A 72,089-nucleotide genomic window follows, 5' to 3' on the forward strand; every position below is an offset into this window, starting at 1 on the left:
CAGTTGCTTCATCAGCGCCTGTGCGTCGACAGCCGTGGCGCCCTCGTTACCTTTACCCAACCACGCTGCCAATTGTGCTGCCAGCTCGGGCGGCATATCTTCTTCGGACACGGGGGTGACCACAACGGGAATCGGATTCCCTTCCTTCGGCACGGGAGTTGGTGCCTCGAGTGGAGCACTGGGACCCGGGATGTCTTCTCCCGCTGCTCCCCTCCTGGGCCTCTTGTTTTTCCCTCCCGGGGCTGCTCCCGCCAAAGGACGTTTTGGTCCCCCTTCCTCGTTCTTATCCACTCGCTTCTTTAGTTCGGTCATCTCCTTCATGAGAATACGCAGCATCTGTTCGGTAGTCATGCGCTTTCCCGCCTTCTTTGGCATTCACCAACAGAGTATCTGCAAAACAAACAAGAACGATTACAACGCTCAAAATTGGCTCTTCGTTCCGTCTCGAGCTCACGTGCAGCGAGGAGGTGCAGCTTCAGAGCACAGGAACAAGAGGATGCCTTCGGGTCTTGCGTCCCTTTTTATCCGTCTTCAGGGCGGGCGTAAACCCGCCCCTGCCTGCCCCGAGGGCGTGGCCAGCCGCGTCAGTGTCTAGGCCAGCCCACTCTAGGGCGGGAAAAAGCGCGCCCCGGCTACGCCGCTTCGGGCATACCAGCCGAGACGCGCCTCCCGCCCAAAATGGCTTCCCGGGGGGATCGAGGCACTCTGCCATACGTTCGGGGGGACCGAGTGGTCGCCCCTTTCCATTTTGCCCACACAGATTCTTTGTGTTTGGCCTTAGCGGTCCACACCATCTTGCGGTATTTTCTTCTCAAGCTCCTAATGAGTTTGTAATTCAATTTAATTCCCTGTTTTTTGTTCCTTAGTTCCTTTCGCTGCTCCCGGGCTATTTTAATCTTTTCTTGTCTTAAGTCTTGGGTTAAACCAAGGTTCTCTCAGAACTTTTGTCCCGTTTTGTGGAGCAGGAGGGGCGGAGTGCTTGTGGATCAAGGCCTCTATCAGATTTTCCCAATTTTTTACATAGTTTCCGTCTTGTTGATGTTCGTATTTTATCATATAATTACTTGCTGTTTTTTAGTTTGCTTTCGTTTCTCCACCTCGCCATCTTATTTTTCGCAAGTTAAACTTCTCAGGTTGTTGAGACAAGGAGGTTAACTTTTCGGACCAGGTAACCGTGATGATTTGGGGAAAGTGGTCACTTTCTGTGCGTTGGACTATCTTATAGTCTTCAATAGCGTCTAGTAACTTATCACTAATTATTGTGAAGTCTAATGTTGACATGACTTTGCCGCTCATATATGTTGGTTCTGACGTTGGAGTTCCCCTTTTCGTCGTTTTTAAAATTGTTAGACCCAATGTTTGTAGTTTATTCAATGAGAATGTTCCCATCTCGTGGTTTTGTCTTCTGATTGTGAGTGGATGTCCCGTCGCTCGTTAGGTTAGAATTAAAATCCCCTGATATTATAAACGGGCATTGGGTGTTTGATTTCTGGAATGCTTTAATAAGTTTGACGAGTATGTTCATTTTCTCTTTTTTGGTTGAACGGTCTGGGTGGATATAAACATTTATTATTAGAAGTTGGTGCTGAGGTTTTCTAGTGATTTTTGTTACTTGGACCCAACTCAACCCCACGTCCTGAGTCTCAGTTTGCCAATTAAATTTCTGTGAGACGTACGTCGATAGCCCTCCAGATGGATGACCATGGTTGGACGATTTCTCTGCAAGTATGTGGTGTTCGGTAAAGCCCGGGATTGCGGGGTGTGACAGGTTCCAGGTATCTTGTAAATTAATGATATGTTTTTGAAAAAAAGATTGAGTCTGGTGGTCCTGATCCATGCTGCTAAATCCGTGAATATTCCATGTGCACATGTTTATTTTTGCCGGGTGATTTATATCCGTGCATTGATCTTGCATGTTTTTGTCTGTTCCTAATACGTCTGTTTTAGGTACTCTTTTGGCTTAGTATTTTCGGAATCCATGACCAGTCCTGGTCGATGTTAGATGGCCCTCCATTGTGTGCCTGGTTTGGATGGATGTTCGTTGCTCCAAATATTTTCTCCTGTGAGGTTGATAGGGCTCCATGGAGGCATGATGACTGCTTATAACTTGTTGGGTCCTCCCCTCTTAAGTGGGATGTACTTTTCGACACGGGGTCTGGATATCTGGGCAGCATGTGTTGTTTAAGAATTATTCCCCAACTCTCGAACAATCCTTTATTAGCAAAGATCTTGGCGGCTGTCTCCTTAGAGGCACTGGTGGTCACAGAGTCTTCAATGCCTGGGTTATCTTTATTTTGACGGAACTCTACTGCTACCATATCTTAGGAGACTATGCCCCTTAGCTCTGGAATTAGTTTTATTAAGTTCCCTCTGTTTAGAGTATCCTGCCTTCCCTTTGTAACGTATTCAGGTATAAATGACAGAATTGGTTCAATGTCTTCTATGGAAATTTTTTGTTTTCCTTGGGAGGCTGGTGCCGGAAGTTCGTTTCCACTTGCTGGGGTAGATTTGATTTTGGCTACCACTTGTCCTATGTTGTCCTCTTCCCTCGTGTCCCTAGTGAGTATCTGTCCTTTTTTTAAGGTTTGATTGTTTTTAACTTGAACTTGGTTTTTACTTAGGGCTATGCATTGCCGGTCATGTCCATTTTTTATGATCTTAATAGGGGTAGTGTCCCTAATAGGTTTGTGTCCTCCTATTGTTTGTCCTCCTATTGTTATTTGGTTAATTCCCACCTGTTCACAAATTTTACTTTGCGTTGTACATTGCCGGTCATTTCCGCTTTTTATGATCTTGATTGGGGTCAAATCTATCTCTAACTGAACGGGCTTTCTTTCATGATTTCGATGGTTGGAATTATTGCTCAGTGGTCTGCAGGCGCTTTCTAGTGGTGTCTCTGTAATACGATTCTTCGGAGGCGGGCTGACCTCTATGGCTATGTTTGAATCTGGTTGTTAGTGGTAAGGGTTTTGCTGGATGCTTCGTTCGGGGATGTTCCACCGATATTGTCGGTGTTGTTGCTTGCTTATTTAACCTCTTTAGGTTGGTTCTGACTGTGGGTGATCGCAGACCCTGATTCGGTCCTGCAAGAATTATTGGGTCTAGTTCATGGAACTGTTCCAAAATTGACGGTTGCTCAAACGAGAAGCTTACCCGGTCAGAATCTGGATCTTCCGGTCTATTAATAGAAGTGTGTGGTGAACTGTTTGTCGTTGCTCGTTCTTGTCTCGACTTGTTCTTAAATATTAAAAAGAGGTTCTCTGTAGCTGACAATTGAGTAAGTAAAGTAAGTAAATTCTTTATTGTTCGGTTAATTAAAACCATTACAATTTGTGACATACTACAACATTTAAAACAGAATTCTTAAAATATTAGCAAGGAAATAAATAGGAAAAGGAAAAGGAAAAGAGTTAAAAGAAAAATTTGCGTTACAAGAAGAGTTTGTGATGCAAGGAATCTGACCAGTCATAGCAGGATTTGCTGCGATACAGATTTATCTGTCAACAATGGTCTTAAGTCTCAATGGGGGCCCGGCAAGCGGCAGCGTGCCTTGTTTTCTCCGCGAAGCTGTCCAGGAATTTTACTAATCTACAGATCAGTTGGGCGTCCACTGAGCATAAGGCCTGGACTATCACGGACCGGCAGGTACGGACTCCTAGCTCGATGAGTTTGTCCTTAAGCCAGTGCCGCCGTCCGTGGTACGTAGCTGGGCAGATACAGACTATGTGTATAAAGTCTTGGTTACCTGCACCTCAGAGATCACATTCCATTGTTACTTGTGGTCTCCATCTAGGTTGGTCTAATCGTGTGGGTGAAATGCCCAGCCTTAAATGGAGGAATTTACGTTTAAAGTTCAACGAGAATGCTGTGTCTAGATAAGGGCCTGGTGCTGGCCTTGTGTACGATTTAATGGTCATCCAGGCATGAGACCGGGTACTAAAAATTATTTTGTCGTTGAGGAACGAGTGCTTCTTGGCAGTCCTTTTGACTACCTGGTTAAACAAAGAGGCTGGGAGTTTTGTTTCCCACAGGGCTCCGAGCTCAGTTTCCTCTAGTGAGAGCTTTAGATATTTTGAGTACTCAGAGTTCGGGCTTGTCTGGATCGCGCCCCAAAGTGCACCATTCATTTTGTTCTCCTTGTTCCTCCAGACATAGTACCAGAATTTAATGGCCTCATATTTTTTCAGCAAGACTTACTGACAATTGATTACCTTTTGATTTGGGCCTTGCCTTTCTTGCTCGTTTCCTTTGCCTTTTTGTTAATTTGTCTTGAGGCTGAAGGCCCAAATTGCCCAAAGATTTAGTTGTTTGGTTTTCCTGAATTACGGATTCCTTTTTCTGGTCCTTTATGTGGTCCTCTGGGTTTGGTTTCCCGCCTCCCTCTCTGCTGCATTTTAGTTTGATTTGGGTAATTGGGGCATTTAGTTTTTCCTTGCTGTTTTTTTTTACTGGTTAGTCTTAGTTGACCGTCCCCTTATTCCCTATCTTTACTGCTCCGAGAATGTCTTTTAAAATTTCTGGGAGCGACGCAAGTTTCTCAATGATATTCTCAAAATCACAAGTACTTTGTTTGTGTTTTGTTGGAAGTTGATCGATGGTTCCTTTGTCGGTTGAAACCTTTTTTGGGAGATCATCCATGCTTCCTTTGTTTGCCAATAAGGATATTATTGAGTCAGTTTTAGAGCAGATTTGTGCGATATGCTCTGCAATATTATTTGAGGTCGATTTGAACCTCCGTTTTATCGGACTGGTAATTAAGCGCCTTTATGGCTTGGTCGAGTGTGCTTATTAGCGCATTACGCCAATGCACGTTGGGCTTTTTACTACCTATGCCCCCTTTTGGGTCGTCTGAGTGTGTAGTCATGCTTGCCGATGAAATGGAAATTGGGGTCTGCATGATTCCTTTTCTTATTTTACCTCCGCTATAAGAGCTGTCTTCTATCAAGATTCTTAGGTTGCCACTGTTTTCCGTTAAATTATGTGGTGTGGATGCAACTAAACCCAGCCTTGGTTCCTTAAGAATTAGATCCTTTGCTGGGTTAGGCCCTTGCGGAGGTGTTCTTAATGCTGATCTTTTTGTGGTTTTGGCCGAGTTTGAGTCGCTAGGTACTGGGAGGGGATGTAACCAATCTTCCTCCACTTCTAGCCTCTGTTTTATCTGTTCTTTGGTTCCTCATAAGGGTGTCTCTTTACGTTGGTCTTTACAAGGATCGTTATGGTTGCTATCCCCCATACTGGTCTTGTTTTCGGAGTTGTTAAAAATGTCCTCCAGAGATTCTTTTCCTGGGGATATCGGGGAAATCAGTGAGATTTGTTGGTCACTCTTCGTATCTGGCTTCCTTATTTGTTGTTTCCCTTCCTCCAGTCAGCTCAGTTTCGGCTTGATTATAATCAGTGATAGATTTGTTTAATCGACCATGGCCTGCACTGTTTCCATTTTTTTGGGATGTTGTTTATTCGATTGTTCGGAGGGTGTTTGTTCCGTTGTCGGTTTACCCAGATTTAAACTTCCCGACCGATTTGATGGTTTTGGCTTTTCGGGCTGAATAGGGCTTGGTAGGTTCAGTGCCTCCCTTGTTGTTGCAAAGAGTGTTGATACTGGGTCTTTCAGAAAGAAGAATTTGTTAATCTTCTGCTGTTTTCCTATAGTTGGCCACGGTTTATCAGGTATCTGAACTGGTCCTACCGTCGCACTCGCCCCCTGGGCTACCGACCCCCCCTTCCGGGCTGCAACTGGGCAGGGGATTTCTTGGAGGGACTTGTCTGGGTTAGGTTTTTTCATTTTTTTACTACGTGGGGCTTTATTCGGTGGTGCCTGCTGGTTTGTTCCTGATCGCATTCTCCTTATTGTATGGTTGGTTGATTTTGTGCTCTGGCCGATTGACAGCAGGGAAATGTGCAGTTAGATTGATAAGTTTATAGCTTGTTAGGCTTGTTAGGCTTATTGAGCCTTGTTCGACCTTGCTGACCCTTGATGATTCTTTTAATAATTCTTGTGTTGTAACACGTACAGTATGGCCCCCTGAAGCCTTGCTCCTGATTTCTTAATTCCTGGCTCCTGGCTCCTAAATGTCGGTTTTAATTGGTTCAAGGGGGTTTGCAGATCCTGTTGTGCTCGTTTAATTGAATTATACCCTCCGTGGGGCCGTTGGCAGGCTTCCTATGAGCTTCCTATGAGGCTTCCTAGGGGGCGAGTAGGGTATTTGATTTCTGCAGTGGGGACTATTTGTTAGCTATGGCCCCCCCCTGTGGTAGCTGACGAGAAAGGCTGTGGGGAGGACTGCAGATAAAGCCCACGAGAGCGCAAAGGAGCTGGTCGCGAGCGGAGCACTCAGGGGGGACTGCGGGCTAGATCGAGCCTAGTTGGATTTGCCTAGTCAACCCCCTGGGCTCTTACTTTGCGGCTGCATCTATCAGCAGCCGTGCTCGCGCCTTCCTCCTCACCCCTCCCTCAGAAGTGGCCTCACCTCCTTTGAGCTCCTGGTCCCGGTGCCGGCGTCGGGGCAAAAAAAGGCCCGGCGGCTTCAGCGGAGCTTCAGTGGGGAAACGCGGAGATATAGGTAAGACGCTCCCGCGCTACCGCCGATGGCGAGGAACCGCTGCCTGCCGCCCGCTGCCTTCACTTGGGGTGTGGCAGAATCTGCGTCCGTGTCTGCGGCGGTTCTGCTCCTGGTGATTCTGCTCCTGCTCTCACGCTCGCATTTGCGCCTCCAGCCACTAGGTGTGCTCATGCCACATTAATCCTGATCAATGTGGCAGTCATGACCTTATATTTGAAGCGAATCCTATGCTGGCAGAGTCCGACCCACATTTTTTGTGTAGTCTGTCCAATGTATAGCAAACTACATGGGCAGGTAATGGTGTAGATCACATTGACAGTGGTACAATTAGAACAAGCATTGGAAATGCAATAGGTCTCGCAATAGAAAAGTTTGAGCTTTTGGTGTGGTAAATGTAAATATTTTTTAATTTTTGTTTATGTTTTGCAAATTATGAAAGTATAATTTTTTTTATTTGAAATGCCAATAGTTATAAATGTAGCAAATGTTACATCTATAACATTAGTAAAGGTACATGTTTAGTTTTCCCCTGTCTTCCATGTATTGATCTGACAAATCACAATTTTTTCAAAATGCTATAAATAATAAGTTTGCAATGCAATAGGGCTCGCATTAGTAAAGTTAGAGGTATTAGTATTGTAAATGACACATTTTAAATTTATGTTTTTGTTTTGAAAATAACGAAATTAATAACTTTGTCATTTACAATGCCAATAGTGTTAACTTTTGCAAACGTGACACCTATAGCATTTGTAATGCAGTATGTGTTGTATTTACATGACTTAGATGTATTAATATTAAAAATAACAAGGGGTTGTATTTTTTTCAATATTTAATACTTAAATAAAAGTTATTGTAATTTATAATGGCAATAGCTTAAACTTTTGCAAATAACTTTTTGGAAGATTATGTTTAGTGTATTTTATTGTGATGAAAATGCAAGAATAGAAGTGAAATATTAACATTTTTTGTGTGACATTTGTAATAAAGTTTGAAACATTGAGAGAACATATTTGAATCAGTTGTTGTTGAATGGTTGCACAGATTGATGCTGTGGTGGCTCTGAATGATGTTGTGGCGGCGACGAGTGATGCAGTGGTGTTCAGTGATGCTGTGGTAGCGCATAGTGGGTGAGGGATGGAGTGTGGACGAGGGATGGAGTGTGGGCGAGGGATGGAGTGTGGGGCGGGGGAGGAATGGAGTGTGGGGCGGGGGAGGGATGGAGTGTGGGGCGGTGGAGGGATGGAGTGTGGGGCGGGAGAGGGATGGAGTGTGGGGCGGAGGAGGGATGGAGTGTGGGGGCGTGGGAGGGATGGAGTGTGGGGCGGGGAGGGATGGAGTGTGGGGCGGGGAGGGAAGGATGGAGTCGGGGATGGATGGAGTGGGGGGATGGATGGATGGAGTGGGGGGGATGGATGGACGGAGTGGGGGGATGGATGGATGGATGGATGGAGTGGGGGGGATGGATGGATGGAGTGAGATGGATGGATGGAGTGTGGGGGATGGATGGATGGATGGAGGGGGGGATGGATGGATGGATGGATGGTGAGGGGTGGATGGATGGATGGTGCCACTGCACCTGCTGCACCACTGAATCCGCGCCCCTGGCTGCAAAGATTCAAGAATATGGGCCACACACTTCATTGCTACATCGTCGAAAAAAGGCACACATTTGAAAGTCGAGTGAATTGTGCCCGATTTCACTGCTAGAACACAAAGAAAATCATTTTCATAGAAACAGAAAGAGACTGTATTCGATAAAATGCGGTAAAACATGATGTACAGAGCAGTCACTATTTACGTCAAGCCCAAATTAATAATATAGTATAAACTGCATCTCTAATATTAATTTTTGGTCCCACTAGGGTACAACTTAGATGGTAACTTTTTGTTTGATGTCATTGCCCTCCTACAGATCACTCAACAAGGATACATCATGTATACTGTTTGTTTTTGGCCCGGTTTTGAGGAGGGTCCCTTAGGACAGACAGCAGGTTCCCACCTGACATCAACGTAACAAAAGCAGGGCACCATTAATACAGTTAGTTCTATAGTACACACCAGCCTAAAAGTATCCATAAAAGTGATACTCTCCCTTGTACTTGTTTACATTCAGACCCCTTTGTCCAGCCGAACCACATGACCGTCTTTAAAGGGTCCGAGGTCGGGATGTTATCAGAGACAGTGTGCCCTGTGAAAAGACGGGCTGATGGAGAGATAAGAGGTAGCTGCCCCGCCCAGTCTCTCGGGGGCTGGGAGCCACCGCACACCTTTGATGTCTCCCCTCCCCTGACAGATAAAGCAGACCAGAACCAACTGTAAACTGCTGAGTAATGGCATCACTGCAAATCACTCCAGGCCCGAGGTGTCATTGATGCCAGCTCCACAAACGGTGAACCCGAGCAGAGTCACACTCATAGCACTGAGGGCTTAAAAGGTGAAAAACACTTTGCTTGTTAAAGCGTGTAAAAGAATACCAAAAACTGCCGTAAATGCACCCAGGGACGCTGATGGGAGGATGATGGACACCGGGCTACAACCTCACACAAACCTTTTGATGGTTAAAGCAAACGATGCATCCTGCTAACGAACATTTTACTAAATGAGCATGCCCTGTATGCCAGTTTTAGGAACTCACGTGCTGCTACTTAAAATTGCGCGGAAGGAAACATCTGTGCTGCGTCACCGCAACTCTTTTAATAAGTGGCATCGTTAGGTTTGGAAGGGCCTGCAGAAAGGCGCATAATACACTGGCAAAAAATGCTTATGATTTATTTCCCTGTCAGGCCTACGCTGATATCTGCGTGTTTTTAGGGCGGAATTAAAACAAGAAAAGTAAAATAAAGGGAGACATGGCCTGTCTGCCCTGAAACTGCAGGGAGAGAGAGGGGAGGTGCTGGCGGCTGGGGAGGGGGAGGAGAAATGCGAGCCTGGCGGCCGTGAAACTGCAGGGAGAGAGAGTGGAGGTGCTGGCGGCTGGGGAGGGAGAGGAGAAATGCGAGCCTGGCTGTGCAAAAAATGCTTATGATTTATTTCCCTGTCAGGCCTACGCTGATATCTGCGTGTTTGTAGGGCGGAATTAAAACAAGAAAAGTAAAATAAAGGGAGACAAGGCCTGGCGGCCGTGAAACTGCAGGGAGAGAGAGGGGAGGTGCTGGCGGCTGGGGAGGGGGAGGAGAAATGCGAGCCTGGCGGCCGTGAAACTGCAGGGAGAGAGAGGGGAGGTGCTGGCGGCTGGGGAGGGGGAGGAGAAATGCGAGCCTGGCTGTGTGCGGGGAGAGAGAGGGGAGGTGCTGGCGGCACCAAGCTGGGGAACAGATGGCGAAGACTGGCGATTTGATGCTGTGCACGTGCATTTTAACTCATTGCGCTTGCGCATTGAGCTAAAAGCGCACATGCACTGCATCAAATCGCCAATCTAGTTAAACTTCTGTTTAAGCCCCTATAGTCTCGCTCCGCTCAATGTGCATGCGCATTGACAGGCGAGACCTAAAAATGCTGCAAAATGACACTCATTTTTGTGGATGAATTCCTTGGTTTTAAATTGTGAAATCGCGAGCACTGCAGTTATTGCATATGAAATGGCCTAACAAGGGGGCTAAACCCAATAAATCATTGAGCATGTGGTCACTCTTGGTGGGGGCGTTAGGCTGGCTCTGACTAGGTGATCTTTAATACTTTTGTTTTTGTGAAATGCTAAGATAGGTTGCTCAAATGTAAGGTCACCTGCATTCAGCACATTCCATTGTCGCAAAATACTTTTTTTAAACACATTTTTTGCATTGAAAGAACATCTTGCATCCAATTAGGCAGATGTTACATTTATGTGCATCCTTAGCAATGTCTACATCTACTATTGCTTAGCTTCTGGTTAAAACTTCAGCATTGTCCATGACTCTTCATTGTACCCATTTCAACATTATGACTTAAAGACAGTGTTAATCCCCAGGTGGTTCTTTCCTCATGTGATTCGGTGGGCTTCAGCCAAGTAACAGCCCTCCCAATTCTCAGGGGACTCTAAAAAATACCCTTGTATGGGATCCCACAGATCTCGGGGGCGAGAAGAAGGTGGTAACAGCTCTGTATAGGTGAGTGATTGCTCCTGACAATATATTAAATCTTGAAACCATTCCTTAAACTTAGGGGCCCTTCCTCTCCTCCACTTGCAGGCCACCCTTTGTTTAGCTAATAGTAGCCCAAGGGAGACATGTCTTTGGGTCAGTAGTGCCACCCCTTCGGTGTATCCCTGCAGCACCGTTAGAGGGGTTATAGGAATCAAAGATCTCGTCATCTGCTCCAATGCCTTAAAAACCTTTAATCACTAGTCGCTAATAGGCTCACAATCCCATGCTAAGTGTAGAAAGTCTGCCCCGCCCTACCACACCTGTCACATTTATCAATGGGTCGTAAGGGAAATCGGTGGAGCCGAGCAGGGGTATAATACAGCCGGTGCAAATATTTACAGTCAACAATCATCCTTGGCTCACGCATGCATCAAGAGTAACATAGCAGTTCTAAAGATTATACAAAAAGGAACAATGTGTTATTTTCTGATCTTCGTCTTTAATTCTTTTCGCCCAGTCAACATGTGCTTTGTCGATAGGGGAATACCCCGCAACCTCTCCAGGGCTGTACAGCCAGCCGATCTTTCAGTTCCTCTCCCCTCTCTGCCAGTTCTACTTCCAACCCGGCTGGTCAATATTGTGTTGTCCAATTAAAAGTGAGCACGTGGCTCCAGAGTATTTAAGCCCCAGTATCCAGGATGTAATAGGACCAAGTTCGGTCCAGTTTAATGGTCATTAAACGTCTTAGTGTATGCAGTAATTTTTCTATGATAAAGAGGTAGGTTTTCATCATCTGGTAGGTAATAATAAACAGACAAAACAAAGGTACACCTCTTTCTTCTTTAAGCTCACAGCATTCTACATATTGTAACTACAACAGATTGTGCTCAAGCAGGTGGGACATGTGGTAGTTACAGGAGGGAAGAGAAATGATGTGTGTCACTAGTTCTTTTTTGAGTGTTTTTCTCTTTTTAGATTTAGTGTTGACCAAGACCTAATTATTTTTACCAAAATGTACTAGAAAGTATATCCATTGCCAAACATATTACCTTTGCCAATGCTTGTTTATGATATGAATTTTAAAAAGCAGATGAACTCTAGGGTTACGTCATTCTTTGATTCTTTCGAAAAGAAGTATCGAAGTCATTTCATTTTGTTTCTCACTTTTCTCAATGATTCTTTCAATTTATTGGTTCTGATTGTGTATGCAAATTTGTTCAGTTTAGAGGTCACCCTACTGTACATTAGATCAATCGGTTTGTCCTTATGACCGCAGGGAGCTGGCGATGGACCGAGGTATACAAGATGCCGGGGAATATAAAATCGAGCTATAGCGATGAGATGGGAGACCCAAGTGAAAAGGTGTTTCGTACTTCCATCAGAGAGTTTGATTTTCAGAATGATCAAACCAATTCTAACATAAGCAACACGTATACACAGCGACATCAGTATAAATGCCGTAATCCCACCGAAAAGCAGGAGCTTGTCATTGGTGGTGTCCGAACATGACAGCTTCAGAAAAGATGGCACATCACAAAAGTACTGATGGATTTCTCCCGAGTCATAATAGAGTATCTTGGAGGACATCAAACAGTGCACTAAAGAATGTACAGCAGTGATTATCAATGCACAGAGCACCAGTGAAATGTAGAGGCACTTTCTCAGAAACTGCGCGCAATGCAGAAGATGGCGTATTGCCCCATATTGTTTGCAGCACATGTTTCCCTGAAGGAAACTGTCCATGTTTCCAATTGAAAAGAGAAAGTTCAGCTGGAGGATGCAAGCCAAGAATGAAACTGACTTCTGCACTGAAAGGAGGTTTACTAGCAACTTTGTCAGTGACATGGATGTCAGACAGATGTCTACACATGCCAGCATGCTCAGGAGAAGGTACATGGGTGTGTGGAGACTAGAGTTGATTTTGATTAAACATAAGATTGTCAGCTTTCCTAGCAAGATCATTATGCACCTAATGAAGAAGACAATGAAAAGGAGAGTCTTCTGCTCTGGAAGGTTGTAGAAGCCAAGAAGGATGATGTTGGCGACAATGCTTTGATTTTCTGTTTCCATTTCAGTACCAATCTGCAAGCATGAAAAAAACCACCTTTTAGTTCTACCATCAGAAATCCTCCATCATTCATGTGTTTTCAGACTCAGAAACCTCTTTACTCAGCTCTCCCACTCCAAACAACCAACCAAAGAAATGAAGTCCCAGTTTCAGACTGTACTGAATGAATCTTGCACCATTTGTATGTTTACTGTTTCCCATTACAAAGAACATATGTCTGCCTCTGTAAGTAAGTAAGTAATACATTTATTGTGCAGTTAATTAAAACCATTACAATGATTGACCCACTATTATAAACAATAAAACCTCAATTTTCTTTATAAAAAAACTGATAGCCATAGTTAAACAAAAACATGCGTTAAGATTGGGAAGAAAATCCACACCCCCGGCCTCGGTAGTCCATAATCTTGTTTCTTCACTTCGGCCGGCGAATATCAGTGGCAGTCCGTGAGATAAAAGTACCCCCCTTATTAAAATCTTGACTTCAGAACGATGACAGACCGGGATGCGCCGATTTAAAGTGCATAGTGCTGCCTCGGCTTCCGTTGGTTTGTGCAAAGTATGTCGTATAGTTAGCCTTTCAATGGTTTCCTTTGAGGTTTGGGTGCGGAGAAAGAAACTTGACATTGTATGCTTAACACACTGTTATGGTTGTGTGCACTTTTTTTTTAAAATGTAGGTCAGCTGCAATTAAAAACTTTACCAGACAGCAGCTTAGTTGAGCATCTTGGCCAGAGAAGCTTGCAAGCACCGCTTGTCTGCATGACCGTATTTGGTTTTTGTTGAAAATTGGTCTGAGTAGTTGCCGGCGCTCCTGCATCAGCTCGCGGCAAATGGTTATAATGTGGACTATGTCCTCCTCTCCTTCCCCACAAAGGCGGCACACTGCTGGCTTTGGAGGGCGCAGCCAAGGGGGCAGGTGGTATGCTGTCGGCAGCAGACCTAACCGAAATTTCAGAAACTTCTCTTTGATGGTTCTGGAGAAGTTAGAGAGGAGGTAAGCTTGAGGAGTCGCTTTACTATAAGATTGTATAGTTAGCCAGCCATGCGAACGTTCAGTCAAGGCCGCTTTGTCCTGTAAGATTGACTCTTTTTTAACAGTGTTATTTACGATTTTCTTGAAGCTTGCCATGGTCCCAGGCGTTGCCCAGAGTTGCCGTAAGCCCAACTGGTCCAGTGCAGTGTCCAAGAACAGTCTGGCTGGGCAAGTTACTTTCGTTTCTACTTCTCTCCACAAATAGACATTTAAAGTTTCTGGTTGCCCTTTTTTGATCTTAAACCAGGTTTTAACAAAGGCTCCTTTCCTGTCCAGCTCCTGTTTTTGTATACCAAATTCCAGCCTCATTTGCGCTGGAGATGTATATCCAGGCAGCCCGTATATAATTCTTAGCGCTCTGGCGATGGTACCATTTAATGTTTCCGCATCCCTCCCTCTCATGGCTTCGCTTCCATAGGTGATAGATGGTATGAGTTTGGCCTGTATCACCTTGGTCAGAGGGAGGAAGCTCGGGCCCGCGGTTATGTTCTTCAGGTTTCTTAGTGCTACTGCTGTCATAAGCCCCCTCTTTTTTATTGCCTCAAATTGTACTTTGTAATTGCCTTTGCTATCGATCATAACCCCCAGATATTTGTAGTCTTGTACGACTTCAAGCTTGCATTTTGCCAAGTGCCAATTGTGTTTTGTTTTTGTTTTCCGGTAATTTATACACATGACTTTTGTTTTGTCTTGGTTGATGCTTGTCTGCCTCTGAGCAATGTATTTTCTGCTGATTACCTAATACTGCCTCTGTGTCCAGATAGAGCACTGTGTAAAAGTGTCTCAATTTGTCGCTATGGGGGAATTATCACAACAATTGAAATAATTGTCAGCCCAAATTTGAAGACCATCTTAGTCCATCCAAGTTAATATCCTCACTCCTGACTCTGTATCAGGGCACTTTGTGTAATATGTCCATGTTTGTACCCCATGTCTGGGCTAAAGTTATGGAGAAAACAGCACCACTTTCTCCTGCCACTCTTGATGTATCTGAGATGTTTCTTGATGCTGTTGTATGACAAAACAACGAGTTACTTTACAACGCCTACCTTAAGAATGCGGTCTCTATTACAACATGTCTTAACCCTGAATTGCTTTACCACGCACTCCTTTACCAAGGTTTTCAGGGTAAAGGCATGCATGGTAAACAGCTATCTGTGGCTACGTTTACCACCCCCTCCTCCTCCCTCTGAGCCCTAAATACACCCAAACCTCCTTAAAACTACCTTAAACCACCAAACCCCTTAAAACTAATCTGAACCCGTTCCACCCCCTAAAAACTACCCAAACCCTCCCACCTGCTGAAAACTACCCCTAAAAACGACCCCAAATACCCCCACCCCTAAAAACTACGCCGAATTCCCAACCCTAAAAACTACCCCGACACCCCAACCCCCTAAAAACTACCCGAACCTCTCTTACTTGCCCTCTTCTCTTTCTTTCTTATGCTCATCCTGAACACTAGACCGACTTTGCCTTAACCAAGCACATGCGTGGTTAAGGTAAAGTGGTTGTTCAGGCAAGTCGGTGTTCCACTTGCTGGCTTTCGGAACTCGTGGCTCTTGCTTCGTTGTTCCAAATGTTCCCACTTGAATTCACATTGATATATCTACTTTTATTTAGTGGTAGGTTATGCATGTCTTTTGTTTTATCTGGACCAAGAGTCCCCAACAAGTAGCTCATGAAGTGCCAGTAATAAGCTCATTGAAGTGTTGCCCAGACCCTCATTAAAAGGGCTGAAGTTGACTTGTATTGTTACTTACACTGTGGAATCCCTGCATCTTGCTTAAAGATCTTAGGAGTGGAAAGCAGAAAACTGGTGGCAGGACAACATAATGTACCCAATTTGTCTCTCTCTCTCTTTCACATTAACTCACACACACTGTGAGTGAGAGAATGTAGCTGTGACAAAACGAAAGTTGTGTGGCGCACAGAGCAAAGAAGATTCGGTTTGAGTGCAGAACTAGAGAAGCCAAAGTGATGTGTGTAGGCCGGGTAAGGGGGCAGCTGTGTAGCAAGAAACACCAGCGGTTAGTACTGGAGAAGAGACTGTTAAGGACTTCACTTGCTGTGCTGGATAGGTGTAAGGTGAGCACCTATGTGCACATCTGTCTGTGCATGGCTGTGTGCATTTTGTACATGTGAGTATTTTCATGTGTCCTAGTTTGCGCCTTCATGTGTGAGTGAGTGTGCTTAGTGTAGTGGCCCTCCCAAGTCGCAAATGTCTGGCAGCAATCTCTTGCCTATGACACCTCCAGTGGCATCTGGTGCCCCTTTGGTATGCTGGCATAATCTTGGCCATTTCTGTCACAGTGTTGGCTACAACTACTAGCTTTCTAGATATTTGTGGGAACCTTTGACCTAATTGTGGCTGTCAAGCACAACATTTGCCACATGTGACATGTCTTGAGCATATATGCCTAATTGTGTCCAGTCCGGCATTACTCTGGCCATTCCTAGTGTTATGGTGACCACTGCAACCTAGAGATGAATGCTTTGTGGACCATGCACCAGTTATTAAAGGTGACATACTCATTGGAGTAGGAATCTGTGGGTTGTTTGAATGTGATGGTCATCTTGTCATATGTCCAGAAACTTTTCTTAATGCCAGCAAAAGGATGGAGGTTGCTTATCAGGCTGTTCAATATGTTTTGTTGATGTCATCCTGCAGAGTATTCCCTCAATTTTTTTTTATAAATTCTTTTTATTGTTGCATCAAATAGCATCACAAATGAAAAAAAATCAGCACTCGGCAGGGCGTCAACATTCCGCCTTTGTCCGTCAGTTGCGCAACTTTTCTTTTTTGGATTCCACAGGTATCGATAGAACACTTAGATCTTCAACAGAAACATAGAGAGAAAATAATAAAATAAAGCAATCCCCAGAACAGCAGCCTACACACCCACCCCTCCTCCACCCCCCCTGGGCCCACCCCGCTCCCCCTATTGAGCTCTCCTCCATCGCTCACACGTAGTCTGATCATTCAAGTATGTACACGGCCCCCCAAAGTCACTGCCGTCCGTTCCGCCGTGTTGGGGGCCCTCCTAACCTCCTACTCTTCTTCTCTGCGGCCTCACTGCAGTCCATGGTATTGTCTCCACTTTGCCCACACTCTCCGAAACTTTTTGGGGCATCCCCTGGCTTTGTAAGTCACTCTCTCGGCAGCCGTATACAAGTCCAGCCCCCTCCTCCATTCCTCTATATCTGGCGGTTCAGACGCCCCCCAGTGTCTTGCAATATCCCTTTTCGCCACCACCAAAGCAAGGTTGGGAAGGGAAATCCCTCCACTGTATTGGTGTCGCTGTAGTGTGGATAAAGCACCCTCGGCTGTTTCCCCAGCCACAGGAATGCCCGCAGATCCGCATGGATTTTATTCATAATTTTGGCTGGCAGCGGATAATACTCGTTTTGAAGTGCGTATAGAAACTTCGGGAGTAGAACCATTTTGTAGAGTGCCGCGGCCTACTAGGGTGAGTGGGAGCTGTCGCCACCTATCCATCTCAGTCGTTGCACATACCATAACTCGGGCAACATTGTTGGCAAAGGAAAGTTCCCTGTCTAGAGTTATGTATACTTCTAAGTATTGAAAGCTATCCTTGGTATGAATGAGTAGCCCTGGCAAGCACTCCCTTCGCTCCAGACCTTGCGGGTCATATAGGACTGATTTGTGCCATTTTATAGCGTGGCCTGCCCTTGCACCGAAACCGGCTAGTTCCCTGAACAGTTCCGGAATTGTCGTGTCTGGGTCGGTTACAAACAACAGGACGTCGTCGGCATATAAAGATATTTTCTCCTGAGTGGCGTCAGAGTTCCCCCATGTGAAACCCCGAATCCCCTGGTTTTGTCTAATCCTTATCGCTAATATTTCTATTGTGAGGGTGAATAGAAGGGGGGACAGTGGGCATCCCTGGCGCGTTCCCCTGCCGATTTGAAATTCGCGGGACAGCCTCCCGTTGACCCGCACTCGCGCCCTCGGGGCTGAGTATAGGAGCCGAACCCACTTCAGAAACTTAGGGCCAAAGCCAAATCTCTGCAGTGTCTCCATCAGGAAAGGCCAGTGGACTGCGTCGAAGGCCTTCTCCGCGTCCAGGGAGAGGAACCAGTGGGGCTCACTTCTCCCTCTAACCTCCTGTAGCCAATTATGAGTGCGGCGGAGGTTCAATTTGGTCGCCCTGTCCGGGAGGAAACTGGACTGGTCCATATGCACAAGATCCGTAATTACCTGTCTCAGACGTTTAGCCAGAATAGTGGCCAAAATCTTTGTCTCCATATTGAGGAGGGAAATAGGGCGGTAGGAGGCACAATCATCCCTAGGCTTGCCCTCCTTGTATATCGGGACAATAGTGGCTAAGACGAGGTCTGGCGGCAGGCTCTCCACCTGATATGCCTCCACGAATAGAGTTTTAAAATGTCGTTGTAGCAGGTCAGCCGCCCGCTTGAAGAATTCCGCCGGAAAGCCGTTCGGCCCCGGGGCCTTCCCCGGTTTCAGCGAGGCTTTGGTTTCCGATATATCCTCCAGTGTCACCTCTGCCTCCAAGGCCGTGCTGGCCTCAGGGTACAGAGACGGCACCTCCATGTCTCTCATGTAGTGCTGCGCGTCCTCACTGTCCCCCAGATCTCTGGCCCTATAGAAGTTCTCATAATATGTCGCAAAGGCATCCGCTATGGCCTCGTCTGTGCATACCCGTCTGTCCTCCGCCAATGTAATCTGATCCACCCACCTCGCCGCTCTTTCTTTCCTGCTCAGCCATGCCAGGAGTTTGCCGGACTTATCTCCCACGTCGTACAATCGGTGGAGAGTCGCCAACGCCTGAGTACATGCCTCATCGGTGACCATTTCCCTATAGTGTATTTGCGTGTCTAACAGTTTCCTAAGTAGTACATCCTCCTTCCGTTGTTGGTATTCCGCTTCTAGGGCTAAGATAGACGCCTCTGCACTAGCTACCTTGTCCTGCTGCTTCCGCCTTACCTCTCCCAGCCTACTTTGTATGCGATCCCTCAGGACCGGCTTCATCGCCTCCCAAAGGGTGATCCCTGAGTCAACTGTACCCTCATTTTCGGCCACGTACACCCTTATGTCCGCTCTGATGCCCCACAGTATTTCCGGCGTTTGGATGTCCCAGGCCGCTAGGCGCCATTCCGCCTTCCTCTCTCCCCTCCCCCGCCCCATCTGTGCATACAGCGGAGAGTGATCTGAGATTCCCCTTGCTTTGTATTCTGCCAAATCCTTCGATGAAACATCCTGCCTGGACACGAAGATATAGTCTAGTCTTGAAAAGACCCTGTGGGCCCCTGAGTAAAAGGAGTAGGCCTCCTGTGTAGGATGAAGCCATCTCCAAACATCGGTGAGGCCTATGATATTCATTTGCCGTGCTAAGGCCGAACTGGACCCTACTGTACGTGGTGTCCCCGACCGATCCCGTGTTGCACACATAACATCATTAAAATCTCCCCCCACTATTTGTATCGTGTCAGCCGTGTCCATGAGTATAGCGGTGATCGCCTTGAGGGTGCATGCCTGTAGCTTTGGGGGGGCATACACTGAGAGGATCGTGTACCTACGCCTCTTCCAGACCCCTTGTACTCCCGCGTAGGTCCCCTGTGGGTCTAGCCATGTATGAGTGATAGTGAATGGTGCCGTTTTTTTAATGAGGATCGCTACACCCCTGGAGTCTGTTGTGTACCCTGCATGCGCCAACACTACGTGGCGGCCTCTCGCTATAAACGAGCACTTATTGCCTCTAAGGTGAGTTTCCTGAAGAAGGATGATATCAGGCGCTAGTCTCTTGAGGTAGGCGTTTACCAGGCTCCTCTTGATCTTTGACCCAAGGCCATTCACATTCCATGTTAATACGGTGACCCCTGCGTCACCTGTGTGTGGAGCATCTAGTGTATCTGCCATTGTGCATTACAATCCCCTTCCCAGGTAGGTCCCTGGATTAGGAGTGGCTCAAGGTGTGGCATGGTGTGTTGCTGCTGCTTCTCAACTGACCCCTCCCTCCCCCCCACAACCCTCTTGGACCCCAACTTGAGGGAATAAGTAAACCGTCCCCCCCTTGACCCCCCTCCCCACCTCCCTCCCCTTCCAGTCGCATCCCAACCTGGGACCAAACTATCCATGGGAGAAGGCCTGTCGCCCTCCCACACATCCCTCCCATCACGCACCAAATAACTGTATAAGCAACTCAAACAACATTGAAGGGCGTGTCAACTTGCGTGCTCCCGTTGGCCGGGCTGCAATCTCACTGGTCCCTGGGCATCAACATTCATGAGTGTGAATCCTGAGTGTCTGTTATGGGCCCCTGCCCCGACGAGTCCTGCTCCAAGTGCTGTATTTCTTTGACTAACGGGTGGACTGAGTCTCCAAGGCCGTCGTTTTCACCTCCTCCTGAGGCATGACCCTCCGATTCTTCCTCCTCGTCCCCTTCAGAACGGATGCCATTCCGCAGGCAGCTAAACCTGGAGCCCGCTACTGATTCGTTTCCAGGAGACGTTGATCTGCCCCCCCTTCTTTCACTGGCACCACCGGTTTGATAGGGCGTCGCCGGCTTACGTTTCCTCATCTTGCCCGATCGCCTACGCTGCGGTTTCGGCAGCTCCCAGCGTGGCCTTTCCCTTATTGATCTGTCCATTGCTTCCCGCCCGGCCGCCTCACTACTGTTCAGGATAGGGCGTTCTTCAAGCCATTGCCACGCGTCCTCCGGGCATGTAAAGAAAATGGACTTATCTTTGTAGATCACTTTGAGTTCACGGGAAAAAGGAGCATGTAAGCAATGTTCAAGGATCTTAATTTCGTCTTTACAGAATCGAAGGAGCGGCGCTGTTTCGACACCTCCTGGCTGTAGTCCGGGAAAATCATTATGGTTGCATTCTCAAAGCGGATTTCTCCCAGCTTCCTGGCTTCTCGTAGGATCAGATCCCTATCTGCATAGTTCAGGAATCTCGCTATGACTGGTCTCGGTCTTGCCCCTTCTGGTGGCTTGGCCAGGAGCGCCCTGTGCGCTCTCTCAATGACGAAGCACGCCGAGAACTGTGCTGCCGGGAAGGTAGTCTTTAGCCAGGCATGGAGGAAGGAAGCCATATCCCTCCCTTCAATTCCTTCCCTAAAGCCCACAAAGCGAAGGTTGTTGCGCCTCGATCTATTTTCTGCATCGTCCACCTTCCATTGCAAGTGACGATGTGAGGCCTGGAGCTCCGCCATGTCTTTTTTTAGGGCTGTAATCGATGCATCATTGTCAGTGACCCTAGTTTCAGCTGCTGCCACCCTGTCCGTTAGTTTTCTAAAGTCCTGTCGCAGCAACGTTATCTCAGAGCCCACTTCTCCAATCTTCACCTCCAGGGCCGCCTGGGATTCCTGGATGTCACTCCTGGAGGCCTGGATGGCCACCAGCAGCATCGCCGTTTCCGATTGTGATCCGGAAGTCTCCGGCCGGTGCTCTATGGCCTGTCTTGATGTCGTATAATTGTCCATGGGGCCCTGTTTAGTGGGCTTAGGGACCGGGTCTCTCTTCCCCATGATGATCCTCGTCTCAGGCGGATTGTCGCTATAGGCGGTCTGTCTTCAACTTTTTAAACGTGCGAGCCTTGGGGAAAGTTCAATCTGGAGGCAGTCGCACCCAATTTCGTCCTAACTCCAGCTTCAGCAGCCTGTGAGGAAATATCTCTCGAGGCCCCCTCACCGCCAGGCCCCCCCCACACGCCACTCCTCGGTATCGTGGGCACTCACCCGAGGTCTGCACCGCGTGGTCCGTCCTGGCTGCCCCTTTCCATTTCGCTAGTAACTCTTCTCTCCCAGGGCCAGGCAGCCAGGCATGCCAAGATCTGCCCCTCACACCGCGCCCGGGAGCATCCCCGAGGCCGGAGGCCCCACCGTCCGTACCGCTCTGCCAGCAGGGGTGGGGGTGCCGGTGCAAGGGCGGGCGCCCGGCGGCGTCAGACGGCAGGAGAAAGCGTCCCAGTCTCGTCGGCCTCCACCAGTTGCCGTGTGCCCCTCCGGCCGTCTCCCAGTCACCTCCGCCACTTCCACTTCGGCCACCCAGGCCGTATAAATGCCGAGGGGACACTGCCTCCACTCACTAGTCTTGTTTCCCCCACATTGCCTTCAGGATCCTTTGCCCCTGTGTTGCTGGGCGTACCGCCCTCCCGCCAACAGTTCCGCAGACGGTTGCCTGCCCCCCGCCTCTCCTTGTACCTCCAGACCGCTCAATCCTCGGCGCACCGGGCCGCCCAGCGGGGCCGCCCCCGGTGGTGTCTCCGTTTGTCGCTGCCCCTCCGCCACCTGCTGCTGCAGGTCCCAGGGCACCGCACTCGCACCCGTGCGGTGCTCCGTTTTGTGCCGGGGCGGGCGGGGGTAGAGGGATGCAGCCGGGGGGGGGGGTTTGGGTGCGGGCGCGGGGGTGGCTGTGGGCGAACCGGACAATCAAGACGAGGTTCCTCACCGGGCAGTCCCCGCCGCTGGTGCGTTTCCCTTCGGGCTCACCTCCTCCGCCGTTACCACACCAGCTCAGCCTCCGTAGGCGCACTCTGACGATTCCGTCACCGGTGTCCCGCGGTGCTCGTCCGCGTCTTCCCTTTCACAGGGGTAGCCCCTCTAGAGCACCACTCTCGTCAGCCGCCGTTTCCCACCGCTTCGCAGTGTGGGGGATGGCCGCACTCTGCCTCCGCTTCCCAGGTACCGGGCCAACAATCAACCGCCCGCCATCTTGGTAAAGGCGGCCGGACCTCAAAAGGCACCTCCTGCTCCAGACCAGGCACCACAGTCGCGGTTCTGCCGGGACTCAGGCCATTCCGGGTGGTGTTGTTGAAGCTCCGACCTTGCCCCGTTGTTCCGTCTGGGTCACGGGCTCACTCCGCTCCGTCTCCGCGGCCGCCTATACCACTGCTGCCATTTTGCTCCCAACGATCGCTCCCGGCTCGGCTGCCGGTCCTCCAAGTTTCAGGCAGCCCCGATATGATGTTGTCTCCTCAGTGCGCTCACTAGATGCCTGCAGCTTTCACACACCGCATGTTGAAGGGTGTGCTCTCCGGGGTATCGATTATCGTCGGATTATTGAGCAGCCCGGCCGGAGCTCCGGCGAGGCACGTCCTAGCCGGCCATGCTGCTGGCCACGCCCCGAGAATTCCCTCAATTGAGATGGGATGGAATCAGTTCCGGGCAGTTCTGAAGTTCAATCCTCATAGAAAGACATTTACTGTGTAAAGCAGGTACTGTTGGTGCCCAGCGTGTTCATCTTCTTTTGGGACATGAGTCCTAAAGCTGAGGTTGATGTCTATTTAGAGTTCAGAGTCTTTACCTATTGACTAGTTAATTGAGGTGTACATGGATCTCAATGAGCTCTAGGTAAAGGTTGAAGGTCACTTTCAGAAGATGGACATTTTGTACAACAATGATCCAGAGGAGCTCATTTGGATGAGCTGAGGTCTGTTCAGGGAAGACATGAAGCATTGCAAGATGACATCATCAAAACCTATTCTGGTAAGGAGGGCATGGTAGACATCATTGTCAAAGTCTAAAGAGAAATAAAACCTCTTATAACAAGTCAATGTAAGCACTTTATCACTTGGATCACAAATGCTTGTATTGATGCATAAAAATTGAAAGTTATATCCATGTGTCCAGCATGGATGTTGCCTCTTTTCCACTTCTACCAGAATTGCCTGAAATCAATTTAAATGTCCAACAGTTCATATAAATAAATATGCATGATCATTTGCCTGTAAGGTCGTGAGGAAGCTGCTTGTTGCACCAAACTACCTTTGTGGCAAATATCCATGATTTCTTGGAGTACTATCATCAAGGGTGTAGCTTAACAGCATATTAATGTTAGTACCCTAAGGGATGGGGTCAATAAACAGGACTGGTGCAATGATGTAGTCTGGAGCAATAGTGAGGTCTGAAGCTAGATGAGTGTATCTGAAATGATAGAGGATGGAAAAAGTGAAATAAACTTTATTTACTCAGGTACTTTAGAATGAAACATGTCCTAACCAATAACACACAACACATGCGACAAACCTGAATGAATTTCAGAAATACACAAACAACAACATTTTTAATAGAAGACCCCAGACACCGATCATAATATGCATCTGTAAAATAGTACGAGAATATTGTTAGGTCTCCAACAAAATCTAATCCACATCAGCATGAATCTATATTATGTTCCTATTTGCATTTGCAACATCCTACAGACAGCCAAGGAGATTGGCTAGTGGTTGCTGTCGCATTACAGCTTCCTTTTGTGTGTTCAGCTGAGTTCTGTGTATAGGTACCTAAGGGTAGTCTCACCTTATTTACGTGCAAAAGAGTTTCAACTTGAGGACAGTCTAGTTCTAAATCACATTGCAACCGACATAGTAGGACGAATGGATAAAAGAGACAGTGTAAGACAGAGTCAGAGTCAATTGTGCAGAAGGTGCAGAACGGCTTTCCTGTTAAGTGACCCAGAATCCTCTTGAGCACCATGAGTGGTGGCGAACACAGACCAATACTGAAGTGAGGAAAATGTCTGACAGATCGGTAAAGAAAACTTCTTGAGGTCGATAACTAGAAGTCAAACATTAAACACACCAAAATCTAAAGAAGTCTTCAGCGTTTTTGGGCTATTTTTGTAATTGTTTTTGTTCGCTATATTGATAACCGCACCTTCAAAGGACGTAACTGAAACACTGCTCCAATACTGTCAACACTGCTCCAACACTGTTGTCATGATAAATGTTCATTTAGATAAAACAATCTGTCAAACTACTAGATTATTAGATAACCATAGAAAATCAATAGCATTAAAAATAGAATTTACAAAAGAAAACAAAGGTGGCTACAGCCAGGTATGTGCAGAGTAGTTCAATTCTAAAATATATTTTTTAAGTCAGCTATTGTTCATTGTTCATGCATAACACTTAGGCCCTGATTACTAATCTGGCATCCAAGGACTGCCAGACCCGCGGACCGCGGTCCAGCCACTGCAGCACTGTCGTTCCAACCGACCTATTAGGATTTTGACGACCGCCATTGCACCACTGAAACTGCCAGGGAACCGCATTCTGTGGTGATCCCACTACGTCTGAGGACTGCTAGGCTTGGTGGTGCCCTTAGGTTCTGCCGAGCATATTACGACTTTCATCACCGCCAGCGGTCTCATGGAAGTTCTTCTTCCATGTAACTGCTGCTGGTGAGGAAAGAAAGGGGGCCCTACAGGCTCTTGCCCCTGTGCACAGGGGTGCATGCATGGGGTATCTGTTGTGCCCCCCTGCAGATCTGTACACCCATTTCCTGCACAGGAAGGACAACACGACATGGTGCATTTCTTACCATGCAGGAATGGGCACAATGAACCTTTAAACAGCACCGCCATGAGACCGCCACACCACCTGCCCGCCATACTGCAAAATTACTTGAAATCTGGCGTGCGGGTGGTAGTGGTTCCGGCGGTCCGGGAGCAGAGCAGTGGCATGCTGCCTGCTCCAGGACCACCGAAATTCGCAATCATGCCACAGTGGTACACCCATTAAAGTGCAAATTAAAAAATTAGCAAATCACACCTAAATGGAATGCCTTAGCCATTACTCACATGGTTTTCAGTTATGCAAAGAGAATTTGCCTTGCATAGGAAGACGAATTTGCAGTTGACCTTAGGATGGAATATCAATGAGATAGCTTTTTGGGTCTCTGATATTTGAATACATGTGTGTCTTTAAGTGAGTTTCAGAGACAAATTGGCACCAAAAACATCAAAACAGTTACGCAAAGTATGAGGATGATAATGATATGACAATTGGCCTCAGTACTAGTTTAATCATCAGAATCAAACACTTGAAATGTATTTAAATAGAAAAATCAGTTGATCATAACTTCTGAATCCCAAAAATATGCTTATTGCATCACTGTGCCCTGCAGAGTAAATTATCTTCTGAAATGTGTGCTGATGATGGAGTCTCACACATTTATGGAAAGCTGAGTAGTTCATTAAGTCTAACTTAACACACCTTGCTCATTGCCTCTTGTGTAGTCCCACGCGACGCAATACGGCCGAACTTTCGTCCCGTGGGACTACACATCAGTCATTTGTGCTTCTGTGGATGAGAAAACCTCCATTTTGTTATCGATTGTTAAATTGGAGTTCTTCCCATCTTTGAAGAATATGGAAAGACCCGCTGTTGGCTTCACTATTCAGACAATTTTTGTTGTCCGATACGACCAGTGATTTCCACGCTGTTTTCTACTGCCAATTTGACTCAAGGTCAACTTTTGTTTCCTTGTGATTACCATAGAAGGTTGTATATCCTGCATAAAGTTATTTGTCCTGAGGATGGTCTAATGGACTGAAGCCACAAAGACCGAAACGTCGACAATCCTGCCAACTCCAAGAAAAATTGTCTTCCTCAAGCAATATTTATTGATTTTCTGATAATATTTGCTGTGCTGTATTCAGGAGCTGACGTAGGTTATGAATTGTGTGTCCAAATTCATTTGTACATCTTTGTCATAACTTTATTTGCTGATATCTACTTTGTTCAACTGTACCCTTCTCAATTTTAAAAAATACCAAAATCAGATAAATTCATTTTCTACGACTAGGATCCTCCGTGTGCTTTGTTCTCTTTTGTGCTTTGTTAATTATATTTAGTTTGGTTGTCCTAGTGGGACACCTAGGAGTCTGATTCCATTTAACTGACTCATAAATAATTTGGAACTTTAAATACTTTGAAAACAAGTGAAATCCCTTGTAGACATTTTTACTTTGATTGACAACACATATCTGCCAAATGTCTTGGAGACTATAAATCTCTTTGTCAGCCTCCCTTGGACACTAACACATACCATAACAACTAGTTTTGTGAAGACATAAATAAGTTTTAGGTCCATACCTTCCTTCAAGAGCGACAGCAAGGATTACAGTTTGGCTTGGAATATTCCTTGAAAGGCCATTTGCAATAACAATCATGTGTGGATTTGAGTTCATACCTGTACAGAAAGACACATAATATGGCCAAAGTAACAAATGCCTGACTTGCTATAGGGACATTTCCTGGACTATAAAGAGGAGGCTGATTTGGTGGCCTGTTTATATTTGATGGCTCAGTTTGAATAAAGGTTAAACAGGGTTGATAGAATGCAGTGAAATGTGCTTATGATTGCCCTGAGTTGCCATGAGAAGGTCTATGTAAAGTTTAGTGGCCACCTCATAAATAGTTCATGTTCCATGCAAATTTGACTACATCATCCTCTGCTCCATAGGGTCCATATAAGTCATTTATGCAATTGACTGGAATAATGGAGAACCTTGGCAGCACATTGACACTGACTGCAATATATGTGAGCTCACTAGGCCATATAAGGCATTATCCTTTACATTATATGGTACAACTAAAACACCTAATGGCATTATCAGGAATGTGGAAAGGGTTACCTGCTCAAGAAGAATTCATCCACTTATGGGGTCACATCGGTCTAATATAGATTGATTGGTCTATGGCAGGAATAGGAGACTTATAATAGCTATGAATGGCAAATGTCTGAGTACTTTCGTGCATAAAGGTAACATCTGCTAAATTATGGGAATTCTAGAATTATGAATTTATTTCCTAAAAGTCAACAACTGATATTTGTAAAATCAAATTTGTATGACGTGAAACCCCTTTCTCTAGAATAATAACCTCTTTTTGCCATTCAGAACGTTTTTTCTAATAGAGAATGGTGTTTCCGAACCATGCCAGTTTGCAATTTGGAATTGGGGTGTAAGGGTCTTTCCTACAAAACTCTGTATTGATATGCAGACAGAATATTGAGTTGGAAATATCAACTTACACAAATATCAAGTTGGAAATATTGTGACACAGAAATATCGACAGCAAGAATATCGTGGTCAAGGATATCGACTTTAAGGTAAGAAATATTCTTTAAAAAAATATCAAAGTCATTAATATTGTTTCCAAAAATATATAATATTAATTCTTTATGTTAATTGTGTCATTATTTCAGGAGCGGGTGGTGGGGTCTCTAGGGGAATAGTGTGGGAAGTAATTTAATTACACAACGAGGCATTTAGAATACTTAAAATAGCAGTAGATGGTCCCACTGTGATTTCTATAGCAAAGTTTCTGGGCTGGGATTGGGTAATCCGTTGGAAAGAAGAGAGGTATTGATTAAAACTAACACCCTGCTTTGTCCATACTCTAATAGTTTTTATGGATTTTTGTGTTTAGAACTTATGCTCTTTATAATACCAGGCTTTTATATATTGTGTGTTTTAAATCCCTTTTATACTATTTATTGTCTTAACATGTTTATAATGTCCTTGGCACAATTATGTGTGTGGTTCTATGGAATTGATGTACATTCCAACTTAGCTGTATATTTCGAGATGACTTTTGTGATTTATTTTTGAATCAAAATAAAGTTTATAAACTGTAATTTAATTACAATAAATTATTTTTTTATTATTTATTCATATTTATTTAATTTAGATTTTATAGTGTTAATTGTGAAAAGGACTGTATTATGAATTAATTATTATTTGGTTGGTATTTGCTATTATTTAATTAATTGGCAATTAATTATGTTAATTGTGTCATTTTGTTAGGAGTGGGTGGTGGGGTTCATAAGAGTAAAGGGTGAGAAATAATTTACTTTTAATTAATTAATAATTATTTGTTAATTAATGCTAATTAATGAATAACAATTTTAATATGGCAATTGTGTAATTAATTTTAGATGTGAGTTGTGGGGTTTATAGTGGTAAAGGGTGGGAAATCATTTATTTTTAATGAATTATTAAGTAGTTGATCATTAAAATGAATTCATCAATTGATAATTAACTTGTGTAATTCTTTATGTTTTTTGTGTGTGGGCTTTGGTTTTATAGGGGTAACGTTTGGGGAGTAAATTAAGTTTTATCTGTTTTAATTTTTTTTAAATGAATAATATTTCTTTAATTGATAAGCAATTATGTTAATTATGGAGGTACATTTTCTTTTAAATTTAGGTAGAAAATACAAAAATCTATATATGCAATGATTCATGTTTGTGTTTATAAATAATTTATAATTAAAACATTATTTGTTTGTAAATTATTTTTACATTTATTTAATATAATATTTCTAGGTATTTGTTATATCTATTTAGCATTATAAAATGTTTCTCTCTTTTTTAAATGTATAATATTTTTATATATGTTTTATTTTTTTGTTTTTTAAAATATTTTGTGTTGTTGATATTTTGTTTGTTTTTAATTTGAGCTGACTCCGCTATCCAACACTTTCCCTATTGTTGCACTAACTGGAGTGGGAATAGTTTATTTTACCTCTCCGCTTACCAATACTTTCCCTACTGTTGCACTCACTGGCGTGGGAATAGTAATTTTTACCCCTCCGCTATCCAATATTTTCCCATTGTTGCACTCAATGGAGTGGAAATAATCATTTTTAGTCCTCCGCTATCCAACATTTTCCCTACTGTTGGACTCACTGGAGTGTAACATTTAAGTTTAAAGACTTTAAAATAGTCTAAAGCTAGCCCAGTCAGCGTGGTGTTTCTCAAAGGCATATAAGAGCTGCACCCACAAAGTGGTAGGCCCTGCAGCAGAACTCTATAAGGTACAGGCTAGGGGTGCTGCGCTCTATGAAGCAGAATTATGGGGTCATTTGTCAACTGCCTCCTTATCGCACATAGAGATACCTTTGCTTGGCAACTCTTGGGCCTCCCCGCTACTTCCCCACTTACACTCCTTAGAATGGACCTAGGGATTAGTCCTATTGAAGATGAAGTAGCTCTTAGATCTCTTCTATTTTGGCTATGGCTTTGGAGCACTCCTGAACTGGACCCGTATAGGGATGAGCTGAGAGAAGTTATGGGTCTTCAAGGTGCGGGAAAACTCCCATGGTTGGCCTATATTAGGAACATCTGACTGACTTTAGGGAGGGGCAATTTGTGGAATACTGCTGAAGAAACCCGCATTGTGACCCCTAGAAAGGTACTCTTAGAGACCTCTAGAGAATACAAACTGGTGCAGCTATGGAGGGGGTCTACGCCTTGACGTCTAACTCGTAGGTTTCTGGAACTAAAATCCCAATACAGGCTAGAATCCGTGCTAGACGATATCCAGCCGCTCCTTGCGAAGATGTTATTCCACCAATTCAGACATGGGGTGCTCCCACATCGATCATTTACTAACAAATGGATGGGTGCCCCCAGTCCGGATTGTCCAATGTGCGAGAAAGCATAGGAAACTGAAATTCATGTGCTATTTTTCTGCCCTGCTTACAGTAGGCCAAGGTCTCGCTGGCTGCAACAGTTGTGCAGGAACCTGGGGACTAGACGCTGTTACAAGGTGTTTAGGTTACTGAAGCACGACACTGATATGCCCTTTGTGTTTTCCATCTTGCACTTTTGTATTCCATGTGGTGTACTCATAGTGCCATCTTAAAGAAGAGCTCATAGGCGAATTCCAGCTCACTACTAGTTATCATGTCATGCTGGACCTGTACCTTCCCTTTTAAAATGAATTAATTAATTGCTGCTCCCTAGGTCTAGCACCATTTTAAATAATCAGTGTTTTAATTGATTTATTTTAAATGCTTATGCCCACATTTTTATTCTGACATTGTTATTGTCTTTTTAATGAAATTGTCTTTCTTATACATCATAATGTTATACCTTGTTGCATAAATGTATTCTTTTTACCACATCTGAATGAAATTGATCTTTCTTTTGAAACCACCCCATTGTTTCTCATATGCACTTTATTTTTTTTGTCTTGCAGTTAATGTAAAGACCATATACTGTGTGTATATTGTACGATCCTTTCTAGGATGGCGATTAGAGGAGTTGAATTCGCCAACTAAAGATGTCAAGTGGGAAATGCAAATTTTTCCTCAAAGTATTATCTGGTTTTAGATAGCCTAAAGGATACCGCCAACAATTTCTAAGTAAAGTACTGTATTTATTATATATGTGCTTTTATGGTCCTAGTGGCTGAAGTAAATCTTTGACTGATTGAAATAGTTAGATGTTTTAATTTAGCATATACAGTTTTTTAATTAGATTTTATGTAATTGTACAGGAATTTATATAGCGCAAATCACCAACCGGTCTCTAAGCGCTTGCTTAGGGAACCCGTCCTGGTATTCCCCTGTGAGATAACCCCGGCAGGGTATCCGCAAGGTGAAAGCCAGGCATCCCGCCGCGAGGGGCCGTTGTGGAGATTAAGCAAGCTATTGCCCAGAGTCGCAGAGTGTGAACCCGTGAATCGAGTAGGCACCGGAGCGAGAATTGTCGAGTCCATGGACATTTTAGGACTCAAGACCCCGCCGAGCCGGGAATTGAACCCTGGTCCCGGGCTGACCTCTGCTTCCAGGTCTGCCTCATCTAACCAGTGAGCCACACTTCTCGTAATTGGTGTGTGTATATATATATATATATATATATATATATATATATATATATATATATATATATATATATATATATATATATATATATATATATATATATATATATATATATATATATATATATATATATATATATATATATATATATATATATATATATATATATATATATATATATATATATATATATATATATATATATATATATATATATATATATATATGTATATATATATATATATATATATATATATATATATATATATATATATATATATATATATATATATATATATATATATATATATATGTATATATACTTGCTCCAACGTTGCACCAAAGTCCTAGCACTCCCGAGCGGGTGCCTTTAAGTGGGTGGTGCCCCCGCATCCGTGACTGTTCCCAACTCCATAGTTTGCACTACAAAAACCAAGCACTCACGGTGGCGAGCTCTAAGATTTTATTTATGAGCTCACGGTGTCCAGACACGTTTCGGCATTCGCCTTTGTCGATGGTAACATGGCGTCGCCGAAACTGCAGTTTTTTATGTTTACAGATTACAGTGCAAGGACATAGTAAAAGAACCAAACATTCACTGCCATGGCCGCCATCTTAAACGGTGCAAATATTGTACATAATATGACAATAAAGTCTCTGCTCCCAACTCCGTAGTTTGCACTACAAAAACCAAGCACTCACGGTGGTGAGCTCTAAGATTTTAAATGGGTATTGTGAACTCATGCAGGGTAATATGATGAACATTTTGAGTAAGCCCATCTATGGGCATGATTTACACAAATGTAATTGATGTACTCATGTGGAACATCTTAGAGTAAGCCCATCAATGGGCATCATTTGTAAATAAGACTGGTGCCTACATTGATTGATGTTTATTGTCATATGATGTACAATATTTGCAATACAATATTTGCACTGTTTAAGATGTATATATATATATGATTTGGTTTTTATATATTTATGAAATAAATTACAATGAATCGTTTATTAATTGTTTTAGAGTAAATATATATATATATAAAATTGTATATATGTATGTTGAAATTAAATGTATTTGTTATATTTGTTGAAATGTATATCAAATCAAATTTATTTTTTTAGTTAATTATATTATTTAATAATATTTTATATACATATATATTAATATTAAAATCGATATTTTGTACACCTATATTTTTTACATCAATATTTTATTCCTCAATATTTTTGTACTTACCATTATAAATATAGGATGTTGATATTTTTTACATCGATATTTATAACTTGATATTTTTGTATGGGAATATTTTGGGGGGCGATATTCTATCAGTGTCCCTTCTGTATTGTATGAATCAATGGTTTGCCACAGTAATTTCAGCAGCAAAGCATTGATTAGTTACCTGCTCCCAAGTTGGGGTAGTAACTGATTCATAAAGAAGAAAAGATCACCTATCAAGCCCTTCCTCTATGTGAATCAGAGTGGCTGCTTGGAGGGCATAGGAAGTGGCTCAAGGGGCCACTACCTGATTTACCTAAAGTTTTCTGAGACTGAGATCTCATTTTTAAAGCACACTAATTCCTTTAAAGAGTGTGGTCTGCCTAATTTGTTTTCTATTTTCAAATATATAAACAGGGTTCTTGGTATTCTTTCCTTTGAAGGTTACCCTACCTGTGATTGTATCCAGTGTTTAGGTGGCTATTTCAATTTCCAACAGAACATCATTTTAAATTGTTTGGGGATTCAGAAATATTCTCTGAAGCACACGTGGGAAGCTGTGACAGTTGCATGTCTCCTTGCATACTTCTAAGAATGTCCTATTATATTTCAAAAAAGTTCTTTATCCACTGTGCATAGTACTCCCTAGTGACAAACTCAGGACAGGAGGAGTAGGAGCCTCCTATTCAAATGCACATTTTTTCCTCTGCAGGGAAAATATTTTTTCTCCATGCAGACAACCCTTACCCTATACCCACCAGCAAGTCTGGCATAACCCGTAATACTTACCATCCAGTATGTGAAATTACCTCAGCCATAATGGAAAGTGTTTGAATTGGTGTTTGGTAAACTACCTGACACACAAAACCACTACTTACAAATACAGAAGAAAAAAATAAAATAAAAACACATTACCAATCTACTAACTAGTAACCTCTAATCTTGGGTTCGGAATAGCTTGGTACTCACCGCAAAACACTTCAATTCCTTCTCAGGGGTAGTAAGTGCTATTTAAATACAATTTTCAATTATAATGCCATCAAACGAAGCTAGTAGAGCTTGCTTTGGAATGCCCACTTCTTACAAATTGAGTGTGATATACAACTAAAGATTTTCCGCATTCATGGTAGAAAAAACTTGCAGTAGTACATTAATTTATCTCCACCAGGAATTTGTTTGTGGATTCCTAGCAGGTGTAACAAAGGATAATTTGGATTGTAAACTTATACTCATGAATGTATTTACCTTTGTCAATTTGGCCCTGTGATTTTATTACATTTTTAAGGAAATGACAAGCTCATTTTTGTGCTTTGATTTAATGACATCTAGGCTGCCGTTATCTGTTTCCCAGAGGTAGATGTTGTTTATTCATCCTTTCCATATTTAGTACCAAATTCAGTTAAAAGAAATATTGTTCATTTTATTTTCCCTTCTCAAAGACCTATTTGTGACATTGCATTTTACTTCTCATTTTCTTCAATGCCTCTTTCACATCATTGTTTCTTATACTATATACAAATGGATTTAGAATTGGGATCACCATGATATACAATAAACTTATGCCAATTTCCTTATCAAGGGCATATGCCGAAGATGGTCGGATGTATGTAAAAAGCAGTGGTCCATAAGCTAAGACAATGCATATCAAGTGGGATACGCAGGTGGAAAATGCTTTCCTCCTCCCATCAGCGGACTTCATTTTAAAAATGACTATAGCGATCCGAACGTAGGAGAATAGAACACACAGAGGCGGTGCTAGCAAGATTGCTGTCGTCTCGGTGAAGAGTAAAAGCTCGATAGTGGAAGTGTCTGAGCAGGATAGCTTCAAAAGAGGTGGGAGATCACAAAAATAGTGCTGAATTTCATTGGATCCACAATAGATTAACTTGGAGACCAAGATACTGTGCACCAATGAATGTATAGAAATGATCACCCAGACACTGATCACCAAAGTTATACAGAACCTCTGATTCATGATCCGCATATAATGAAGAGGGTGACATATCGCCATGTATCTGTCAAAACCCATAATTCCCAGCAGACAGCTGCCCATATTGCCAAAAGAAATGAAAAAATACAGCTGTGTGATGCAAGCTGCAAATGAAATTGCCTTCTTCACTGACAGCAAGTCCACCAACAGCCTTGGCACTATGATGGTTGTGGAACAGATGTCTCCCAAGGCCATAATGGCCAGAAAGATGTACATGGGTGTGTGGAGTCGAGTGTCTATTCTGATAACAATGAAGATCAACAGGTTTCCTAGCAGGATTATGGCATAAATAAATAGGAAGGTAAAGAACAGAGGGATTGAATATTCCGGATGACTGGAGAACCCCAGGAGGATGAATTCAGTAGCAGAACTCTGGTTTCTTCTCTCCATTTTGAGACTCATCTGAAAGATTTAAACAGAGGATTCTTGTTAGCCGAATCCACAAGCAGTAAGTATTCATGATAGTGTCTTTGGAGTGGCACTTTCCTACCCCAATTCTGGTGTCAAGATTTTAGGTGTCAATCTCGTGCAATAGGAATTTTTAGCTATTCGAAACCTAACTTCTATATCTGGTTCTGGGGAATACATTTTACTGTCTGTTCATACAAAGGGGGTCATTAGGATGGCGGGCGGACTTTGCCCGCCATCCTCCCGGGGATTGGGACCGCCCGCCATAAGGGCGGGGGTCCCGTGGGGGGAATTAGAATGCGCCCACCACAGTGGTGGGCCCATCCCGTATTTTTAACATTGCGGCGAGCGGGGCTGAAAGCACCGCCCGCCGCAATGTTAAAAATGCATGGCCTGCATTTGTATATACAAAGCGGCAGGCACCGCGCAGTGCCTGCTGCATTGTGTATGCAAATGCAGGGTGCACCCCCCACCTCGCCTCGCCTTCACCGTGGGGGCCCTCACGGGGCCCCCAAAGTAAAGACCACCTGCAATGCTGCCACGGAAAGGCATCTCCCACAGCCCATCGTAATATGGCTTGCGATGTCTAATAGACACCGCCACCATATAAACCCTTTTCTGCCCCGGCTGCAAGGCGACTGGGGTGGAAAAGCGCCAGACGGTGTTTCCGTCCGCCGTGGTCCGTCCGCCGTGGTCCGTCCGCCATAGTAATATGGCGGGGGGAAATGGGGGGCGGGCGGGCAAGGATGTCGGGCGGATAGCCACCGCCCGCATGGCGGTGGCGATCCGCCCGACATCCTAATGGGCCCCAAAGTCTTAAATAAGGGTCACTAGGAAATCACTTACTTTTTCGTTACAGCCACTTGCAGCTGTTTAGATCCAAAACATATACTCATACACAGTAGAGAAAGTGTTCAGATAATCATTTTCATTGTGTTCAGAGAACTTAAGAAGCTAATGTAATATATTGACTTTTTTAACTCAATAAAAAAGCTAACATAAGACTTTACCACACTGACACTAAACTATCTAAATCCGAAAACCTGTTGTAGTTTGTCAGACAAACCTGGGTAGATTATAAATATTAGTTTATAATTGCAATTTTCTACACAAATTTGTTAATTAGTTTAATCTCACAAGAAAATATAATGAGACTGCAAAGATGCCAACCAACTCCACACTAAACTTTTTCAATGTTTTTTCTTTTCCCTAACAAATCCCGGAATGTGGTAAACCAGACCAGTTACACAGCAAAGGTCAAAAGTAGAAATTATACTAAACTTTGCCCAGCTAATAAATAATACACTATTTGCCGGAAATGACTAATAGCTTTTATGTTCATGTTCGGATCTGTCTAGTTCTGTCTTCTGGAAAACCTTATTCCTGTTGTCTCTTAACTAAGGTGGAAGAAATGAGAGGAGGATAGATCAGACATGTGACAACCTTCAAGGTGCCTGAATGATGAAGGGAATTTGGCAGCATCTGTACCATCTAGATGAGAGATCAAGAGTCATTGACACAATGGTGAAGGGACCTGAAGCCTACTTTGGATGTTTTAGGAAAAGTAAACAATAAAGTTGTTCATTATCTGGACCTATTAATATTTGATGAAGCGTGCTATTGCACACTTTACGGTTACAGAACATAATGCTGACATTGTTGTGCAATTCTCCACCCAATTGCACTGTGGAACAATTTATCATGAAGAAAATTTCCGAGAAGTAGAAGCTGAAAAATAAAATATCCTCATGGTAAGAGATCTGAACCCCAGAAAAACAATGCCCCATGATCACAAAATATCTGCAGAGAATGTTTTGTGAAGAAAGATTAAACAAAAGTACTCAAAGCCTTTGAACTCTATCAAATTGTGCATACTCATAAAAAATGCGCAGTCTTGATTAAAGAGTCCAGTTGACCCTCAAATCCTTGATTTTTCTTAAAGGGAGAGCTAACATCAGGTACAGATCAGCAACATGACGGCTGCCAAGAAATAACATACGGCCAGAGCACCTTCTAGAACTCACATCCACCATGGCTTACTTTATGTAGCTTTTGTGTATGCAAGTTCACAAAACAATTAATAAACTTAGATAGAGGTGTAGGAATCCAGTTATCCAGAAACACTGGATAAACTGTGTATGTAACATACCCAATTTCTTACTGAGCCAGAAGCATTGGTGTCAATGACAACGTAGAATGGCAATTGGGGAAGAATAGCACTTTTGCAAGGAATAATACAGCCGAAAATAGTAGTATACATTTCAAATACGAAAACATAACATAAGTGGGATCATATCACTGTATGAGAATAAACAATGAGTTATTTTTAAGGTGGGAACATAGAAAAGGGATTAAAACGTAAGAAACAAGATGTATATTAGCTCTAAAGCTGCACATGCATGGCTTCAATGAAGAAATTGAATGGCATAGGCTCACCTTCTTAATAACAGAACAAAGTGAAAGAAAATGACTTGATATAGTCAAGTGAAATAATAAAAGAATCACTCATAAAGGTATTGTCTTCAGCGCGGTTAATTAAAAAGTAAACTTCGTGCTCAATTTATAGCTAAATGTGAGAGAAGTCCTCATCTACAGAAGACGGCTGAAGATCATGAGACCTAAACACAGCAGCGTACAAGTTAATTTATCTACAAGGAACAACTAGGACCAGTTAAACCGGGGCAAACATGTGACGCTGGTACTCAACGTGTCCTCCATGATGCACCTTTCACATGATGCATGCATTCTATATCATAGAACACTGTTGTGATGAGATCAAGCAGAATGTTAGTCTTTATTGGCTGTAAATATGAAGCACCATCAGAGCAGCCGCTTGCCCACAGCTGCTAAGCCAACTTAACCAGGATGCTTTGGGAAGTAGACCTCAAATAGTGGCCTTCTGTGAATTTAGCACAATATTATAAACAGCTCAGGAAAATGTACAAGCAAAGGATCATCTTGCTACACACACCACCAAGTACACATGTTTGGGGGAAAGTTAAGTCCCAGTTATGTAGGAAATGATACATTTTCTAGCAGAGGACCTGCTGTGTTTCTTTCTTTGAGAGGGACGGATGAACAGGAGGATTCCTCTGACTAGTATGCAGGTGCTCCAAGCCTTCTTTCTCTCAATTTCCTCTTAAGAATGGCCGTCAATCTCCTCTACTTTGTTGGCTTAACACCGTCAGGCTCAATATATCTCACAGATGTCAAAATCTTACCTTTACCATGTGGAACAGAGCGGTCCTATCCAGATGTGTTGAGTTGCTTTTACCCAGCAGTACCCCTGCTTGCCTAAACCGATGCTGTAATGTTACAGCGTCGATCCAGTCCAAGCCGGGGGAAGAGGGTCAGGAGGGAAAAGTAGAAACTAGAAATATTTCTGACATGATGCACGTGAGACGTTTCTGGTTACTCCTCTGTGCTCCTAAAAGGAAAATTAGGATACTTAATGCCAATTTGGGAGAGTGCTCATCGTATAAAATGTCAACATTTTTTTGTCCTCAATGTACCTGTTCAATACGTTTTAAAAGTTCACCCAATTGATGGGTGAATCTGAATCTCTGAACCTTGTAAAAATGCGCAGTCAAGGTTTCTCCCGTTGTAGGTTGATTAGTTCTCAAACCTACTTCCTCACAAAAAGTTTCTTTCCTGAACAAGGTGTACTTCCTGTGAGGCTTGAGCGACAAGAGCTGAGGAAAAATCCTAATGTCTTTGGAGTTGAGGCGTTGTGGGTCATTGACCACGTTGCTCCTGCACCAGTTCTCTGGCATGAGCGCCTCTGACAAACTGTTGAATTGCAATATCCGTAGCATGTGGAGCAACTCACTCTGACGGTAAGGGAGGTTGAAAAGTAGGGTTTTTTGCTAGGTTGCTAACTTTGTAGTACCACTCTGCTAGAATGCCATTACCCTGCAGTACTGCAGGCTTGTGCCTTGCCAGTGTTTGAGTTTGAAAACACATTTGGAGTAGCACATATAACTTGGAAGCACCTCCTGGCCACCAGAATCTGGAGCTGTGATCACAAACATCCATGGAACTTATGGAACATCCTCAGTGGTTTCAAGGATACAGGTCAAAAACACAGTAGAAACCATTCATTAAAACCATTGTGGAGCAGCACTGCTTTTTCAACCATGAGAGGGCATTCAACACAACAGCAGCAAGAGAAGACTAAAGCCTTAAAGGACCTTCTAGTCAAAAGTCACCATGTAGCACATACAGTACAACCCAAACTACCACCTCTTAATGGTTTTTATCCGTGTGGGCGGTGTAAAGCCTGTAAGTACAGTAAACGGACGTTAACGTACAAAGTACCAGAACTAATTGCACCGAGACACATTCAGAAATTCCTTACATGCTCTACCCCCTATGCTATCTATTGTTTAAGCTGTCCCTGCTGGCTTAGATATATTGGCAGCACAACTCATCCTGTCAAAATGCGAATTTTGGAGCACATGCGTGCAATAAACAATAATGATGAGTCCTACCCTGTAGCCAGACATTTTGACAGAGAACATAAACGCAATAGGGATCTGTTGACGTATTTCTGTCTAGACAGTGTACCTGTGAACATAAGGGGAGGAGATCGATTGCAGAAGTTGAGGCGATTGGAATCGCGATATATCATAGATCTTCAGAGCAAAACACCGCAGGGACTCAATATGCACGAGGAATTGGCAGTACATTTGGGTTAATGTGTGTATTCTATGCTTTTTGATATGTTTATTCTACCTGACTATTTAGTGTGGTCGGCTGACCATTATGGAAACTTATTGGATTGATGAGAAATGATATCTAGATGCTTTGCCAGTAACACATGGCCGGATGGGCATGTCAATTGTTATGAATTGTGTATTGATTGTTTCTAAGTTATGGAGTATAATGTGAAGATAAGCAATGGAATATTATCACTGCATGGCCCATCCAGGGCAAGACTAATGTACAGGTAATTAGGACACATATGTGGGATATGCCCATCCAGGGCAAGATTTAAGTTAATCGTCTTGGTTCACTAATATATGGATGAACTGTATAAACATGGATTGTTTGTCTATTTTCCACAACATATATCTGGCGATATTTACATGTTACAAGATGGCGGTACCTGTAGCGGTTGTGCTTGTGTCCTTTGTCGATTACCATGAAATGCTCACATGCAGTGATTATAAAACAATAATGGACGCCTCGCGCCTTTGTATGACAAATTGACGAAGGCCGATGCCGAAACGCGTCTTTGCTATGCTGTGAGGTTTACTAATAAAAACTGTTGTAAACCACCCCCATGAGTGCTGCGATCCTTTAACAGGGTGAGAACCTGTGGATGTTGTTAGCTGAATATATATATATATATATATATATATATATATATATATATATTTCACTTGGACAGCGCTCCTGCTGCAACCCCTCGCCTTCGTGGGTGTGGCTCGAACCGGCGGAGCAGCCGGAATCAATATGCAAAACGTAGCGGCGTTCCTCACGGGCACTCGGACAAGGATCACACAGCAAACTCCAGGGTTACCAAGATTAAAGATTTATTACTTCATAAATCTCCTCGTGACGCGTTTCGCACTCCACAGAGTGCTTGATCACACAATTTGCCCCGAGTTCAATTACATTTTTTATGTTAGTTACACAATAAACACCAAAGAGGGACTCGTTGTATTAAGCCAATATAATAACTTTACGCGAAACAGGAGGCCATATTGAGCTGGTGTGAAACACATACTTTGCCCCATTACTACATAAGTAGGAGTGAGTTAATAGCACTCTCCTACTCGAGCATTATGAAAAAATGTGAAAAATATGTTAACACATACATTTTACTTTAACAAACTTGCGTTGTTTAGTAAAGAATGTTCTTAATGCGAACTCAAGAGAAAAAGAAAATAAATGACATAGTGTTTAATAACATCATTCAATCTCATAACCTCGAACTCCCTTGTTACTGGGATATGAAGGTTAACTAACTAGTAGTTTAAGTTGCGGGGCTCCTCCCTGTGTGCGTCATGCAGGAATGTGGTCATGGCAACGAGAGGTAAACAAGAACTGTTTAAGTACGATATATGGAGCGAAATAATCGCCTCTTTGATATGGTGGCGCACTCTCACACGTTAGGGGTGAGTGCAAAATTGAAGGCGAGTTACAAGCTTGCCATGTTGTTTTAATGTGTAACTCGTCTAGCTTAGTGTTGTACTCCGGCAGTAATCGAGGCTGTCTGGGTTATACACTGTCTGCACGTGAAGTGCATGTGTATCCCTCTACTAGTAAGATAGGGGGTTAGGGGGTTAGGTTTGCACTACTCTGGTTAGTGAGAAGGGGAGCCCCCCTAGACGATACGCACCTATTTTATTGGCGTTAGCGTCAAAATTGTATGGTTATTCCTGGTTAGTGGATTAGACTATTGTTCTTCAGATTACCCTCTCTGATGTCTCATAGAGTCCCAAAGGTTGTGGTGTGCATGTGTAGTAACTCTGTGTGTATTACTGCATACAACACGTACAATACTAGGCTCAGGTGCATATTTAGAAAGATTAGAATGCAATTCTATTTAAAAGAAACTGCGGATTCCTTGACGGATATGTCAGAACTAACTGTGAGTTCTGAAAGCATTAAGTCAACAGATGAAACAAGACCAAAGAGGAGTAATTTTTTATTGCAGTACCGGTTCATGAAACAGAACCGGGAAGGAACAAGATCGTCGACAAGATTACAAGAAAAGAACCAAGCCCAAGCCCAGAACACAAGAGGCAGACCAAGAGGTACCAGGCAAAGAGGAGGAAGAAACGGAAACAGAGGAACAAACAGCACAACAAATCAAAGGCCAGTGGGAATAAGAAGGGCCCAAACAAAGAGGAAATAATGATGGACGACAAACAGGTAAACAAAACCATAATTAATTTGTCGGATAAGCAAATAAGCATGAAAGTGAAAAGAATATTATGTTTGGGTCTATCATTCTGTCCAACGAAAACTATGAACTATGTTGACGACAAGATTGACATCTTCAAATTTTGTAGAAAGTTGAAACTTAAAAAATGGCATAAAATGAAACCGAAAAAAAGTAAAAAACGCCCTACTGATGATCATGAAACTGACAATGAACATATGATCATTGGTGATATAGACAACTTAGTGGCCATTGATGAACTTAATACCACCGAAGATGAACTGAATCTTAGCACTGAAGCCAGGAGAATACTGGATGCTCTAGAAATTCAGCACAATCAAGCCGCCAATACAGATTTCAAACCCAAATCCACATTCACCCCTAAAATGAACCACGATAACATCGACTCATTCCAAGATCAGATAGGCAATGAATTACTGGAACTCAGCAGAAGCAACCAGGTTAACAGTAAAAAGAAAAAAGTCAAATACAATTTAACGGTGGCTCAAAAAACGGCTGTACAAGACCTGGCTAAAGACCCCAGTATCCTCATCCGTCCAGCTGACAAAGGGGGGAACATCGTTATAATGCCTAGAGAGATGTATGTTGCAGAAGCCGAACGACAACTGCATGATGGACAGACATACAAAAAATCTAATCAAACTGAATACAATAACAGCATTAAAAATATGTGGGATAAACTGAGTGAATGGAAGGATAGAGGCTGGCTAGAATGGGAAGAATATTGTTTCCTTAAAAAGGATTATCCCCTGTTACCCATTCTGTACCTCCTCCCTAAGGTGCACAAATGTATTGATAATCCCCCCGGAAGACCCATCATCTCTTCCAGGGGATGTGTTTTGGAGAATGTCTCACGATATATCGACCACTTTTTGAGGGATTTTGTCATGGATCTCCCTACGTACGTGAGAGACACTAAGGATTTTCTTGACAAAATCAACCAAGTGGAGATTAATAAAGAAGATCTACTCATAACTATGGATGTAAATGCCCTTTACACCATCATTGAGCATAATCAGGGATTGGAAGCATGTGCTAGATATCTAAAACAGAGAGACATAAAATTTCTAGGGCACACAACTATGCTTTTAGACATGATAAAACACTGCCTGGAGAATAACTTCTTCTGCTTTAATAACGAGATCTTTCTGCAAACCCATGGTACCGCGATGGGTACTTCTTTTGCGCCGAGCCTGGCGAACCTCTTCATGGGAGCATGGGAGGCGGATATCAAGAATGACACTAAATTGCAAAATGACTTTCAGAAAGTTAAAGTATGGCTTCGGTTTATTGATGACATTTTTGTCATCTGGTCAGGTAATAAAGCGGAGGCCATGAACTTCATCAATAAACTGAATCAAAATAATTGCAATATCAAACTCACAAGTAATATCAGTGAGAATGAGGTGGAATATCTTGATACCAAAGTTCGTATTACAGATAACACCATCAGAACTGTACTATTCAGGAAAAATACGGCAGGCAATTCTCTGCTCCATGCAGAGAGTAACCACCCTGAAAATCTGAAATGGAGTATCCCCTACGGGGAATTCCTCAGAGCTAAAAGAAACTGCAGTACACATAAAGACTATCTGGCAGAAGAGAAAATCATGACACAGAGATTCCTCCAACGAGGTTATCCCTTGTGGGTGATAAAGAAAGCAAGCAAAAAAGTGTCGGAGAGTGAGAGAGAGAGCTTACTTGAGACTAAGACAAAGGAAGAGGAAGAAAAGGATAACATCACCAGAGTAATTCTCACTTACAACGGGAATTCAAAACAAATTCAAAAAAGTTTAGTGAAAAATTGGAACCTTCTAACCTCTGATCCAATAATAGGAGACAGCCTACCCAAACGCCCTAGCATAACATACAAGAGAGGACCTACTCTTAGAGACCTCTTGGTCAAGAATGATGTCAGTACCATCCCTGTCTCCAGAGGCATTGATCTACAGGGCTTCTACCCCTGTGGCCACTGTAAAGCCTGTGCCAATAGCCACATGAAGAAGGAATTTTGGAATCCTAGCATCAACAAGATGCAACAAATCCAACAATTCCTTACATGTACCACTTCATTTGTTATCTATGCCCTGACATGCCCGTGCAATCTATTATATATAGGGAGCACGACACATATGGCGAAAAAAAGAGTGTTGGAACACACCAGAGCTATCAGTAACCTTGATCAACAGTACCCGATAGCACGCCATTTTGAGAGCCATCATTATTCTGACCCCAAAAAACTAACTTATTTTGTGTTGGAGCAGGTTAATATAGGCCCTAGAGGAGGTAATCGCTTACTTAAGTTAAGACAAAAAGAATCTAAATACATAATCAGCCTCTGTACTCGTTACCCTAAGGGGCACAATATGGACGAGGAATACAATGTACACCTACAAGAATGAATTGTGTTATTGCAATGTGTTTGGATTAACTATACTTGGAAAAGTAATTTGTATTATCTGCACTTTATTTATTGTCTCTAGTGCACCTCCTTTTCCTTATACTCTCTATTCTCTCTGTCTCTCTGCAGATAAATCCAACCGAGGGAGATGTCTGAATAAGAATTACATGAGTCATCTTGAGCTGCACTGTGAATCTCCTCTCTTATCCTCTTCCATCTTTTAAATAGAATTGCATTCTAATCTTTCTAAATATGCACCTGAGCCTAGTATTGTACGTGTTGTATGCAGTAATACACACAGAGTTACTACACATGCACACCACAACCTTTGGGACTCTATGAGACATCAGAGAGGGTAATCTGAAGAACAATAGTCTAATCCACTAACCAGGAATAACCATACAATTTTGACGCTAACGCCAATAAAATAGGTGCGTATCGTCTAGGGGGGCTCCCCTTCTCACTAACCAGAGTAGTGCAAACCTAACCCCCTAACCCCCTATCTTACTAGTAGAGGGATACACATGCACTTCACGTGCAGACAGTGTATAACCCGGACAGCCTCGATTACTGCCGGAGTACAACACTAAGCTAGACGAGTTACACATTAAAACAACATGGCAAGCTTGTAACTCGCCTTCAATTTTGCACTCACCCCTAACGTGTGAGAGTGCGCCACCATATCAAAGAGGCGATTATTTCGCTCCATATATCGTACTTAAACAGTTCTTGTTTACCTCTCGTTGCCATGACCACATTCCTGCATGACGCACACAGGGAGGAGCCCCGCAACTTAAACTACTAGTTAGTTAACCTTCATATCCCAGTAACAAGGGAGTTCGAGGTTATGAGATTGAATGATGTTATTAAACACTATGTCATTTATTTTCTTTTTCTCTTGAGTTCGCATTAAGAACATTCTTTACTAAACAACGCAAGTTTGTTAAAGTAAAATGTATGTGTTAACATATTTTTCACATTTTTTCATAATGCTCGAGTAGGAGAGTGCTATTAACTCACTCCTACTTATGTAGTAATGGGGCAAAGTATGTGTTTCACACCAGCTCAATATGGCCTCCTGTTTCGCGTAAAGTTATTATATTGGCTTAATACAACGAGTCCCTCTTTGGTGTTTATTGTGTAACTAACATAAAAAATGTAATTGAACTCGGGGCAAATTGTGTGATCAAGCACTCTGTGGAGTGCGAAACGCGTCACGAGGAGATTTATGAAGTAATAAATCTTTAATCTTGGTAACCCTGGAGTTTGCTGTGTGATCCTTGTCCGAGTGCCCGTGAGGAACGCCGCTACGTTTTGCATATTGATTCCGGCTGCTCCGCCGGTTCGAGCCACACCCACGAAGGCGAGGGGTTGCAGCAGGAGCGCTGTCCAAGTGAAATATATATATATATATATATATATATATATATATATATATATATATATATATATATATTCAGCTAACAACATCCACAGGTTCTCACCCTGTTAAAGGATCGCAGCACTCATGGGGGTGGTTTACAACAGTTTTTATTAGTAAACCTCACAGCATAGCAAAGACGCGTTTCGGCATCGGCCTTCGTCAATTTGTCATACAAAGGCGCGAGGCGTCCATTATTGTTTTATAATCACTGCATGTGAGCATTTCATGGTAATCGACAAAGGACACAAGCACAACCGCTACAGGTACCGCCATCTTGTAACATGTAAATATCGCCAGATATATGTTGTGGAAAATAGACAAACAATCCATGTTTATACAGTTCATCCATATATTAGTGAACCAAGACGATTAACTTAAATCTTGCCCTGGATGGGCATATCCCACATATGTGTCCTAATTACCTGTACATTAGTCTTGCCCTGGATGGGCCATGCAGTGATAATATTCCATTGCTTATCTTCACATTATACTCCATAACTTAGAAACAATCAATACACAATTCATAACAATTGACATGCCCATCCGGCCATGTGTTACTGGCAAAGCATCTAGATATCATTTCTCATCAATCCAATAAGTTTCCATAATGGTCAGCCGACCACACTAAATAGTCAGGTAGAATAAACATATCAAAAAGCATAGAATACACACATTAACCCAAATGTACTGCCAATTCCTCGTGCATATTGAGTCCCTGCGGTGTTTTGCTCTGAAGATCTATGATATATCGCGATTCCAATCGCCTCAACTTCTGCAATCGATCTCCTCCCCTTATGTTCACAGGTACACTGTCTAGACAGAAATACGTCAACAGATCCCTATTGCGTTTATGTTCTCTGTCAAAATGTCTGGCTACAGGGTAGGACTCATCATTATTGTTTATTGCACGCATGTGCTCCAAAATTCGCATTTTGACAGGATGAGTTGTGCTGCCAATATATCTAAGCCAGCAGGGACAGCTTAAACAATAGATAGCATAGGGGGTAGAGCATGTAAGGAATTTCTGAATGTGTCTCGGTGCAATTAGTTCTGGTACTTTGTACGTTAACGTCCGTTTACTGTACTTACAGGCTTTACACCGCCCACACGGATAAAAACCATTAAGAGGTGGTAGTTTGGGTTGTACTGTATGTGCTACATGGTGACTTTTGACTAGAAGGTCCTTTAAGGCTTTAGTCTTCCTAAATGTAACTAGGGGATTAGTTGGCAACTCTTCCCTAATTATTGGGTCAGTTTGTGAACACAAAGAAAATTGTAAACTTACACAAAAGTGTACGTTTACCTGTGTGAACCAGGCCCAAGATATCAACAGGGGCTGAGCTCCAACAAATGTAAAAGAATCTAGCTTTTTAATTAAAAAGCTTTTTATGTTAATTATCAGTAATTTAACCTAAATATCTTGTCACAGTGGGTCTACCTTCTCATGTGGAAGATGAAAAGCATTATCAAATCAAGATGAAATTGAATAATTATTTAAGTTAGAATTCCATACCGATATGGTTAAAATAATGCGCTTTTGTGTCTAAATTCACACCGCCAATAATAAAATATGCTCTAGAGGTCAATAGTTTAAAAGTGTCAAAAGGAATCCATAGAAAAAATAATATGATAAACCAAAAAAACAAAATCCACTGTTAAGCTGTGGGGTGCTGTTCAATGGGTCCTTGATATGCTTTGATATGAAGGGATGAACCAGTGAGTTTTTGGTAAGAGTCTTATCTTTGTCCTGATTAAAAGTTCTGTCTTTAGACTTTGCCAGGTTGTTGGAAATCAAAAGTGTTCAGGAGGCCTTGGGGAGAGCAAAGCTGAGCAGTGCTCCAAATGTTGACACCTACATTTTGTTGATCCACTGGAGCCCCTAACTTGCTTTGTGCGGTGGTGACCCTTAGCAACAATGGACCTCTCTTCATCAGGCACCCTTTTGTGCACATTCTCACACTTGCTATTTAACCTCTAAAATTCATTGGGAGGTAAAATTCATCAGTTGATGGAAGCTACTTCTTGGCGGGGTTGCACAATGTTGGATACCTTGTTTTTGAGGTCAGCTAGAGTTTCAAACTTCCATAAAAAAACTTAGAGAAATACAAGCCTTCAAATCACAGCTGCTTTAGCTGCATCATGGTCTCCAGAAAAGTATATATTACATATTTTCTTAAATGTTCTTTAATGTCTTTCCTGATGCTCCTGAAGTTCCCAAACTTTAGAGAGCTTCATAAACAACAAAATAGTTCAAAGAAGAAAATGCCCTTTGCCCACTTCCAGTCAAGACCACAGCCACATATTCATTAACGACTAATTTGGTACTTTTCACTACTCTCTGCCCCTGCCAGTGCAGCTAATGCCAGTGCCACAGTTAGCTGCTAACCATTACACTCCAATAAATGTGACAATTTGGACTGCATCCATTCCTCCAAAGCTGTAAGAATGGCCTCAATGAGAATTATTATTTTAATTTTAATGGATATAGAATTTCTAAACATTCTGCATATGCCAAAAAATTTACAGACAGTGCTACCTTGTGACTCATTGTCAGAAAGTGCCTCTTTTGGGACAAAGTACGAGTGCCGATCTCTGGCAAACAGTGGCCCAAATTAACTCACTCTCAGCGGAGCCGCGTATGGGGCAGTCAGGCAGCAGTGTCTCTCAGACTTTCGTAGCGAATCTTCACGCATTCTCCTACGTTCCAGAGGCTCATGAGGCATTGGAAGTGATTCATAACAGTCGATATCAGCGACCTAATAGTAACCTGTAGGTACATATCATGTCCTGCACTTATTTTCACTTTTGTAAATAACTTCATGTTTTTAAGTAAAAATACGTGAGTAAGGTGGGGATTTGTGTACCCTGTCCTGAAGAAGGAACTCAGTCTCCAAAACATGTCGACACACACACAAGGGAGGCAGTGCACATAGTCCTGCACATTATACCTCCGTTTACTGCACGTTTTTAACAGTGCCAGCCCGGGGGCAGATTAAACTTTTTTACCCCACGAGCCAGGCCCTTTTTAAACTTCACTCGCCGTTTCAACCTCTAATTTCTAATTCTAATTTCTAATTTAAAACATTTCTAAAGCGCAGCGTACACCGTGCGGTTTCTTGGCGCTAGTGAGCAGGATCGGCAACTGAGGGAAAAGACAAGAGTGATAGGAATGAAGATCTAAGCGGGGAAAGCCTGATTGAAGAGGAAAGTTTTTAAATCTTTACGAAAGGAGAGGTACTGGGTAGCAGAACGAAGATGGTCGGGGAGGGAGTTCCAAAATGTTGGGGCCAAGGTGGAGAAGTTTGCCCCACCCCACTTTTTACGTGTAAAGCGGGGGATCTGAAGAAGGGACTTAGAGGAAGACCGGAGCTCTCTTGTGGGGACATAGGGTTTTATTAAGGAAGAGATAAAAACGGGGGCAGTGCCCTGACGGGCCTGGAAGAACCTCACTACTCACGCACATAAAATTCCTTCACATACACCACGCATAGTCTTGATTAGTGCTCCCGCGCAGTCGCAGCACGCAGGCCCAGAGTCTTGTCCTCCTAAGAAGGTTCCTGGAACAGAGTTAGCCAACTTTCATCACTGACATTTCCTTTGGGGTGACAGACAACCTCAAGCAGCACTTCTCCAGATTACAGGAGCATTACTGTTTCATTCCATAGCGCCTAGGTCCTTCTTAGGATGTATGTGCAGCAGACTTCTTGTGCATGCTGTTGAGTGAAACCTAGCATGCAAGCATCACAAGGGCAGCATCCTTAACAAGGATTTAATTGTTCCACCTTGCAGACCCCAGGTTATTCCCTGCTCATTGCTGCAGGCCTCAGAAGAAGTAACCACGCATCACAAGAGGCATCATTTCCTCACGGTACCCGCTAGTGTGCAATTAGGAGCGTTAAAAAAGAAGACGCCCCTTTGTAAGCTAGCAAGTGGGTGACAAAAGAAAACTCACTTCACCAGACTTTTCTGTGGCCCCGGGGATATCTATCATGAATCTGCAATTCCCAAGTTTCCACTTCATGCTTGCCCAAAAATATATTAAATTTGATTTCCACTTCCGGGTCCTTCAGTTGAGCCAGGAATCTACCCTGGGATTACTTGCCATTTGCCTGACAGTGAAATCATCACACTTCAAACAGAAAGAAATCTTTGCATAGCCTTACTTGTATGAAGGCCGCTAAAGATCACCTCAAAAGACATTGTCCTGCTAGAGGTCTGTTCAAGTCATACACAGTCAAGAAGCTAAAGCCTGAGTCTTCACATCATTCCAAGAAGTCAATGTCTTTCTCTGCTCCTAGAATCCCCTGTATGCGAGCACTGCTACACAAATAGCAGCCAAATGTGTGTCCTTTGATGGGGGAGTATGATTTTCAGCATCACTTACCTGGTGAAAAGCCTCAGCATATTTTGAGTGACACATGATGTTGTGGTGCGAATTGGCTAGGGGGGGGATTATAATATGAAGAAATGTTTTTCTTTATCGCTATGTTTCTGCCCTGAATTAAGTTTTATTGTGTTAAATATATTATGGATATTTTTTATACCGAATAAAGCTTGTTTTTATTTGATTTGAATTGGATTGATCTTTCACAAACATGGCCCATGCCTATTGTTGCGTTTATATCCCGTCATTGTCCCCCTGGTATGACAAAGTTCTTCCTTGGATTGTGTAGGTCTTGCATGCAGTGTTTTCTTATGCAGTAAACATGTTTATCCATGTTTCACAGACTTATGGCTTTGCTTTCTAGCGGGCACATGCGGAGTCCTTTAAAAGACTACCTGCCCTCCTATATCCCGTGGCCCAATCTTGATTGATTCTTCTCTTCTAGTGTCTTCCAAAGAAACTATTGCCTGCCCTTCCTTAGGGTAGTCTGTGGTCTCACCCTCAGCCCTTTGATTTGGTCCTGATTTGGTAAAACAAGCTGCAAATGTTCACCTCAGGACTGGTAAAAGTCACATGAATCCCACAACCCCTTGGCTTAGACGTAGTCGAGCTCAGAGCAATAACTGACACTCAACAAAGAACTTGCTAGCATAATTCTCATATATCAGGGTACTAAGTACACCATATCACTTTTTTTCTACATCAAAAGCAAAGCAAATATCAGAAATTAAAGTATGGTTAATATTCCGTTGAAATACAAATAAAAATGTACATAAGGTAATTCTTGTGCATCAGGTGGAGCAATCGAATGTGTTTTCTAATATAATGACAACCCAGCAGTGTCCTTTACAAATCTCCATGCTGAATAACTGCTTGCTTCAGAGGGCAACTCCTTTTCTTAGTAGTACGTGTGTTTCTGGAAGATCTGAGGGCCCGATTCACAGAACTAACGTATGACAAAATCCTAAACTTACTACTCATGGTATTCACAGAATGCACTTACGACTGTCCTAAGTTTAGGTCCGCACTTGGGCCGAAATTTCCGCACGCGGAGTGTTAGCTCCGCACCCGGAGTGTAAGCTTCACACCCGAAGCGGAATTTCCACCATTGGGACGGAATCTTCGCTTCCTGGACGGAATACCCACAATCGGGTTTTAATTGACTATATCTGATGCATTGTGGGTATTCTGACCTGGAAGCTGAGATCCCGGCCCGATGGTGGAAATTCCGCTCCGGGTGTGGAGCTTCAACTCCGGGCGTGGAGCTTACAATTCCGGGTGCGTAGCTTACACTCCGGGTGCAGAAATTCTGGCCCGAGTGCGGACGTAAACTTAGGACAGGTGTAAGTGCATTCTGTGAATACCATTAGTAGTAAGTTTAGTATTTTGTCGTAAGTTAGTTCTGTGAATCCGGCCCTCAGTTATTTTCAAGCCTTGCAGAATTGTAGATTGATGTCTTCTATAGACTTATTCCTAAAGTGTGTGCTGAATTTATTTTTGTTTTGTTTTGTGTGGTTGGTTTGGACTTGGTTAAAAGTTAATCTTGGTTTGTAAGAAGTAGAGTTAATCACGTTACAACCTTGTGCATTCATTGTTTAGATGTGATGCCGGCAAATCATAGCTCTTTGATTCACAACAAATTCTGCTCTTTTTTTCCAAGAAGGGAGCCAACCTAAGAGATAGTTGGTGATGAATTAGGTTCTTAGAAACAACTGTGGGAAACATGGGTTCTGTTCAGGGCTGGTGGTCACTTACTGAGATAGTGACAGGCTGGGAGCTTCTAAGTAAAGCAATATTGCACTACACAAGCATTTATGCATGGTTTGTGTAGAATCATGCCCAAGATTTACGCCGCAGATTCTTTTTATAGATCTCTTAAGACCTCAAGATCTTACAATAGGTTCTTCAAAGCCTTGGCAGATTGCATATCTCTGCATGAAAGATATGTTACATCCATGCAGGACCCAGGAGCATCTTGGTGAGCTGATTATTGTTCAGCCACAAAGTAAATGGGGACGGCCAGGACCACTGAAGCATCAGCCGGATCAGAATCATGGATCTCGGTATGCGGTCTACCATTAGTGGTCACCTCCCCTCTGGGGTAAACTAGTGCACCCTGGTGGCCCGCCTGCTTCCATCCAATCCACTCATGAGTGAGCCAGTAGGAGACTTAATTAAAGAATTCATATTCCTATAAACTAAATAGCAGTTCTGTTATATATTTACATATGATTGCAAGACTTGATTTTTTTGGCACCTTTTTCTGTCTCTGCTTTCTTCTCCTTACTTGCCGGCTTGGGTTCTGTGTACCAGCTGCTCTGAGTGGGATCATCAGCATGCCTCCAAGCAGTACATAGTAAGCTGGTTATTTGACCTTAGTCGAGCTGTTCTGTTTGGATTTTTACTACAGTGCTCTAATTCCTCTTTCCCTCTGGTTGTATTCAGATTAGTTTTCTCTGCCTTGGGTGGTTGCCTTCTACTGCAAATTCCTTCGCCTTGGGTTCCAGTCATTCTTTGAAAAATAATTCTCCCCTGGCTTTATTGATTGCTTGGCTATTTGAGATTTAGTGCTCTTTGAATCGACTTAATTCATTTATTTTGTTGAATTTCTTTAGGTCCAGTTTGGCCATGACAGATATTCATTGCTATTGCCTTGTATTTTTTTGCTGAACCCTTTAGGTGAGCCTTGATGGGTGTGATACTTACTGGTTTCCACACTTTTGTCTTTGTATGCACACTCGTGGTGACCCTTATTTCTCTCTTGTCTGTGTTTTGTAGGTTGCTTTCTTCTAAATGCCCTTTTGACAATCTGTCCTGATGATGGCCCTGGTCAATCTAACCATAAGGCCTGAAACGTCTAGTTATTTATTAAGTGTATTTATCACATTTTGGCTTACCTACTTATGTTATCTTTGCTCTAATTTTCCCGAGTGAATCCTTGATTTGGTATACTGATATTCCCCTGGTTCTTAGGGTTATTGGGCTGACCCCATTTATTGTTACCGTATATTACCGCAGTGCTGGCCACAGGAAAAAAACACTAAGAAGATTGGGAGAAAGTGAAGGTTAACACGGTGAGAGACAAACAATCTCAACAGTAGAAAAGGAGCATTGGTTGGGGCCTCATTATAATACTAAAGGTAGCATTGTAAGTTGACATCATGCCATGTGGTCCTACCGAGCACCGACACAAAGCAAGGGTCACTACCGCTCTTACAGCCAGATTCATCAAACCAAAATCCGCTCGCAAAGGGCCAGATTCTGAAAATCTGGCCCTTTGCGAGCGGTATTTTTGCATTTGGGGTGCATCATTCCAAATGCAAAAATTGCAATTTTAGAAATCGCTACATTGCGATTATTTGAATTTAAGGAATCTCAATTTGAGATTCCTTAAATGCAATGCATGAACCATTTCCAAATTGCGAATTCGCAATCTGGGGCCGCTATTTACCGCGAAGTCTAACTACGTGGTAAATAGCAAAAACTTAGAAAAATGCACTTTAGTGCATTTTACTAAGTTGTATGTTACACACACACATGTCCTTGGGACATGTGTGTGCGCAAGACCAGTGTACATTACCATTTCATGGGTGCAACAGGGTGTCCTTTGGACACCCTGGCACCCTTGAAATTGCTTCCTTATTTGCGATTCGCTAATTGCGAATCGCAAATAAGGAATTACTCCCCATTCATTCCTATGGGCCTTTAGGCCCATAGGAATGAATGGGAAATCCCCTCCTTATTTGCGATTAGCAATTAGCGAATCGCAAATAAGGAAGCAGTAGAAATCGCTAAAAATATTGCGATTTCTACATGCATCCTGTTTTGCGAGTCTTTAATAGCGATTCCTTAACCTCATAGATGCTAGTAAACATCCCTCCCCAGTGCTGCGCTGTCCATTGGAACTAGTGCTGAATGGACGTCCAATGGTCGTGCGCAGCACTGGAGAGGTAGTGCTGCCGTTGGCCAACGCACCGACGCAGCACTTAAGGGGTTAAAATTCGCTATTAAGGACTCGCAAAACATGACTTTGATGAATCTGGGGGTTAGTTCTATATTTATGAAGACTTTTTTTCTTGCATTTTCTGTGCACACCCATTTTAATACATTGCCTGTGTATCCTCAAGATAAAAAGCTAGGTGTTTGCGCAAGATTCTGTTAACATTTAAAAAATATGCCTTTGTCGTTTATTGATAGTACGAAATATTTTGATACATCATCAAAGGATAGAACAAGAATAAAACATTTTGAACAATTGCACTCCTTACAATAAAACAACATTAGATATCTATTAACATGATTAAAATTGCATCAGACAGTTAAGATCAGGTAAAAAAAAAGTGTACATCAAGAGCATGATGTTGTGCGTTAGTGACGCTTTACATCCAATTGACCAATCAATGTTCAAAAATCTGGACACAGCCTCCACCCTCAGACCATTAAAATCAGATCAGAGGAACGCAGATCTGGAACATAATTCATACAATACCTAATGTTTTACGCCTAATTAACCAAGCTATGTGCAAACATTTAGAAACAGCCACAACCACAAGCGAGGAGGTGTTGCTTTTGCATACTGCGTATGCTTCTCCTATAGTAGGTAAACCCAGGGCCCGGCACACTGGTGCAATCCATTTAGAATTTGGTTGTGCATAAAGAGGGAAAAAAAAGAAGGCATGCTCTTTGCTTGTATGTGCATTTTAACAATAAAAGCAACAATCAGATCCCTGGTTCGTCTTTCTTCAATTGACGGTAAAGGATGCTGCGAGAAGGGACCCATACCTAAGTTGGAGGTAGAGGGACCGGCCACGAGCTGGACGACCTCAGCCTTGCACAGTGATTTCTGTAGGGGAAAGGCACTCCTCAGACCCCCTTGTGAGGCTGTGTGGTCCCTACATCTGATGTCTTTCTCTTTCGTTAGTTTTTAAAAAAAAGGGTGACATCCCATCTCTGGATGGATTGTTGCTCACTCCAGAAAATCCCCAGAGCCAACTCGAACCAGCTCTTCTTGAGTGCCCCAAGCCATCTGGTATTCCCCGCCCCATTGGCCAAAATACCATTCTGCAGGCCCTCCTTGAGGTGGCGCAGTCCATCAGTGCCCCAAATTCGAATCCAACGCAATAGGGGGCTCAACACCAACAATGACCGGGATCTCATGGATCCCTAGATCCAAACGGAGCAGGCCAACGGCGTACCTTTCCCTACGCTCACCAGGCTCCTAAGGAAGTTATTTTCTGCTGTGCTCAGGGGGCTGCTGTTATAATGGGAAACATCCTTTACAACGCATACGTTACAACGTATGCCATTGCCCCGCATTTTTTACAACGCATTCCCCAAAGTATGCCCAGGTGGAGTTAGAATAGTAAATTGCATTGTAATGGGGAATGCGTTGTAATGGATTGCGTTGTAAAGCCCTGTGATGTAAAAGATTTTGCGTTGTAAAAACTGCGGGGTAATGGTACGCATTGTAAAAGAGTGCGGGGTAAAGTGTGCTATTCGTTACAATAGCCCCATAGTACCACCCCATACAGCTCAGCCCCCCTAGCTTGGGGCTCATACATTTCCACTGCTGGCCGTACGAGTGACCAGGCTGCTTTTTTAGCCATCTTGAGTATGCTTTACAATTAGGGTACTGTTTGAAATATGGGGGTCCCAGGATCCGGACTCATCTAGCCCGATGCCCAAGTAATCAAACTCCTGGACCCTTTCGCCCACTTCGGGCTCCACCTTAACGACCCCGCTCACCCGGCCCTTCTTAGTGTACGCCATATATTTGGTCTTAGAGGTGTTGATTGCGAGACCAAAATCACTGCAAGACTGGTTAAAGCTGTCACTCAGCTTTTAAAGACCCGCTCCTAGTTCTGAACAGCAATAACGTGTCCTCCCCAAAGAGGAGGGTCTGTATTTTTACTCCCGCCAAGGTGGGGCAATCACTGACAGTTTGATAAGTAGGCAATACAGCTGTTAATATAAAGAAGGAAGAGGGTAGGGGCAAGGACCCATCCTTGGCGGGCACCTTGGTTGATAGGGAAGGCATCTGTTTGTCCTCCTTTTACTCCACACCTTACTTTGGCAAATTTCCCCTCGTGCAGTATTTTAAACAAGTGTAAGTGGTGAGGCAGAGTCCCCATGCCCAAGAGCTCCTCCCACAGTTCCCCCTTTGTACCCATCAGACAGGCTCCCAGCTCCTGTTCAATAAATAAAGTAAGAATGTCCTCTATAATTTCAGTGTCACATCGTCTTCGAGGGACTGTTTCACCACAACTCCAAATGTGGGCCTCGGAGTGCACTGTTGTCTTTGGTAATAAAGGGCCACTTTGTTTCCAATGGACTTCTCCTTTGTAGCCTCTTTTACTTAACACAACACACACACACACAAACCCGTACACAGCATTACACTCATTCTTCTGTTTTTCAATTACATTTTTACCAAGTTTAGCTTGTTCAATCATTTGCATATTTTCCTTGTCGCTATGTTACGTGTAAAAGGCAACTCTGTATTTATTGTTGTTAAATGCGGGGTGTATCCAATAAATACTAAAGAGTGACCATCAATATAAAACAGCATTTTGCATGCCTCATCTGATAATGTGCATATTATATGTTATTCATAAGGGTTGCAACGTAGTGCATGCTTAAGACAAAGTTTCCTAATGCAAATTTTATATCATCATCTCACACTTATATTTTATTGATTGCCCTCTTTCATTGCTGCCTCCGCAGTGTGTGCTCATGTTTCCTGATACTTCTTGCACTGCCGGCCTCAAGCTATGTGGCGCTGCTGTGCAACGTGCACCTAGCGTGCGGTGAGTGGTTCTCATCTTCTGTCTAGCACACACGCCCTGGGATGTACCAGGTGTGATAAATACCGCCTAGTACACGTTTTGCCTTGAAAATGGCAGATAACACGCAGATTTTGGTGCTCTCTCACAGAATCCGCATGTCAATTTATGGAGTGGGATTTATTTTTCCAGGGATAGGTTTCACCAGGTTTGACCTGCTGAGTTGTACCCGGTGGAAATTACAAGGGTGCGGTGTTATTGCCCGGGGTGCACTCAACTGTTTATAATTTGTATTGCCAACCCCTGTCCTAACAAAGGGGTCTTGATTATTGTGTTCTTCGTAATCAGCCCCACACAGCAGGTGGTAATTATGCACTAATGAGTTTGGAGTATCTCTTCTCCCCAGTGTTCTAATTTATGTCTGATTGTTATGCACAGGACTCATGGTCATGGGCAAACTCCTGCTCGCGTGCCTTACAGGGGGGTGTACAGAGGGCATCGTGCATCCATTGCATCAAACAGGGCACATGTGCTTCACTTAGATGGGGTGGTAAGAGCTATTCACATCAAGCTCCCCCCCTTCACAGCTGAAATTGCAATCCAAGAGGTCTATCTTCAGACCTGGCTTTTTCCTTAAGGGTTTTAGATATGCGAGTGTCAGAGCCAAGACGCCTCGGCAATCGAGCGCTTTATAAATACATCAGTCAGTCAGTCAGTCAGTCAGTCAGTTGACCAAAGGAAACATGGATCCTGCAGGACAAACACATTAACAGAAGTGTGCAGTGCATACTTCCTGCAACATCTGCGGCACTGGGTCACAAGCCGACATCCCATGCGGATTGTGCAGCATAGCATTAGTGAAGACATTGAAATTTGTTTTACTGGTACATTGAACAACTCAAGCCTGTCTATCAGAAATGATCTTAGATGGTTATCATCAGTAGTGCACATTATACATTTCAAACGTTTCTGGTGTATCAAAAAAATCAGGGTTGTAGAGTGTGAAAAACAGATAAAAGAGCCTCTCTCTAGAAGATACATGCCGTTCAAAGGTGCATCGGCCACACAAGCATGGATTACAAAACAAGAAGGCCAGGGATCTACATGGTCTGCGGATTGAAGTTCACACAGATGGATCTTCCGTGCAGATCTGAAAGAATTTCAGGAGACATTAATGGGAGATTGAAAAGAGCCGAAAAGGCAGAATGAGTGAGACTTGGCACTTGTGTTGGGGGACAGAAAAAGCACCAATGATGGATTCTACTAACCTTGTACGTGCAAAGGTTTTATACAACTGTGCGCTTTGCATATCCACGCTACCTGATCATGGCCATACATGTAGTACTGTCTGTGCACTCTGAACACTTTTTATCCTACCGGACTACAGTGATCATAGGTATAAGGCCACTGTGAAGGTGGAAGTAGGTGACACTCTCCATCCCTTGATCTTGACTTACCTCTGACGCAGAGGTGACGCTACGCATGTGGGTGGCCATGAATCTACGTGGTAGTTAATACTGCGTCAATGTCAGGTTACTTGTCCTATGTGTATCGGCAGCTTATCGATGAATAGACTCAGATGGTCCAGGTTTCTGTGCTCCAGAAGTGCTTTTATGATGTCACCTCACTATCCCCTAGATATGTTAGACAGACAGTAGAAAGGAGCAGGCTGTGTGCTGATCAGATTACAATAATGCAACCAGATCTGGTACCAGGCACCTTAGTTGGCTACCAGTTCCCAATAAACTATATCTAAACGTACCTGCATATTACAGAAGGTGGTGCACAGTGTCTGGTTTTCATCAACGATCTGGTGAGGCCTTGGGTACATGGTAGGCCCCATAATTGGATTTAAGAGCAGCCAGTTTCAACCTAAGGTTCAAGAAAGCAAGGTTTGATGTCCTGCGTGCTCTGTCCAGATGGCTAAGCCTGCAACAGGCTCTCTCTGGATGTCAGGGCGAAGGAGCATCAGATCGCCTTTGGGAAAGTACTTGATAGCCGGCAATTCCAAGCCTAAATTCACCTTGGTCCATGGTTCTTTCCTCTTATGTGTTTTCTGCTTCAGCTTCTTAGCACCAAGAAGCCTCGTGTATGGTAGAAGCCATGTTTACAAGCCAACAGACTATGAAATCAGTGAGAATGCTGAAAAGTTGGTATCTGTAACTGAGTGACACAGGGAACAAATTAGATTTACAATGTCAATATCAGAGAAACAAAGTAGCAGAGGAAAGCACAACAACTGATACTTTTCTCTGCTACTTTGTTTCTCATATATTGGAATTGTTCTGAATGTATTCAGCCAGTGTGTTGGAAATTCGTGTTTAATTCCCAATAAATCATTTTCACTTGTAGAGTTTCATGTAGCGCAAACTAGACCCGAGACATCGGTATCAGAGCGCTTTACATGAGCACCAGTTTCGTTACAGAAGGACACATTCATTTTTGTTAGGCACGGGGAGATTAAGTGGTTTGCCCAGAATCTCAGGATGTTGAGCGTAGTTGCCGAGACGCAAACCCTGTTCCCCAGCTTCGAGGTCAACCGCTCTAGCCCCAAGACTACATCCGCTCCCCAATTATGATGAAGGCAATCAGGGGCGTAACACAGGCCCCCACATCCCCCGCGGTGCAGAGGGCCGCGGAGCTGCAGGTGGCCCTCTCAGCACAGTGCACAGGCCTGAGCACTCACTGAAGCTAACTAAAAATGACATGTATTTCTATTAAACCTTTAGTCCATCGTCCAAGCCCCCTAGCCCTTGGTTGGCCATCTCAGGTCACCGACTCCCCAGATATATGTAGTTGAATCCCTCAAGCTCAGCGCTGCTCTGGCAAGTGACCTAAAGTTCTTCCACCATTAACGTACCGTGGGTTTTATTCTCACCTTGGCTCCATGAAGGACTCTCAAGCGGTGGATCCGACTCACCTGCTGGTCCTCAGACCCTGATGAAGCACAGCTGAGGATCTGAGGAAGCACAGCTGGATTTAGCTGCAAAGCTGATAATGACAGCAGCCCTGGAATTCTTCTGTTTCTGTGCCTCTCTGTCAGAACAAATATTTAAAAGAATGCTCTTCCCTCTGGGAACTCACCCCAGGGGTACCAGCAGGTGCAAGCCCAGAATCATTAACTCATTTGTGGTGATTAATTGACAACAAAGTGTGAGATACCTGGAGACAAAATACATATTTTTGTAAACAAATGTAAACAATCTTGCTGTCTGCCTATTCGTTAAATTTTTTTTTAAAGTAATTGGCGTTCTCATAATTGGTCTGTGTTGGGAATTAAGCAGACAAAGTAAATTCCCTGCCACCGTATTCTACTATATTAAGTACTATTCATTAGAGTGACACTAGCATGACGTAATTACATACAGCACCTCCTTTGTCTTCGACTAAGACTATGGGCAGGTTTGTAAGTTGCCCAGTAATTTAAGTTACCTGTGCAAACAACTGTGTGCACCGGCACCCCGATTAAAAGTGGTGTGATGTTTATCGCATACGGTAAACTACCAGGTGGGAAAAGCACCCTGTATTTTCCGGCAAATGCAGATTTTAGTTGAGTAAGCACCAAAATCTGCATAATATGCCCCAAAATTTGAATGAGGGGATAGTTAAATAATTAATCAATGGGCACTCGCAAGTTCAAGTTCAAGTTCAGTAATTTGTATAGCGCACTACTCACCCATAGGGTCTCAAGGCGCTTGTGTGAGGGGGTGTTTTATTTATCGAATAGCCAGGTTTTAAGTTCCTTTCTGAAGGAAATGTGGTTCTGTGTGAGGCGGAGGTGAGTGGGGAGAGAGTTCCAGGTCTTGGCCGACAGGTAGGAGAAAGATCTTCCTCCCATGGTGGATCTGTGGATGCGCGGAACTGCGGCAAGCGCTTGGTTGGAGGATCTTAGTTGTCGGGTGGGTGTGTAGAAGGACAGTCGTGTGTTGAGGCATTCGGGTCCTAGTTTGTAGAGGGCCTTGTGAGCGTGGGTGAGGAGGCGGAACGATATCCTCTTGTTGATGGGAAGCCAGTGGAGGTCTTTCAGGTGACCGGTAATGTGAGCTTGGCGAGGGATGTCTAATATGAGTCTGGCAGATGTGTTTTGGATTCGTTGAAGTTTTTTCTGTAATTTGGCTGCGGTTCCGGCGTAGAGGGTGTTTCCATAGTCCAGTCGGCTAGTGACCAGTGCGTGGGTGACTGTCTTTCTAGTTTCGGTGGGGATCCAACTGAAGATTTTTTTGAGCATGCGGAGCACGTTGAAGCAAGAGGATGTGACGGCGTTAACTTGTCTGGTCATCGAGAGGGAGGAGTCTAGGATGAAGCCCAGGTTGCGTGCGTGGTCTGTAGGTATGGGTGCTGTGCCCAGTGCTGATGGCCACCATGAGTCGTCCCAGGCAGAGGGTGAGGATCCTAGGATGAGAACTTCCGTTTTGTCAGAGTTAAGTTTTAGGCGTCTGTTTTTCATCCATTCGGCTACTTCTTTCATGCCTTCATGAAGATTGGTTTTGGCGGTGTTGGGGTCTTTGGTGAGGTAAAGGACCAGGACCAGCTGGGTGTTGTCAGCGTAGGAGATGATGTTGAGGTTATGTTGTCGCGCGATAGATGCGAGGGGACTCATGTAAACGTTGAAGAGGGTGGGACTGAGTGAAGATCCTTGTGGGACTCCGCAGATGACTTCGGTGGCCTCTGATTTGAATGGGGGAGTAGGACTCTCTGGGTTCTCCCGGAGAGGAACGAGATGATCCAGTTCAAGGCTTTTCCTTGTATTCCGACGTCGTTGAGGCGTTGAATGAGGGTGCTATGACAGACTGTGTCGAAGGCCGCGGAGAGGTCGAGTAGGATGAGGGCAACTGTTTCTCCGTTGTCTAGAAGCGTTCGGATGTCATCTGTTGCTGCAATGAGGGCGGTTTCGGTGCTGTGTTTGGCTCTGAAGCCGGATTGTGAGGGGTCAAGGGAGTTGTTGGATTCAAGGAAGGCGGCGAGCTGGGTATTAACGGCTTTCTCAATGACTTTGGCAGGGAATGGGAGGAGGGAAATGGGGCGGTAGTTCTTAAGTTCAGAGGGGTCAGCTGTGGGTTTCTTCAGGAGGGCACTGAGTTCCGCGTGTTTCCAGCTTTCTGGGAAGGTGGCGGAGTTGAAGGAGCAGTTGATGACATCACGGAGATGGGGTGCGATGGTGGAGTCTGCTTTGTTGAAGATGTGGTGGGGACAAGGGTCGGTTGGCGAACCTTAATGGATGGAGTTCATTAGGTGGATGGTGTCTTCCGTGGTGATTGGGTTCCAGGTGCTAGGGTTGTTAGGGAGCGGTTCGGGTTTGGGAGTGGGTGGGGTGGGCTGATCTTTCGAAGTGTTCACAAAGCTGTTATGTATGTCGGCGATTTTGTTGTAGAAGAAAGAGGATAATGAGTTGCAGAGGTCTTGGGAGGGAGTGATGTCGTTTGAGGCTGCGTTGGGGTTGGTAAATTCTTTGACGATGTTGAATAGTTCCTTGCTGTTGTGGGCGTTGTTGTCGATTCGATCCTTGAATGCTGATTTCTTGGTTGATCGGGTCAGTTGGTGGTGTTTGCGGGTGGCTGCCTTGAAGGTGGTCAGGTTGAAAGTGGTTGGGTTTTTTTCCATGTTTTTTCGAGGGTGCGGCATAGTTTCTTCGAATTCTTAAGGTCATCGTTGAACCAGGGGGCCTTTTTGCTACCCTGTTTGATCTGGTGGTTTTTTAGGGGGGCTAATTCGTCAGCGCTGCGAGTGATCCAGTGTTTGAGTTTGGTGGCAGCTTCGTTTGGGTCTGAAGAGAGGGATGGAGGGTTTTGGTTGAGCGATGTGATGATTTGGTCGGTGGTGATTTTGTTCCAGTTTCTTCGAGGAGCCGGCTGTGGGGTGTTGTGAGTCGTGGTAGTTTTGTAGCTGAAGTGGACACAGCTGTGGTCCTTCCAATGGAGAGCTGTGGTATGATTGAAAGAGATGTGTTTGCTGGAGGTGAAGATAGGGTCGAGCGTGTGTCCGGCTAAGTGGGTGGGGGTGTCAACAAGTTGTTTGAGTCCGAGATTGGCCAGGTTGTCCAGAAGGGTGGTGGTGTTGCGATCGTTTTTCTTTTCTAGGTGGAAGTTGAAATCTCCCAGTAGAATGTAGTTTTCGGAGGGGAGGGCGTGTGGGCTGATGAAGTCAGTGATGTCTTCGTTGAATTGTTTACGAGTTCCTGGAGGCCTGTAGATGAGGGTTCCTCTGAGTGTGGTCCTAGGGTCGGTGTGGATCTGGATGTGGAGGTGTTCGGCGGTTGTAAGGTTATCGTCGGAGCTGGTCGTGATTTTGATGGTGTTCTTATGGACGATGGCGATGCCGCCTCCTGTATGGTTAGTACGGTCTTTTCGGATGATCTTGTAAGCGTCCGGGATGGCTATGGCGATGTCTGGTGATGATAATGCGTTCATCCAGGTTTCTGTAAGGAAGGCGATGTCTGGTGACGCAGTGTCGAGTAGGTCCCAGAGTTCTATGGCATGTTTGTGGATCGAGCGGGTGTTTAGCAGGATGCACTTCAGGTGGTTAGAGTCGGAGCTGTGTTTAGAAGTCGTGGAATTGGTGTGATTCTTGTTGCAGGCGAACTTGCAGGAGTGGCAGGCGAAAGGACCGTGGGTACGTCCCGGGGCAGCTTCGTAGCATTGTGGTGTGCGTCCGGGGTTCAGGGATGGGAGGGTGGCGGCGTCACACATTATGCGGGAGGAGTGCGGCTTGCGGGGGACAGGGGGTCTGGCGCTGGGCGCGGTCCAGGCGCGGACGGGCACAGACAGGCTTACCTTTGGCGCACCTTCGGCGCGACAATGCATCTGTCATATGCGGATAGTGGAAGGGGAGGGGCGAGGGAGGGTCAGCAGGGAGGTGGGGTGGAGATCAGGGGAAGGAGGCAGGACAACAACAAACAAAATGGCAGCAGGCAGGCAATCTGAAAACAACACTGGGGCACAATGTAGGCGAGCGCGATGTGAATGGCGTTCAGGCAATTACAGTATACTATTACAGGCACTAATACTATTTCAGGCAGTATAGTACAAGAACTGCAGTTACACAAGCGCTCTTTGGTCGTCAAGCGTAACGATTTAAATGGCCTCGGCAAATTTAACAATAATGCGCGGCGGGCGGGGCAATCTAGCGCTACGCTCTAGCTAGATGAATCTTAGACTGTGCAGGCTCAGGCAGAGTGCTAGATCAGATCTCAGTGGTAACGATACCGGTTCGAGGAGGCTGGGAGCAGCGTGTGGAGCGGCCGCTTCTGCTGACAGCAGGACGGTCACAGCGCGATCATGGAGGAGCTGCGACGTCAGTATCAGTGGGAGGGAGGGTCAGCAGGGAGGCGGGGTGGAGATCAGGGGAAGGAGGCAGGACAACAACAAACAAAATGGCAGCAAGCAGGCAATCTGAAAACAACACTGGGGCACAATGTAGGCGAGCGCGATGTGAATGGCGTTCAGGCAAATACATTATACTATTACAGGCACTAATACTATTTCAGGCAGTATAGTACAAGAACTGCTGTCGCACAAGCGCTCTTTGGTCGTCAAGCGTAACGATTTAAATGGCCTCGGCAAATTTAACAATAATGCGCGGCGGGCGGGGCAATCTAGCGCTACGTTCTAGCTAGATGAATCTTAGACTGTGCAGGCTCAGGCAGAGTGCGAGATCGGATCTCAGTGGTAATGATACCGGTTCGAGGAGGCTGGGAGCAGCGTGGGGAGCGGCCGCTTCTGCTGAGAGCAGGATGGTCACAGCGCGATCATGGAGGAGCTGCAAGGTCAGTATCAGTGGGAGGGAGGGTCAGCAGGGAGGCGGGGTGGAGATCAGGATAAGGAGGCAGGATACCAACAAACAAAATGGCAGCAAGCAGGCAATCTGAAAACAACACTGGGGCACAATGTAGGCGAGCGCGATGTGAATGGCGTTCAGGCAAATACAGTATACTATTACAGGCACTAATACTATTTCAGGCAGTATAGTACAAGAACTGCTGTCGCACAAGCGCTCGTTGGTCGTCAAGCGTAACGATTTAAATGGCCTCGCAAATTTAACAATAATGCGCGGCGGGCGGGGCAACCTAGCGCTACACTCTAGCTAGATGAATCTTAGACTGTGCAGGCTCAGGCAGAGTGCGAGATCGGATCTCAGTGGTAACAATACCGGTTCGAGGAGGCTGGGAGCAGCGTGTGGAGCGTCCGCTTCTGCTGAGAGCAGGACGGCCCTATACATACTGATAACCAAGAGAAGGTCCATGAGGACGAATTGTAAAAGATTATCAGGTGTAAATGTGCACCCTAAATGTTGGCACACAAACGACTAACTACAGACCTCAACGGCCATACTGCCCAAAAAGGGAACCTTTAGAGGGAATAACAAATGCAGACCGTCCTATCCCACTAGGTCACTCATATGGTCATTTCATGTTGGAGCGAAAGGGATGCCAAAATATGTTTTGCAAAAGTCCTGGAGCAGTCCCTGACCAAATGTAGCGACAAAATAGTCTCATGTACATGACGTGAAACGGCCATGTGTAACCGATAGTCTTCTCTAAGACAGCGCTCTCCATTTCCTACATATTGGTTGACCACCATCGCGCTGTGAGGGAATTACTTAAGTGCATGGTGCTTAGTGTTTGAGTGCAATCTGATGACAAGGGAAACACCAATAATGCCATAATACTCATTTTCATATGTCATATAACATTTTAAGGTGTCTCCACTCTGTTGTATCTTCTAAGCGCTGTGCAGGATGGAAAAAAGATATTCCCCCAAAGTTCATGACTAATTATAGAACTGCATAAGAGTCACTGTGTACATAGTAAGGTACCTGGGTGTACCACATTCTGTCTATTTATATGGGTAGATATTAACAGTATTTGTTGAAATTAACAGTATTTCAACAGCTTGTCAAATACTCCATCTTAGAGTTCTTACCATGATTCTGCAGATTTCAACAAAAACAGTTTTGCTTCTGGCTCAAACAGATCAAAAGTTACTTAAGCCACACTGACACGTGTTGATGCAACGTGTAAGGCATTTGTAAAGATTCACTGGTTCACTTTATGTTGCTTATTGTGTATTTGTGAGTTTAACAGGTACTACTAATAAGGTGAAATCTTTGCCCAGACAGTATAAACCATCGGAAAAATGACAACATAAGGAAGTAATACTATTGCAAAATGTGCCTCATTGCACTGCATAATTTGCATTTTCTTGCATAATTTATTCAACCCTGCCACATAATTCCAATATGCCTGAATATAGTGGCAGATTTAATGGGGGAACTGCTTTAGAGCTCTAGGGCGCTAATAGTAAGGTGTCCTGCTTGTGTAAATAAAATTGATACTTGTATAGCGCATTACTCACCTGCAAGGGACTCAAGGCGCTTGCACGAATACCGCTGTGGAGCCCATCCTGGCTTTCCCTGTGAGGCATCCACTCCCGGGCACCCCCAAGGTGGAGGCCAGGCATCCTTAGCGTTGTGGGGGCCGTTGTGGAGATTAAGCAAGCTATTGCCCAGAGTTGCAGAGTGGGACTCCATGATTGGAATAGGCACCGAGGCGAGGATTATCAGGTCCGTGGAATTTTTTGAGCCCTAGATCCGCGGAGGCGGGGAATTGAACCCTGGTCCCGGGCTAGACCTTTGCACCAGGGTCTGCCGCTCTATCCATTGAGCCACACTTCTCCTTGTGTCCGAACAGCACTCTGAGGGTGAGTGAGATACAGGCCCTACATGCAAGAGCATATAGTGTGTTTAACCGCAATGAGGTTTCCGCTAGGACCTGTTCATTGGTCGTGCCTCATTTAATTTCAGATTACCATATATATGAGACAATATTTCTGCCTTTATTGTTTTGGGTCAGCCAGTAGCCATTTATTTCAGAAAAATACAATTTCCATAAAACATACAATACAAACTATCACCAACTTCACTACAAATAATCTATACCATTTAAAAATGCATATCAATAGCCAACAAATATCACAAAATCTCTGGACAAAGTGGAAATGCTTCTCAAATCCAAGCCTGTGATCCTAGGAGAACAGGGAAAATTACAGAGAGGAGAAAAATGAATGAGTTCAATGAAACTTTTTGCTTCTGATCCAACAACCAATCTGTATTGTGAGTAAAACAGAACTGAAAGATAACAAACAGCACATTTTTTTAAATACAGAGCATCTGACTTTAAATGTATTATAAAGGATTTGATAAAGTTTTTTTTTACATGAATAAAGAAAGCCAGAAGAAGAGAAAATGCTTTTCATTTGAAGGACTTCCACAGAACAGGTTCAGTTACTATAGATTTTGAAATATCATTTTAATGGTAATTTGAAACATAAATGATGAATGGTAGCTGAAAACATATTGTCGAAACATATTTCCCAGCCGGGTTTCACGCGTTTCGGCAAGCGTCTTTGTCAACATTCGTGAATTGCAGTTTGACTGCGTTTTAAGTAAACATCATGCGTCATTTCCTATTGCGGCATAGTCAGAGTGAAAGGACAATATTTGCAAAGAGGGATTACACAAAATAGCAGCCACCATCTTTAAATGTTCGGTATTACACTCCTATTTATAACAAACATATTGTAACATAATTTCTCTTTTCTTAAATTCATCAATCAAAGAGATCCTCCTCAACTTATATTACCGTCTTATCTCACTGACTGTCATATATCAATACTGTGCATTCAACATAAGTAACAGATTGCACATTCACGCTCTAAATGAGCTTTAGACCTTTGCTCATTATGACAATTCATATACCCTATCTCATAGATATCTATACTCAAAATGGAAAGAGATAGGAGGAGGAAATTAATTTTTTGATAAAAGAGTGAGAACAGACAACGAATAACCCTGTCCATATTGATTTATTGAAATCCTTCTATTGCATGCTAATGCCAGCGGGCACGTCTTTATGATTCTCTTTCTAATGCTTCAATACATTTTATTTTTCATTATTTTTCATTATTTTTACAAGCGCAAAGTAGAGTCTATCGATCCCAAGAAATATCACATTTGTGCTCTGAATGAGCGACCCTAATTCCATCCATCAGTCTGATAATTAAATTTCTATTTCATGACAGACCTTCACTTAAGTTATCAGAATTCATCAAATGATGCAGTTTTGTACACAATAAAGTGGTCCCATACAGTCAGTCATGAGTTCTGATCATACAGCTATTCTCAGCCTAAATGTACCGCTAATTCCTCTTGAGTATTTAAACCAAGTGAGATCTTTGTCTGTAGGTCTACAATATATCGGGCTCCAGACATCTTAATATTTTTACTCTATCCCCGTGTCTTTCATTTATTGGAATGTGATCAATGCAGAAAAAACACAGGAGATTTCTATTACTTTTATGGTATGTTGCAAAGTGGCGAGCAACTGGATATGCAGGATCTTTTTTATCCATTGCTTGCACATGTTCCAAAATGCAAAGTTTTACTGGATGAATTGTACTGCCTATGCATAATAGTTGACATGGACACCTCAGACAGTACACACAAAATGGTTTATTGCATTACATGACCTTGGTAATCTTTTTAGGTTTTTTGCATCCTGGTACTGTGTAAGTGAGCACATTTGTGCTGTTTTTACATGCGTTGCACTGAGTGCATGGAAGAAATCTCATGATCTAATTTATTCGGGGACCTAATGCTATTGAGGACAGGTGACTTTGGACAATGATGTCTTTGATCTAACGACTTTTCCTATAGGGGACCTTAGGAAAGTCCCGGATAGTTTTCCCAATCATCACATCTGTTTTAAAAATATTCCAGAGATGCACTAAGATTTTATTGAGTGATCCTGCGTTACTAGAAAATGTCGCGATGAACCTAAATTCATTCGATTTTTTATCTTTTGGGAATTTTATCTCTAAGCAAAACATTGCAGGATATTTTAGATGTCCTTTCTAGAGCTTGTTTTAAAACAAATTCAGTATATACACTTGTTCTGAATCTGTCTAAGGAACCTACAGCTTCCCTTTCATAGTCTTCGTACCTGGTGCAGTTCCTTTTTAAATGCAACAATTCCCCATAAGGGATACTGCGTTTCAGAGGACGGGGATGATTGCTATGAGCTTCCAGTACTGACTTACCAGCATGTGGTTTTCAATATAATGTGGTACAGAATTGGCCATCAGCCACAAAGACCCTTAGATCTAGGAAATTCCCTTCAACTGCACTGATTTTGCCACTAAAGTAAAGATTGACCTTGTTTTGGTTAAGGGTCGTAATATATTGTTCTGCTTCATTTTGTGGACCCTTCCATAATAAAAAGGTCATCTATGTACCTGTACCAACCAACTACACATGCCACCCATGCCTTGTTGCCATCCAACCAGGCCACCTGCTTCTCCCACCAGCCCACAAACAAGTTTGTTAGCTGGGAGAGAAGCAGGTGCCCATGGCCGTTCCCTGTATCTGTCGATAAAGTTGCCACTGAAACACAAATATGTTGTTAATCAGACAGAAATTCATGAACTCAAGCAGCATAACATTATGCTCACAGTACTTTAAAGAGCTTCCTTTAAAAAAATACTGTGTCGCTGCCAGGCCATGTTCATGGGATATGCCGATGTTAAGCACTATCATCAGACAGACACGCCATGAGGCTTCCTTTGGAAGAAATTATTGGACGTCCAGGAGGAACTGAGCTGTTCTTATGTATTTTGGGAAGATGGTAGAAAGTGGGGGTCGTAGAATGCGGACACTTTGTGAATGACATCTCTTCATTGTCCATCATACCCTTATCATATCATCTTTGAATCATCTCATGGTAGAAAATAATACTGTCTTTATATTCTTGCTTGTTTATTGGACAGTAACAGTTAGTGTCAGAAAGTTGTCTCATCGCTTCCTAGCAGTAATAGTCCTTTGTTATCAAAACAATAAAAGCAACTAATATCGCAAGACTGGCTTTGGGCGTATTTTTAGTGTCCACGCGCTGGATTCTGCGCTTGGAACTTTGGCGCGGCTACCGGCTGGATTGTTGTGTATATATATATATATATATATATATATATATATATATATATATATATATATATATATATATATAGCATAGACAATAGACTGTCCCTGTAAAATTGCATGAATGGTGGAATAAACTGAAAATTGAGTACAGCAGTAAGGAATTCTGGATATATATATATATATATATATATGTGAATATCAAATTTTCTCTTGGCACAAACCAATTAAAAAGTTATGCAACAATATATATATATATATTTTTTCACTGAAAAAAACCAAAGGTTACAGGGACGTTATGACGTTATAGTTTTGAAATAGAAAAATAGAAATAAAAAAACCTTAGAAATTCACTGAAAAAAACAAAGGTTACAAGGACATTATAGTTAGGGTCAGATTTCACTTGTCCAATACCAGTGAAATTCAGCAGTTATAGTTACCTAAGCTAACTATAACTTACGCCCCTGCAATGCACTGCTTATGACCGCACATATTACATCACTCATGACGAGGTCAGTGACGTCTCTGATGACATCTCAAATGACATCACTGATGACATCATACACAGAACCACTCTCACACCTACTCACACCCCATACAAACGCTTGTACGCCCACTCACACACCCATACAACAACTGACATACCCATTCACAGACTGCTGGTTTTGTACAAGTGAAATCTGACCCTAACTATAACGTCCTTGTAACCTTTGTTTTTTTAGTACATTTCTAACTTTTTTTAAATTCTATTTCCTATCTATAACGTCCCTATAACCTTTGTTTTTTTTCAGGGAAATTCTAAGGTTTTTTTAAATTATAATTTCTAACTATAACTTACATGTACTTTGTTTTTTTCTGTGAATTTCTATGTTTTTTTTAACTAGTAATCATGTTTACAGAGTGGTAAAGAGAGGGGGACGGGCCTTTAACCATCTCTTATGAATCCCGCTGTGTACGACTTACAGAAGGTACCAGAAGGGATCACTGGAGGTAACAGAAGGTCTTCTGGGAAACTAAGGACCCTCAGCAGTCAAGAGGACTTCATCCTACAACCAGGACAGTGCCAGGAGGCACATTTGCAGAGCAGTGGAGAAAGGTGGTGTGGCCTCCCAGGAGTTGCAGCATTTCTCTTTTTTTTGTAAGGGGAGCTGCATGGCCCCCCTTCCCTGGTCCATTTTGGGCTCTGGGGACCCCATATCCTGGGGCCTGGCCTTTATTTTAGTTTTTTCTAATTTTCAATGGGAGGGGGCCTTGCGGCTCCCTCCTAAGGCCAATTGTGGCCCGGGGACCCCATACCCTGGGGCCAGGCCTTCCTCCTTTATTTTAATGGGGAGGGGAGCCAGCACAGCCCCCCTCTCAAGGCCATTGAGGACTGGCTGTGGAATAGGCAAGATGGGAGCTGCGTGACCTGAGTGAGTGTCACTCTCTGACCGCTGTGCCTTTTGATGTGATTTTCGGAGATTAATGCCCCGCTGAATAGTGATTGAGGAAACGGAGGAAAAAACGAAAACGGAACCGGATGATTTTGCCTTTTGCGCAATACAAACTGTGGCTGCGAGCAGCGAGGCTCGTCTATCCGCCCTAAGAAGTCGGGCTTACCTAGGGACTTGGTGGGCTTGGCGGGCGTGGTCTGCCAGGAGAGCGCTGCTGGGCGAGAGCGGAAGGAGCAGCACGTTGCCGCAAAGAAACCCAATCCCAAAGGAGATAGGGCTCGGCTCTAAGGCGGTGGTGGCAATTCCTAAGAAATTGCCTGAAACAACCCGCACTCCCTCTCAGGAGAATGGCGAGAAGGCGGGGAGCAAGAATGGTATACCGGGGAATGTGCGGCATCAACCTGAATGCGCCGGAAGAGGGAAGACGCCAACGGACCTTGGAATGTTTCCCCATAAACCGGCAAGCAGCAAACAGAGCAAGCCGCTGCTGGAGAAATCTTCTGCATGTTAAACAATACTCCCGTAAACCCGGTTAATATTAGTAACCAAATTGGCAACAATACTGGCAACAATGTAGCAGTTTTGAACGTGACTGTCTCTCAGGAATCTTCTAACATTATAGAGACTTGTGAGTTAGCTAGTCCCCTTATGACTCTTAGTGTTGAGGCAGGGGTGACTGAAGGAACATCTAATTGTAAAGTACAAGAAGGGGAGACAGATGCTGTTGCCACTCTCTCTTTCCCAGAAATGCTGTCGGGGAGCCTCAGGAACTGGGGGGTGCAGTGCCAGGTACCCCAGATGGTGAGAAGTTCTTTTCGCTAGCGGAGGAGTCAGACCTCAATAATACTAGCGATCCTGATAATACGGATGAGGCGTCCTTAGATGATAGTGACAGCCCCCGACAACCGTAGATACCTTAAGAAGGGCTACTCATCGACCTAGCAGATCTAGGAAGAAAAGTTGTGGTGGTTCAAAGCGGGAAAGCTTTCATTCAGAGGCCAGTGACCACCTTCAATGGGACTATGCCTCTACAAATCTGGCAGCGATGGGGGGCCAG

General features: G+C 43.7%; 1 protein-coding gene across 1 annotated transcript; it reads right to left on the reverse strand.

The window, feature by feature from the left end:
* Positions 1-33,773: 33,773 nt before the first annotated feature.
* LOC147673439 (olfactory receptor 1L1-like) lies at positions 33,774-34,712 on the reverse strand. Its single transcript, XM_086946354.1, has one exon. It carries the CDS (start codon positions 34,710-34,712, stop codon positions 33,774-33,776), a length of 939 nt encoding a protein of 312 aa, XP_086802480.1.
* Between the last annotated feature and the right edge of the window lie 37,377 nt (positions 34,713-72,089).

This window comes from Lissotriton vulgaris, chromosome 12, assembly GCF_964263255.1.
Source record: "Lissotriton vulgaris chromosome 12, aLisVul1.2, whole genome shotgun sequence".
Lineage (NCBI taxonomy): Eukaryota > Metazoa > Chordata > Amphibia > Caudata > Salamandridae > Lissotriton > Lissotriton vulgaris.

Excerpts from the sequence above, each read along its gene's own strand:
- LOC147673439 (XM_086946354.1), bottom strand. The coding sequence starts at position 34,712 with ATGGAGAGAAGAAACCAGAGTTCTGCTACTGAATTCATCCTCCTGGGG.